The sequence below is a fragment of the Schistocerca serialis genome, chromosome 1 (genome assembly GCF_023864345.2).
Source record: "Schistocerca serialis cubense isolate TAMUIC-IGC-003099 chromosome 1, iqSchSeri2.2, whole genome shotgun sequence".
NCBI lineage: Eukaryota > Metazoa > Arthropoda > Insecta > Orthoptera > Acrididae > Schistocerca > Schistocerca serialis.
Window position 1 is genome coordinate 126,594,446 of NC_064638.1, and position 72,089 is coordinate 126,666,534.

Genomic DNA, 72,089 nt, shown 5'->3' on the forward strand with positions numbered 1-72,089 from the left:
TGTGTCTGTGTTTCTATCGACCTGCCAGCACTTTCGTATGGTAAGTCACATCATCTTTGTATATATATATATATATATATATATATATATATATATATATATATATATATATATATATATATATATATATGAAACATTCCACGTGGGAAAAATATATCTAAAAACACAGATGATGTGACTTACCGAACAAAAGTGCTGGCAGGTCGATAGACACACAAACAAACACAAACATACACATGAAATTCAAGCTTTCGCAACAAACTGTTGCCTCATCAGGAAAGAGGGAAGGAGAGGGAAAGACGAAAGGATGTGGGTTTTAAGTGAGAGGTTAAGGAGTCATTCCAATCCCAGGAGCGGAAAGACTTATCTTAGGGGGAAAAAAGGACAGGTATACACTCGCAAACACACACATATCCATCCGCACATACACAGACACAAGCAGACATTTGTAAAGGCAAAGAGTTTGGGCAGAGATGTCAGTCGAGGCAGAAGTAAAGAGGCAAAGATGTTGTTGAAAGACAGGTGAGGTATGAGTGGCGGCAACTTCAAATTAGCGGAGGTTGAGGCCTGGTGGATAACGAGAAGAGAGGATATACTGAAGGGCAAGTTCCCATCTCCGGAGTTCTGACAGCTTGGTGTTAGTGGGAAGTATCCAGATAACCCGGACGGTGTAACACAGTGCCAAGATGTGCTGGCCGTGCACCAAAGCATGTTTAGCCACAGGGTGATCCTCATTACCAACAAACACTGTCTGCCTGTGTCCATTCATGCAAATGGACAGTTTGTTGCTGGTCATTCCCACATAGAAAGCTTCACAGTGTAGGCAGGTCAGTTGGTAAATCATGTGGGTGCTTTCACACGTGGCTCTGCCTTTGATCGTGTACATCTTCCGGGTTACAGGACTGGAGTAGGTGGTGGTGGGAGGGTGCATGGGACAGGTTTTACACCGGGGGCAGTTACAAGGGTAGGAGCCAGAGGGTAGGGAAGGTGGTTTGGGGATTTCATAGGGATGAACTAAAAGGTTACGAAGGTTAGGTGGACGGATTTCAGGAAGGATGGATCTCATTGAAATGAGATCCATCCTTCATGAAATCCTCCCCACTCCACCAAGAGTGTCTTTCCGCCGTCCACCTAACCTTTGTAACCTCTTGCACATCATAATAGCTGTAAAACAGGCTTTGACATCGTAAATCACAATTGTCAGGTGTAATAATTAAAATATGAATTTTTTAACATTTTTTTTTAAATTTTATTTTTGTATATTCATATAACATGAACAAAAAATACATGCCCGTTGCTGATAGTGATAGCGAAAATCCAATCAGCCAAGATGGCATAAAACTATGTGATCAAACAACTGAAGTTCAGGTGCCATGCATGCCTACTGCAGAAAGTTTAAGTAGATCAGAGATGAGTGTCGCAGGTGTGACAAATGATAGCGATGATGACACAATGTTTACAATTGACGTGACAATATCACCCATCTCCTGAGCGACATACCGTTCATGAATGACATATTGTAGAATGATTCCAATATGAATTTTGACAACACATGACAAACACCACTTCGTCACAACACAAACATTGACTTGGAAAGTACAGTAGTACAACCAAAGCACTGCTATGGAAGTTATTATCTAACATAAACACAAAATTAGATAGTACCAATACAAATTTCAGTGATATGAAATAAGATATGAACACGGTAAAACAGCAATAAAACACTGTTGCACAAAATCTAAATACAATGAAACAAGAACAAAAACAAGTATTCAAGGATTTGCAAAACACAGTCTCACAGAAGTTCGATGACTTAGCCAAAAATTTTCACACTGAAATCAATGAAAAATTGAATGATTTGAAAAAAACAAGTAAAGCATGAAGTACTTTCTGAAGTTAATGGTAACATTTCAGAGTTAAAACAGAAGGTAGATTCTTTTAACGACCATCATGATTAAGTGGAGCAACAGATAAGGAAAATCACAGATGCAAACACAAATACTGAGGCCACACAAAACCAGTTGTGTTCAACAGTAAAAAAGGTAACCACTGACATTAACAAACTAAATAAAGACTACGAAGGTGTACCTGTAGCTGTAGAGGAGATTACTTTAAGGATAGCAACATTAGAAGCTGACTTGTCATGTGCTAAGAAGGAGAGAGAGAAGATCAATGAAAATCAGTGATATCATTAGTCAAACTGAAGCAGGTATGTTAGATAAGGGTAATACCATTGCAGAGAAGTTAGTAACCAATAGTAAGTTATACACAGGTGTAGTAGAAAGGGCTATTCAGACAAAAGAAAATGAAATCATGAACAAGGTAAACATTAATCTACAAGCTGCGAAAGATAGGATCCACAATCTTTTAGGAGAAAATATTATCGGATCTCGAAATATGCAAGTAAATAATACATAGGCTACAGTGAAAAAACCACAACGTGTCAGTATCCATCCACAAATTTTCACAAGTTCCACAGCACTCACTGAACAGGTGCTTCAACAATTTGCAGGGTATGGAGTAACAGACAATTTTAAAACACTAGTTTTGGTAGGGAGCAAGACAAATTTTTAGGACATGTTATGTCAGAATGAGATATATTATCTGAGCTGAAAAAACTTGATGTCATATGCAGTTGCCCAGGTCCAAGGAATAAAAAGCAACTAAAAACTTTTTTAGGACTAGCATCTTTTTTCATAAATTCTTACCACAGCAAGTTGATGAACAGTGATGCATTCCTCAACTTTTTATGAAAAAATATGCCTTGGTTATAGGATGATAAGTGTGAAGAGGACTTTAATAACATTAAGCAGGCATTAGTCAATCAAACATTATTAGCAACCTCGATACATCCAAGGATTTTTGTCTATGCACAGATGCCTCATCTCACGGGCGGGGGCATGCTTGTTCCAGATGTGAGAAGAAGAAGGTAAGGAAGTACCCAAGGTCATCAGGTTTGCTGGTCGCACATTATCAGAAGCAGAAAGATATTACTCTGTGTCAGAATTGGAAAGTTTAGCTGTAATATGGGCATTACAGTGACCATCAGTCACTGTCATTTCTTTTAACATGTAAACTATTACACTGTAGATTAGCTAGGCGGTATCTATACTTACAAGAATTCAGTTTCGAGATCATTTACATTAAAGGAAGTCAGAATGCTACAGCAGATGCCTTGTCCATGTTACCACAAGGTTTAGAGGAATTTGGTGAATTAACAGAGGAGACTGCAGAAATCAAAACATTATTAATGCAAGGTACAATGCAACAGTCTGATTAGCATAACTTTTGTAAGCAAATGAAAATTATACAACAGCAAGATCACAGATGGAGTAAAGTGATGCAAAACCTTAAGCAGGATGAAGGTGGAAAGGTAAGTAAATGGTATCAGGAGTACAAGGGCGTTTTGTTTCGTGTGTGTGTGTGTGTGTGTGTGTGTGTGTGTGTGTGTGTGTGTGTGTGTGTGTGTGTGTGTGTGTGTGTATTCCTGAATATTATGTCAATGAATTTATAAGACACACACATGAAGTATGGGGACATTATGGAGTAGGCAAATGTACTGAAAAAATTGTAACACTTTGTCATTTTCCAAATTTGAGAAGGCGATCCTACAGGTATTAAGAAAGCGTGCAATATGTCAAAAATCAAAACAATGCTACGTGTTGAGATATATTGAGCTACACCCAACACTCACAAAAAAACCCTCTAGATATAGTATCCCTGGAAATAGCTGGTCCATATCCAAGATGTAAAGGAGGAGTAAGATACGTAGTAGCACTAAACAATATTTTCTCGAAACATATCAAAATATATGCTATTAAAAATGCAACAGCCACAAATATCAGAAAAATAATTGAGGGAGACTATCTGAGAAGAGTAGGTAAACCAAAGGTACTGCTAACTGATAGTGCTTCATATTTTGTTGGGCAAAAGTGGAAACAATTTATGACCTCACAGGGCATAAAGCACATATTTGTAAGGTTTTGTTCACCCAGAAGCAAGCTCATCAGAATGAGTCTTTAAAGAATTTAAACGGTTTATTAGAACATACACCTCTCATAAACATATATGATGGGTAGAATACATAGCTCCTTTCATGCAAGTTGTCAATAACCTTCCACATTATTCAACAGGTTTCACACCTAATGAACTGATGTTCTGGACAAAACAAACGAATGAGTGGGAGTTGCCCATACCAAAGGTACCCACTACAGGAAATGACACTAAAAGACAAAATCAAACAAGCCAAGGTTATATTAGAAAACAGGGCTGAATATAGAAAGAAAATTTATAATAAGAAACTGGAACATGTTACACAATTTTTTGAAGGGCAACGAGTCCTCTTACGGACGCACCCTAAACAGGCAAAATTTGGCAAACTGAATAAGAAGTGGGAATTACTCTATACAGGACCATACATAATTTTCAAAATACCACACCCTGGGACATACAGATTAGTCTGTGAGAAAACAGGGAGAGATAAGGGTCTCCACCCTCACAAAGATATAAAAGCTTTTATAGAATGATGAAACTAGGTAGCATTTTTTCTTTCTATCACAAGATAGTACATAGTGTACATAACACTAAGTGTAATTTTTCTTCTGGAGTGTATTTTAAGATAAATTGATGTGTATAGGCATAAGTAATTTTTTTTGATTTGTACACGTAGGCATAAAATTAACAGCAATGAGAAGTACTGCACTGCTTAATATGAAGGGAAGGCGTTAACAAAATTAGATGTGTACCCAGAGATTTAATTAAATACTAAGCTATATACAACATATTTACAAGCAAAAGGAAGCATTATGAAAAATTATGTGATACATGTAAGCTAAGGACAAATGACAAAATACTGTAAGATATGTTAAATAATTTTCTTTGCAGAGTAAATGATCATAATGGGTAACAGAATAAACAAATGTCTATGACTTTAAACAAAGTATGGAAATATCTGTGCACCTATGCAATGGCCAAATGTATCAGTGGCCATCGAGCTACTTAATGCAATTAGTTTTAAGTTTTTTTCTTTCAGCGACCTATGCAATGTCACAGTGCAAGAGAAGAGAATTACATCGAGAGTAGCAGGTACCAAATGAACAAACGGTTCGCACCTCAAGTAAACAATTTAGTTATAAAGATATTAATATAAAGGTCATAAGGCAAATGAAAAATGCATCATTGCATTGTATAGCTGTGACAATTATCAGTACCTATTCACTGCAGAGTACACATAAACATTTAAACATGAGATTTTACAAAAACCAATTAATTTCCAGGTATTTGAGAGAGATAAGTCTACGGCGATTAAAATGTCATATTTTGCACTAAGCTACATGTGAACTGAAGTACATAGCACTAGCACATAAAGAAACAACATGATACTACATTAACGATTAGCCATTACACATTATTTCCATGAAACAAAAGTTCCTTTGCAAATAGTCCATGTCTGTATGAGTAACATTTCCTCATAAATCCTTGAATCAGTAGACAAGTATTTCCTTTCTTCCGTCCCAAACAAAGGAGGCAGCACCAAGCGTAGTTAGGCCAGCAATGTGTAGTTTTTGTCCTCTTTCCAATGTTTCCCCCCCTCCTCTACCTCAGGAAGATATGAGCCTCATAAGTGATAAAAGCCTATCTATATGTGTCTTTCAACAAGTGGATGGTCAAGTGGGGTGACATGAACATGCATGTGCAAGGAAATAATTTTTGAGTATCGTGGCTCAAAATGCTTGACATGTTAAGAAGTGAACTACAGTTGTTCGAGCTGGTACTTACCTCATCAACGGATGCTGTTGGTCAGGGTTCTCTCCACTGAAAATGTGAGTAAAATAAGTAATAATGATGCTCGGACCGTAAAAATGGAGATCTTCTGCCACAGCGTCAGATTTTGAACTATAAGCACACACCCACCGCACCCAGAATGAAGACAAATGCTATGGCAACTCTTCAATATATGACACTCAGGTGAAAGTGTGACACTCAATGTGAAATCAGCACTAAGAAAACGAGTGCATGCTCGAGCGATCGTAGCATCTAACATGTTGACCATCAGCAACTAGTTCTTAGCCACCAAATCTGCCAAAGTGCAAGCTCAAAACCTGGCAGCAAGAATAAAGCAAACTGAACATTATTGTTAGTGCGCTAAATTCAAATATGTAATGGACTAACGTATTCCAGAATGAGCAGAGTGTGCACTGATATGAAACTTCCTGGCAGATTAAAACTGTGTGCTGAGACTCGAACTCGAGACCTTTGCCTTTACAGGCAAGTGCTCTACCAACTGAGCTACCCAAGCACAACTCACCTCCATCCTCACAGCTTTACTTCTGCCAGTACCATGTTTCACTATCATATTATATATATAATCTTTTAATTTCTTGTAGAACTCTAATATACATAAGATAAGCTGACATATCCATTCCATTAAATAAAGAGAAACTGACAAATAAAGGGCATTGACCCGTATTGCCAAATGTAAACATGTACAAGCATAAAACACTGGATGTCTCCATACCATGTCAATGTACAGTGTGGGGCAATTGTGTAGGTATGTGATAAAAGACACCCAGACTATCATAACGTTAAAATTTATTAAAAACAAAAAAGGAAACACCAATCGACCATAAGTGTTGGCAAAGACGTTAATTATAAATGCACAGTAAAGCACAGACAAATGAAAAAACCACCATTCATTTTTTTTTTACATAATTTTGTTTCACACTCTGTTGTACAAAGGGTGTTCAAAATGTTTTGCACACTTGTCTCTAATTTTTTTATTTTTTTGCAGGAGGAGAATGAAATTTTTTGTGAACATACTTGGAACATTTAGCTATAAGTTGGTATATAAAAGTATTTTCTTTTATTTACAGGCGAGCCATAATGGACCGTGAAGTAGATGTCAGGTTGCAACAACGATCGGTGATGGAGTTCCTCTTCAAGACTGGCGATGACTCTGCCACATCGATTCATAGGAAGTTGCTACCTGTTTATGGCAAGGACACAGTGGATTGCAGCAATATCCAGTGGTGGTTGCAGAGGTTTAAAGAAGGTGATTTCTCTCTACTGGACAATCCACGATGCGGTAGACCATTGATGGCAGTGAGTGATGTGAATAAGGAGACCATTGATCAAACATCCAAAATGACAAGTGTGTGATGACACAACAGCATGCTGAAATGACTCATTTGTCATTCGGTAGTGTGGTATCACTGGTACAGTCACCACGGTACAGAAAAATCTGTGCACTTTGGGTGCCTAGATTATTGACAAGAGAAATGAAAACAATGAGGAAGGAATGTGTGCGAGGGCCCCGTGAAGATCTTTGCTGAAGAGTGGAAACAGTATTTTGACGGTGTGATTACCCAGGATGAAACATGGTTGTTTTTGTCTGAACCTGAGAGCAAAAGCCAATCCATGGAGTGGCATCATCTGGGTTCCCATCAGAAGAAGAAACCAAGACTTTCACGAACTGCAGGCTGAAGGGCGATGGCCTCCTTCTTCTGGGATCAATGTGGTGTCATTTTCATAGACTTTTTGGAACTGGCTTCACAATTAACCGGGACTGTAACTGTTTGGCATTGGACAAGCTGTGACATGCCATCAAGACCCACAGACCACAGCTTCTGGGTCAGTCCATCAGGCTACACCATGTCAATTCCAAACCCCATACAGCCCTTATGATGTAGGAGAAAATCAGGAAAATGGGTTGGAAAATTGTTCCTTATCCTCCCTACAGTCTGGACTTGGCTCCGACTGATTTTTACCTTTTTGGTCGTCTGAAGGCCCACCTGCATGACAAAACATTTGATAGTGAGAAAGACCTTATTTCTTGTGTCAACTGATGGTGTAAAAGTCAATCTCCAGAATTTTACCAAAGTGCATTTACATCATGGAAAGAACTTTGGGCCAGATGCGTGACAGCTGATGGAGGCTGCATTGAGAAGGCTCAATGGATAGCTAAATGCTCCAAGTATGTTCACAGAAGATTTCATTCTCCTCCTGCAAAAAATAAAAAAATTAAAGACGACTGTGCAATACTTTTTGAATGCCCTTTGTATGTAGAAGTTCTGTTAAGGAGTGCCGTGCAGAGGATGATGAGCTACGAGTTATTTGTATCATACATGTTTCAAAATAAGAAAAAATTTGATAGCAGTATTAAGTATTTTTTATTCAAGTGAAGAGGATTTTCTTAACTATGACATGCACTGGTGTACTTGGAGTCTGTTGCCTGCATCTACAATTGAAATGTAAGAGAAGAAGTCCGATAGCCAAAAAATTTGTACAAGCACAGAACATTTCTAATAATGCAATTGTATTAGTCTTTTCAAAATGTTTTTCATGTGTATATTTATGTTTTTATTTTTTTTTATTACACCACACCTACTACCTTTCTCTGGCAGAAACACAGAGTTGAACAGACCCCCCTGTTTCATCCCGCACCATGCTGAGCACTATAATGAACCCTTCACCGAATGGAATTGATGCAGGTTCTTAGCTCTCCATGAGATACGGCCCCAGGCTCGGATTCCATCCACAGCCAGATGACCCAATACTTGGATGTTCCCAAGGGGCAACATCTCCTCAGGTCTTCAACCGTATTTGGCTCATGGGTGCTTTTCCGTCACAATGGTGAGACAGTCTCTCGATGCTACCACCCAATTAGCCTGACAAATGTACTTTGTAAACTGCTCAAGAGGATGTTTAACTTCAGATTATGTTGAGTAGTCAAATTTCAGGGCCTTTTGTACCTGTTTCAGTGTGGCTTCTGGGCAGGACAATCTCCAACTGACCATTTACTCCATTTGGAATCAGCAATCTGACAGGCTTTTACTCACCACCGTCACCTTGTTGTGGTCTTCTTTGACCTACGTAAGGCTTATGCCATGGCTTGGTGCCATCACATTTTAGTTACCCTCGACAACTGGGGCTTCTGTGGTATTTTATTTATTTTTTTACAAGTCAAGTTCTGTAGGACCAAATTGAGGAGCAAATGTCCAAGGTCATGGAACTTGTCAGTACATGAAATTACAACATAAAAGTAATAACAGATAATAATAAAAAGTTTAACTACCCCAAAAAAGTCAAGCTATAAGTTTAAGTAAATTAACAATATAACATATGAATCAGCTTAATTTTTCAGGGAACTCCTCAACAGAATAGAAGGAGTGATCCATGACGAAGCTCTTCAGTTTTTTTTTTTTTTTTTTGAAAGTGCGTGGATCACTGCTAAGATTTTTGAGTGGAAGCTGCTTATTCTTGGGAATAAGCCGATACTGTTAACAAGAAAATACAATAAAGAATATATATATTGAGAGGCCAATGTCAAAATACCCAGATTAGTGAACAGGGGTTGACAAGAGGTTAGCAAACTTACACCACTTTTTGTCCAAACTGCCTGTTTCTGAGCCAAAAATATCCTTTTAGAATGGGAAGAGTTACCCCAAAATATAATACCATTTGACATAGCAAATGAGAATAAGCAAAGTAGACTAATTTTCATGTCGAGCAATCACTTACTTCAAATACCGTTCTAATAGTAAAAATGGCAGCATGTCGAGCAATCACTTATTTCAGATACCATTCGAATAGTAAAAATGGCAGCATTAAGTCTTTGAACAAGATCCTGAATGTGAGCTTTCCATGACAGTTTACTATCTATCTGACATCTAGAAATTTGAAATGTTCCATTTCACTAATCATATGTTCATTGTGTGAAACTAAAACATTGAGTTTTGTTGAAATGTGTGTTATAAATTGTAAAACTGAGTCTTACAGTGATTTAGTGTTAGTTTGTTTTCTACAAGCCATGAAATTATGTCATAAACTGCCCTATTTGAACTTGTGTCATGAACTACACTGTTTGAAACAGTGCCAGCAGTGGACATAACATCCTTTACTAGCAAGCTAGTGTCATCAGCAAACAGAAATATTTTAGATTACCCATAGTACTAGAGGGCATATAATTTATATAAATAAAGAACAGGAGTGGCCCCAACATTTATCCCTGGGGCACCCTCAATTTGACTGTACCCCACTCAGGCCCCATATCACAGCCATTCTCAACACTGTGAATAATGACTTTTTGCTGTCTGTTGTTAAAGTAAGAGGTGAACCAACAGTGAGTTACTCCCCATATTCCTAAACTTCTGGAGTAACATTTTGTGATCAACACAATCAAACACCTTAGGTAAATAAAAAAAATATGCCTAGCATTCAAAACCTTTTGTTTAACCCATCCAGTACCTCATAGAGAAAAGAGAATATAGCATTTTCAGTTGTTAAATGACTTCTAAAGCCAAATTGTACATTTGATAGCAAATTACACAATATAAAATGATGAATTATCCTTACACACACAGTCTTTTCAACAACTTTATCAAACATTGATGGCATAGAAATCGGTCTAAAATTGTGTACATTGTCCATTTCTCCCTATTTATAAAGTGGCTTTACTGCTGAGTACTTCAGTCATTCAGGAAACTGACCATTCTTGAAGGAAAAATTACAAATATGGCTCAATACAGGGTTAACAAGTGCAGCACAGTACTTTAATATTCTGCTAGGCCCGCCATGATATCCAGAAGAGTCCTTAGACTTCACTGATTTAATTATTGACTCAGTCTTCCTCTTGTCTGTATCACAGTGGAGTATTTCAGACATCAACCTTGGAAAGGCATTTACCAAAGGAGTTATTTGATTCCCTGTAGAAACTAAATTTTTATTTAATTCACCAGCAATGCTCAGAAAATGATTATTAAATACTGTACATATATCTGATTTATCAGCAACAGAAATATTTTTACTATGAACTGACTTTATATCGTCACCCTTGTGGTGCTGACCAAACACTTCACCCACAACTGACCATACGGTTATAATTTTATGCTGTGAATTAGCTATTCTATTTGTGTACCACATACTCTTCGCCTTCCTAGAAACATTTTTAAGCACCTTACAATACTGTTTGTAATGGGCTTTTTGTAGCTCGATTGTGACTACTTCTAGCATTTTGATATAATGCCCGCTTTGTTCTACATGATATTCTTATAACACTAGTCAGCCACCCAGGCTGCCTTTTACTGCTAGTACCCCATTTAGAACGTTCTAAAGGAAAGCAACTCTCAAAGAGCATGATATATGTTTTAAGGGGAGTTGGAATGCCCTATCTCGCCAATGTTAAATTTGCTAACTTTGTGTACCTTTTTCTTTGGAACTATTATCTTCAGAACTTTGAAATTCTGGCAGAGGTTTTCAGCATATATTGTGAGCCCACTGAACTAGAACCAATGTTTTCTTTTTGTTGGTATAGTATTTATGAATTTTTTACCATTAAGCCATTTTTTATTGGAAAAAGTATAACATAAACTTCCCTAGTTCAGAGAATAAGCCAGTTCTTGTCATGATTCTAGTTCAGTGGCCTCTTTGAACTGTTTTGCAGCATTTCTGAAAATTTGAATGTTGTTGGTTGAGTGGTTTATGAGATAAAGGTACATGTAACACTAAAAATGTCAAATGCCAGAAAATGCGATTAAAGTAATTTATTATGAAAATTCACAAATACCTTTTATTCTATTATCAAAAGTGTCCAGCAGAGTAATCAGGGTCATCTTCTAGTTCTTCTTCTTCACCTAGAAGCTTTCTTCTCCTTGCTGCCCTTGCTTTTTTTGTATTAAATTCAGCTGCATACTGAGCCTTCCTTACTCGCACGCTGTCCAGAAGCTGAAGACCTCTGATGGTGTTGATACCAGGAGCAATGCCGAGCCTTGCCATGACCTTTAGCCTACCCATATGACCATCATTGAATGAAATAACAGCATCACTGACTCCCCATTTCAATGTTTTTATCCCAACAAATACATTCTTAGGTACACGAGTCCAAATGAGGTTGTTGAACGACTCGTTTTGATTCTGGGTACAACCATGAAGACATTTTCGCAGAAGATCAGGATGCCCCAAGTCTCTATATATTGGTTTAATTACTTCCATAACAGCCAATGGAATATAATTTTTATGGTGATAAGGATCCCCAGTAGCTTGAGATTTTCTATAATTGCACCATGACTGAGGACCATCTGGACAAGCAAAATGTTGAGGATTATCATCAGTTGATGATCGATGTAAATATGTGGCCCATACAGCTTGTCTCATTTCCTGCAAATTATTTGCATTATTTCTTATTGCCATACCATAGTATTGTTGTAATTCATTTATAATTTTATCTGACAGGCGACCTCTAATGGTTTTACCATCTGACAAAATTTTGTCCTTCAGATTCTGTTTCAGTTTCCTTAGACGAGTGCCCATTCGTTTCTGAACATGACCGACACATTCTAGTTTAGTTATTGTCTTATTGACATATGGCATGGATTCTGTAACACTTTTGTATGCCTTGGAGTCCCCATCTCCAAGGAATTTTGTGTAAAATACTCCCCGTTCTTTTTCTGATCTGCTAAACATTTTCACAGCAGCGGCAGCCTCCATGCCTCCACTCGTACCTTCATAATTCTTGCTACATATGTGAGCTGCTTCTATCTTACCAGATGCACAATGGTAACAATGTTTAGTGAGCACTTCATAGTCCAAAACTTTACCGCTGTCCACACTAGTAACAGTAGCAACAGCATTTTTGGATGTGTGACCCCTTTTCTGCCAGGTTCCATCAAAAGCAACAGGGATATCTGGGTTTCCTTCATTTATATATTTTGCTTCACTGGCAGCAGCTTTCATTGATAAATCTGCTACAGACTGAACAGCATCTCCTATCACTTCAGTGTAATTGTCAATTTTAGCAGGTGGAGGTGGAAGATTCATTATGGCACAAAATGTTTGAGCAGCAGTATGTCCTTTACCAATTGCTCTCATTGCATACATTAGCCTGATATTACTCTCAAACAAATTGCTACTGCATGTTTTAGAGCTCCAAAAACAGGTCTCATTTTCACAACTGGCACAAACTATAGCAATTTTGCAGGAAAGTCCTATAGATTTTGTTATGTTCATATCAAAAGAACCTCCACAAAGATTACAACACAAACATTTCTTCATAAACTCAGTAAAAACAGGAAAGTCGACTAAAACATATTGTTCATTAGAAGCTTCATCTGTAATTTCACTTGCACAGTTTGATAACTTCTTTTTTGATGCACTGGTGGGCGTGTCTCCTTCACACATCTCAGCTGTACAAACGTCAGAACTTTCACCAGCATCAACAGGTGCTGAAGCAGAATCACTTGAACAAACGTTATTTGTAAATCTATTACCGCGAAACTTTCGCTTTTTAAATAATGATGCACTCCTAGGCATCGTAGAAACTACGCACTCACCACTGAAAGTCAAAACAAGACAGATAACAAACTCCAAATGAGCGACAAACTAAACTCGAGGCTCAAAACAAACACTCACAGATCAAAAACTGAACAATAAACACAGCTAGTCGTAAAAACAATGGTACCTATGGAAGGATCAAAGATTCTACAACTGAAGAGTGAAATCCACAGCCTTCTATATGTAATGTTTTCGGAAATGCGAAGATTTAAATGTGTACAAATCACAAGATGGGTAACTTTGCTGGGCGCACATGTAATTTTGAAAAATTAAATAAAAATACTTCCAATTGGAATTTCTTAACAAATTTTGCACCATTTTAAGCAGAAAATTTCAAATTAAGTTATAAGGTTAAAAACTGAAAATGTGAATTTTTTCCATTTTCCGGCATTCCAACTCCCCTTAAGGAAAGCATTATATTTGTCATCTATGTTATTGGCAATATAAACACATGCTGCCGCTCCTGTTCCTTGATGAGGTTTAAAAGACTCTCTATTGCCATTGGGTTAATTTTTCTACATAGTTTGCAATTATATGTGACATTTGTTTGAGTACAAAAGCCTCTTAGTGTTGAAATTTGTGCATCAGGGTCTGAAGGGCCATTCAGCCTTTTACAAACATAATGCCCATCTAGTAATGAAGAATAAATAAAAATATTGTCCATGACTGTGCTACTGTTCCCCTGCACCCTAGTTGGAAAAAACACAGTCTGCATCAGATCATATGAATTTAGGAGATCTACCAACATCTTTTTTCTTGCACAATCGTATACAAAATTAATACTGAAATCACCACATATAACTAATTTCTGGCACTTCCTATAAAGTGAATCAAGAACCCTCTCTAATTTGAGCAAAAATGCTATGAAGTCAGAGTTAGGGGACCTATAAAGAACAAAAATTATAAGTTTAGTTTCACTAAATTCACCTGGCCCTGCACAACATTCAAATATCTGTTCAGTGCAACGCTGTGATATGTCTACAGACTCAAATGGAGTACTGTTTGAAACTTCCTGGCAGATTAAAACTGTGTGCCCCACCCAGACTCGAACTCAGGACCTTTGCCTTTCGCGGGCAAGTGCTCTACCATCTGAGCTACCGAAGCACGACTCACGACCGGTACTCACAACTTTAATCTGCCAGGAAGTTTCATATCAGCGCACACTCCGCTGCAGAGTGAAAATCTCATTCTGGAAACATCCCCCAGGCTGTGGCTAAGCCATGTCTCCGCAATATCCTTCCTTTCAGGAGTGCTAGTTCTGCAAGGTTCGCAGGACAGCTTCTGTAAAGTTTGGAAGGTAGGAGAAGAGGTACTGGCAGAAGTAAAGTTGTGAGTACCGGTCGTGAGTCGTGCTTCGGTAGCTCAGATGGTAGAACACTTGCCCGCGAAAGGCAAAGGTCCCGACTTCGAGTCTCGGTCGGGCACACAGTTTTAATCTGCCAGGAAGTTTCATATCAGCGCACACTCCGCTGCAGAGTGAAAATCTCATTCTGGAAACATCCCCCAGGCTGTGGCTAAGCCATGTCTCCGCAATATCCTTCCTTTCAGGAGTGCTAGTTCTGCAAGGTTCGCAGGACAGCTTCTGTAAAGTTTGGAAGATAGGAGACGAGGTACTGGCAAAAGTAAAGTTGTGAGCACCGGTCGTGAGTCGTGCTTCGGTAGCTCAGATGGTAGAGCACTTGCCCGCGAAAGGCAAAGGTCCCGAGTTCGAGTCTCGGTTGGGCACACAGTTTTAATCTGCCAGGAAGTTCCATATCAGCACACACTCCGCTGCAGAGTGAAAATCTCATTCTGGAATACTTTTTCTTATGCACATGGATACTCCCCCACACCACAAGGAACTCCTTGAAAAACAGCCAGCTAACCTGTATCCTGGTAAATGAAGCCTCTGAATTGTCAAATTATTGAAGTGGTGCTCCAATATACCAATAATTTCAGAGTCAACATCTATAAGCAGTTCACTAACTTTAACTCTAATACCTATTATATTTTGATGAAATATGCTAATTTATTCTCCACTTGGAAACATGACATTCTCTGAAGGTGATTCCTTAGCTAGAGTGACTTCCTTCAAGCAGGTATACCTATCAGCTGACTTCAATCTAAAAAAGGTGCATCTGTAACACCAACTACTACAGGAAATTTTCCATGAGTGATCCCACTACCACCCATTACACTGTCACCTATAAACTTTGCCAGCCTCCCCTTGCCATACCTAATGAGGTGCAGGCCATGCCTAGTGAAACCCAATCTACTGATAGACTCAACTGGCACCACTCCCCTTGCGATTTTTATCTGCGAGTTTTTATCTCACCAGCTCTTCCGGGTTCAAGTTGGCACTTCACTCAGCACTCCACAGATTCAGGAGAACAGTATCCCACAGGGTTCTGTGCTAAGTGTCACACTCTTCCCCATTGCCATCAATGGGCTTGTTACCTCTGTTGGGCCTCTGGTTATCCCAACATTGTACATTGACGATTTTTGCATCTGGTGCAGCTCCCACTCGGTAGCATCTGTTGAGCACCATCTCCATGGAGCCATCTGATGGTCCTCTACATGGGCCACCTCCCATGGCTTCCAGTTTTCTCCCTCCAAAACGTGCATTCTTGTCATCGACCCACAGTGTACCCCGATCCAGAACTTTATTTAGGCAACCAGCTCCTCGATATTGTAACACAGTCCTGTTTCGTGGGCCTTATTTTTGATAACAAGCTGACATGGCTGTCCCACATTTGCCACGTAAAGGCTACATGTATGCCGGAGCTTAATACTCTCTGCCTCCTGGCCCACACATCTTTGGGGGCAGACTGTTCCACTCTTCTCCGTATTTACCATGCTATGGTATTGTCCAGACTAGATTATGGTAGTCAGGATTATGGCTCAGCAGCTTCTTCCACTTTGAAACTGCTTGACACAGTAAATCCACCGTGGGGTACGTCTGGCTAGTGGCACCTTTCACACTGGTCCTGCTGATAGTTTTCTCACAGAAGCGGTGATTCCCCCTCTGCGCATATGACGGAGCCTACTCTTGGTTTTTTATACAATGGCCATTTGCCAGTTTCCTGATCATCCCGTGTACTCTGTGCTTTTTGCCAATGAGGGATGTTTCCCTTCTGGCAACTGTCCATGGGTGGGATTTCCAGTTGGCATGTGTCTCGCTTTCCCCTCTCAGGATCTCCATCTCCACTCACTGGAATGCACTCCATGTCTTTCCTGCCATACCCCCCCCCCCCCCAATCCCTCTCCCCTAGGATGGTGCCCAGACCATGAATTAGGACCGGTCTATTCCAGGGTCCTAAGATCTCTGTTGCTCCTATGGTTTTCCAGCATCTTGTATGTGCATCCTTGCAGAGTTCCAGGGTGCCACCATCTTTTACACTGACGGTCTTAAGACAATCGATAAGGTGAGATATGCTTTCACATCTCCCACTGGCTTAGAACACCATTTATTGCTTGGATCATGTAGTATGTTCATAGCAGAGCTTCTAGCCATTCACAGAGTCCTCTGTTTTGTTTCTCTGGCCTCCTTTCACAGTGTTTTAATTTGTCAGACTCAGTGAACAGCCTGCAGGCTGTTGACCGATGCTATTCTTGTCACCCTTTGGTCTCTGCTATCCATGACCTTCTCTCTGCCCTTGGCCATTCTGCCTGTTGTCTTTCTCTGGGTTCCAAGGCATGTGGGTATCTCAGGGAATGAACTGGCTGAGCATTTGACTAGAGAAGCAGATACTTAACCCCCCCCCCCCCCCAATTTCCTTTCATGATTCCAGATGTTAATATGCAGATCTATGGCAAATCTGTCTTTGCTCAAAAATGGAAGGACACCTGGTGCACTACTCCTCACAGTAATAAACTCCGCACAATCAAGGAGTCTACTGCAGTTTGGCACTCTTCTTCCGCTCCTCTCAGAGGGAGTCCACTGTTTTATGATGTCTATGCATTGATTGTACCAGGCTCACCCATTGTTTCCTCCTATGTAGTGGCCCACTCCCACAATGTTGTTGTGGAGCCAGACTGACAGTATCCCACATATTGGTGGAATGTCCCCTTCTTTTGGCCCTTCGTGCTAAGTATCGTCTTCCTGACTTCTTAAATTTAATATTAGCAGATGATTCATGGATGGTTGAACTGGTCCACAGTTTGCTCTGTGAAAGTGATTTTTATTTCCAAGTATAAGGTTCTACTTTAATCTTGGAGCAGGGGCAGGTTGGCTGTGGTTGGGACCTCTTTTCCGGTCTGCGACCCTATGACCACCCATTTCTTCCAGTTTTTAGATTTGGTTTCAAATTTTATGCCTTTTATTGTGTGTGTTTAATGTTTATTATTTTATAATTTGACTCCCCTGGCTGGATCTGTCCACTTTTAGCAGACCCTCTTTCTTCTGATACTAACTACAGAATTGTGGGACTGATGACTTCGCCATTTGGTCCCATAACCCATCCCAATTAATCAATCACGCTCATGTGTTGACTTCTGTATCTATCAACCTTTGTCAATGATCAGTCGGCATATATTGACAGTGTGCTTTTATATCTGTAGAAAGACATACAGTATTACCTTTGCTTGTAATTTCATTACACACCCCAATTTTAGTCTGCAGTCTGATGGAATTTGATCCTATCCACTGCACTGACTGAAATTTGTGGAAAGTTCCTTTTAATACACAACATGTGACAATGCTCTTCAGAAATTTGACCTTGAAACAGAAAATCAATAAAGCTGGTCTCCTCTGTCAATAGTTCCTCTAGGATACAGAAATTCAGAAAAAAGATAGGAAACATATTCCAAGAATATCTGGGATGTAGGGAAAAGTCAAGGATGTACATTTTATAATGTCAGTACAATAAATGGGCTACTATTAAAAAAGATCATAGTATTATATTGAAATATTATTTACATTATAGCCTGATTTTAAGAGTCCCTGTGAAGTGAAGTACAAGGAGTTGCCTAAAAGAAAACTCTTTAATTCACACTTATATTCTGTTATTCCTAGTACATACAGAGAAGGAATGAAAATTAGAGTTTAACATCACAGCCATTAGAGATGTAACACAAGCTTATACTACTAAAAGATGTGGAAGGAACGTGTCAGGCATTTGCCTGAAGCAATTTAGGGAAATCACAAAACGCCCATATCTGGATGCGGAATTGAACTGTCATCTTCCTGAATGTGAGTCCAGAGTGCTAACCACTACCACCACCTCACTCAGCACAATGGGGAAGAGTTACTTGGAATTTCTAGAACTGATTTCAACCATGTCATGATCTGAGAGATCATGGCGAGAATTTTCCGATATTTTGTGAAGAGCTGTGCCTTTGTTTTGGATGTAAAATGAGCTGGGAATGATCAGTTTTCCACTGATAAGTAAAGTACGAACGACTTGAAACCAGGAGAGTCAACAATTGTTTTAAGGGCTTTATTTTGAAATATCTTGAGCTTCTTAATATGTGTGAATTCGAGATACTGTGGCTTCACACCAGAGGATGTCCCTTCTGTCAAAACTAACTTGCCTGTAAAGTTATCACCTTAAGATTGTGTATATAACTGCCCAACATTTCTCTCGTTTGAGTTTATTTTCATAATCATGAATTGTGTACATGGCTATGCTGTCATTACAGTCACTGGATATCCAATTTATGTTTATTATTTGTTCCTTAATAACTAATTTATTATTTTATCTCAGTGACCCAATAGTTAAACATCAGACTACAGCGAAAGGACCAAGATTGATCCACAATCAGCAAGAGAAATTTTAATTTGTCACTCATCACTTTTTCATATATGCCATGTTATCAGCAAAAAAAATGGTTCAAATGGTTCTGAGCACTATGGGACTTAACTTCCGAGGTCATCAGCCCCCTAGAACTTAGAACTACTTAAACCTAACTAACCTAAGGACATCACACACATCCATGCCCGAGTCAGGATTTGAACCTGCGACCGTAGCAGTCGCGCGGTTCCAGACTGTAGCGCCTAGAACCGCTCAGCCACTCCGGCCGGCCTGTTATCAGCAAAGAGCATCAATAAGCACATTATTCTTAACAATGAAGTTTTTTCTGTCAGTACACACACAAATTGTTTAATGGCTACACCATTTTCAACTAACTAGTCATTATCAATAATTCATAAGCATTTCTCAGCTGAATGCACTGTTACAAAGCATGCTAGGAGTCAACATTCCGTGAAGTTCCTACTGCAGTGTTCATGGGCTATTCAGTTGAAACCTGTGTAGGTATTAAGCCATTTATGTGAGCAATGACTGAAGTAAACTTTATACTTCTCACTTCTTTCATCTCTGGCAATAGTTGGCAATGTGAAAAACCCAGGGTCGAGTCATAAAATTGTCTGAAGTCCATGTTAACCAGTAGGTTGTCTTATAACTGGCTAGATAAGTCAGTTTCACAATTGGAGGGAGGCAAGGGCATATCACCTCCAATTAGACCATCACTTGTATAGCGTTGTGGTATTCAAATGAAGTAAGGTTTAGGACTGCTTTATGTACATGTTAAGTTATAACATTGACACAGGAGGCAACAGGAAGTGTCAGTTGATGTATCACACAACACTTATGCTGTTTTATTTGAGGTGTTTAATTTTCAATTTTGGAGAGCAGCTGTCATGACAATGTCAAAAGTTTTACTGTGAAATAAAAAACTACTAGGGTGCTATGGTGAGGAGTCAAAAAAATGCGCCTCTTTGTTCACAGTCTTAACCACTATAGACCTTATTTGCTGAGAATAGTAAAGATCAAAGTGCATTCTCAGTTCAACAAATATTGGCATTTGCTGAAGAACTACTAATCTCTTTTTAAAGTAATTTAACATTGCTACGGGAAATTTCTATATGGTAATATACACCAGACGATTTTAACTGTACATGATGTTCATTCTTACACTTGATGTATAAACTGTGTAACTTCGCCTAAACGAAAACGCAATTTATCAAACTGCCAATAAGCCGAAATAAGATTTGCCCATTTTACATACCCCAAGTTTGCATCATTCTGTATGTTAATTTACACTGTTGAAATCATCTGTTGCGGGTAACATTCTTTACCGGTTATCTGAGAATATTAGTTATATATCTGTAATGTTCTCCACTAACAAAATTTGGTCGGCTGCGGCTGAAATAAAAAAGAATATACGGCAGTGAGAGTAGATAGGGAAGTGATGCTCTATTGTGTGCATTTGTTTGATGAACAGCTCTGAGCGGTTCTCTTTAACGCTATTTGTTCTTGCCTCCCTCCCTCCGCGAAATATTTGTTTAACGAACATATCAGCAACCTCTTTCACACAACAAATAGTCAAATCAAATAGTCAAATACTAACAGACGCGATAGCCCTATGAAAAAGTATTGAAACTTTCTGGAACAAGTGTTGCCAACGATTTCTTGCAGCGCATGTATCACCTGAATATTTTGAAATATAGATTGAAGGAATAATCTAAGTTCAATTTTAAGTGTGGCCAGAACTCAAATTAACGATAGCAATACTTCATTGTTCCCCCAGCCCCAGTTCACTACATTACAAAATATGTGTATTACTGTATTCAACTGTCTTTATGCGCTGCGTTGCCAAGACTTCCATACGTGGGACATGCAGAAACGATGCAGTGATGCAGTAGTCCAGTAGACCTTGGGAAAGAAGATGGGTCGTGCCACTTACAATGCTGTGACGGATAAACGTAGCAAAGTAAGATTTCAACGTTATACTTTTGTCATACGGAAGGCGTGATGTAGATGATGTAGATTGAACTCTGTACCAATTATGTAAGCGAAGTTGCGTCGCTAATCTGTGTAAACTTCAAGGTCAGTGCTTGGGAGACATTATGGCGCATACTGTATTTTCATACAAAAGTAATAAACTATTTGTGTTTAATAAGTGTTAGGGAGCATTGACACGCAATGGCAGTGAGAAATTTAGTTATGTACCCTTGACATGGAGTTCAGATGTTGCTCTGATGTAATTTTTTTTGTATACTTTGCTGTTTATTAACAAGGAGAACAGTCTGACAAACAAGAACTTCTTGGTTTGACAATTGTTGGATTCAGACCAGATCTCGTCAAATGATTGAAATTAACTGGTCTGGAACATGCCCTATGCTTTTAAAATGTTAGGAAGATAAAATCGGAAATATCAGTGGATGTCATACGTCCTAAAAATTTTGAGACCCGTCGTGTTTGATAACTACTTCACACTTTTATGTTGACATATATGTTAGTGAGGGTACTGGCGATTTGCGCGTAACTCACGTGGAAGTACTTGAAAAAAATTCTTCTGCAGTGAGAGAAATACACGACTGCACACTTTTAATTCTCTATAATGTGTGTGATGAAAGATTTAATTTCAGATTCGGCAATAATATTCGTCTCAAACATTTTGTCTGTCTGTTCATATTTTAATCCCAGCAGTACCAATAATAGAGTACTTAACGGCCACCTTATGATAATATTGTAGTGTAGTCGTGCCTTTCATATTGTAAATTTTTGAAAAATGTTTTTCATGAATTCTTTGATTCCACAACTGTTTCTAAGTTTTTCGGTTGAACTTAACGCAAAAATTTAAGTTAGTTCTACTGTAGGTTGTGACGTTTCGCAATTAATGTAATATTCATATTTTCAGTTTTTTTAAATGTACACACAAACATCTCTCCTTGAAAGTATGTTCAGAATAAAAGTGAATAATACATTTTTTGTGGTCATGAAGTACACTCTGCCCCCTTTTGCAGTAAGTTATGAACACTGTTGATATTGATAGGGTTAGCCACTCCTTACCTGTCATGTCTCCATAAGTTAAGACATTCATACTTGTTCAGCAGTTGGGCTGAGAACAAGTGCAGCAGTGAAAGATATCGAATACCTGAAACGAATTTGCATCTGTAAGTGTATGCTTCGTCCTCTGTAGTCCTATATTTGATATGAGGAATCTTGTCCCAAATTGGCTTTTCTAGCCTTTGATACCAGTGGAGATTATCTATATACTGAAGTTTTGAAGTGTAGTTGAAAATGCTGAGCCTAATAACATTCTGCACAATAATTCTTTTTGGTTAGGCCTATTAGACTGTGTTTGTCATTCACGTGAGTGATAATGTAATGTTTAACATGTAATAAATTGAAAACTGTAATGGTTTACTGTTACTGAAACAAAATTTATGGGTGCTAGTTGCATTGGCTGATGACGAACAGCTTGTGCATGGCTTTTTTCCCCAGCCTTCTGTGTTTTGAAGGTTGGGCCTGGATGATTCATTTAAGATCTTGTTTTGATTATTGGTTGACCCCTGTGAAGACATGTAATTTGCTGACTAAGTAGATGTCTCTTAAATTTATATTGGATTATGTTTACTAAGGACATAAAAAATCCTATAGCTTTCCTATGAGTGCTGTTTTAATCACAGTAGTGTAATGTTTGTTCATATGATTCCTTTAGCACAAAATACTGCTTTGCCTTGAAGTGCTTAATACAGACTGATTTGCTTCTGCAGCTTTGTGAAATTGCTTTTGTTAACCAAATTATGTTTCTCAGATTAACAGAATGTTGGAAGCATACTCCTAGTTTGGCACACAGCTGAAGTGCATATCCATTTGATCAAGTCTACTTCATACATCTGTACATGTTCATAAGGACTACAACAAATAACTGACCACCATGGGTTCTACAGATTCAGAACGCTCTATTTCTTCTGGCATTTCTATTCCACAGTGGATGAAATCAAAGATTGGTGATAGGTGAGATTTTTCATTCAAATATGTAAAACACACTTTGTGCAATTGTTGTATTCATAATGTGTTTCAAATTTTGTAATTCTTTATTAGCATGATATGTTTTCAATAAACTTCAGTTAGTGTTATTAATCTGCTGTAATTTGCCGTATCAGATGTGTGTTTAATGTTTCCAGTACTCTTTAATTTAATTGATGTAAAGAAATGTTTTAAGTTTTTGGTATTTACATTTATTAAGGTAATGTGCCAGACTAGGTTGGGAATCCAGGTGAGGATCCCTGCCTATAACACTGTAACTTGTCAAGTCTTTCTCATTTCCGTTCTTGAATTTTGCTGAATGTACATTAAACTACTCACAGAATCAAATGTATAAAATTACTCACATTTAAATGTTTTGTTTTGTCGGTCGTTTATAGGTACGACATAGAGGAAACCTTTTCACCACCTACACACGATGACACATTCTTTTACATACGTTATCCAAAATCAAAGCCTGTAGCTCAACCAGAGAATGACAGTTATCGTCCAATCAGTGAAGTTTTGGAAGAGAAGCCTTTGAAACAGAGAGATTTCTCAAAACACACACAGCCTTGCAAAGAATTCATTCCTGAAGCAAATGGAAAAGGTATGGGCTTTAAAATATTTTTTTGAGTTTTCTTAAATCCATCAGATTTCTGCTGGCTGATTCTTTTTTATAATTGCCGTGTGTGTGTGTGTGTGTGTGTGTGTGTGTGTGTGTGTGTGTGTGTGTGTGTGTGTGTGTGTGTGTGTGTTTTTAATACCAATTATAAAATCTTGTGAATTCTGATACAAACAAAAAGGACACTGCGAATTAAATAAGTTAGTTTTGTATAATTCAAATAATTAACTGCAAAACAAAAATCTTTTCAATGTGTTTTACTGTATTTTTGCAAATTTATAAAATTAGCTTTGTCTGCAGTGCATAGGACACCTTCCGTGTTTTCTTTCTTGTATTTATATTTGGATTCAATAACTTTTTGATTTGAAGTTGGTAACAGGAAGTCCTGGCAGAATGTAAATAATTTAAGAGCAAAGTTAATAACTCCCCATATAGAAATTTTGAATTGTTGACAGGCACATAAACAACTCAAAACTTGCTAGCTTTCAGACAAATCATTTTTTGACCTTTGCTCATGGAATAACTGTGCGATATAGGGACCGGTATAAGTCAGTTTGTGTCATGGGTGAGACGATAATGTGGATGTGGAGGAGTGTACTGGAAGGGTACTCAAGTCAAAGAAACAGGAGGCTTCAGGGAAGATGATGTGGGTGCAAGACGAGTGCAGTTGGGGTCCTAGAGCAGTGTGGGCATGGGCGTGGGGCAGGAGGCGGCACGTGGAGGTAGTTGGGGGTGATTGTGATGATAAAGGGTGTATTGCAAGAACAACTCCCATTAACATTGTCCAAAAAAACTGGTGTTTGAGGAAAGGATCCAGATGGCGAGGGTTGTAACGTAGCTGTTGAAATAGAATCATCTGCTCAGCAGTTTCTGCCACTGGATGGTCTGTTGTGGTATTAGCCAGTTTGCAAAGACCATTCATTTGGACAGACAGGTATTTGCTGCTCACAAACACAAATAATGCAGTGTCGAAACAGCGTCCGAGGCGGTACGCGCATGGCTGCTTTCTCAGGTTGCACTGCCTCTGATTGATGGTATGTCAGTAGTGGGACTAAAGTATATATACCATTCTGGGTCTTCAGGAATATGTGGGTAGGATGTTCATTTCTGGAAACTAGTAGTAGTTAGTCCTGCTGAACAATACCACCATTCTACAAAATATCATGGTCCATCCACACTGCCACAAATTAGCAGATTTTAGTTGTAAGCAAGCATTCATCTCTTAAACTGAAGCACTGTGATTTAGTTCACATATACCTGTAATAACTAGATTTGTTTAAAGCACTTTCGCTTTCATAATCTTTTCTGAATGAAATTGGTTCTCATACTGTGGCAGGTGGAGGTTTATAATGAATGAAGTTTGCGTGGTCATGGAAACTCAGTTACTACCTTTATAATGTTGCAAGAATAGGCTACTTTCCTGTGTTAAAAAAAATAGTTCGGATTGTTATTATTCTGTTGATTGTAACATTTTAATAGCATTTGTGACAAATATTCTCACAAGATGTGTTATTTTAATCTAATTAAAACTTGAGTATCGAGATCTGGTAATGTGATTGAAAACGCTGTTGTTTGTTGATACTCTGGTGACGTCAGACTAGGAGTAAGATGAAGCTTTACTTGTGTTGTAGGAGCATTAGCCGAAGTTGGGGTTTTACGTACTTTTACTGCAAACAGTATAGTGATTTAGTGATGGAAAATGCAATTAAAACTTTTAAGGAACAATAGAAAGGAATTTTGTGAACACTGATAGTGGAAGCCTTGCGAAAGTTGAGCAGTTTATACTGCTCCCATTTAGAGTGGCGATGTGTGCAACGATGGACATCCTTTTCCCTGCTTCTTGCAAAACATCATTAAACCTGCTCAAAACTAAGGAACTGAAGAACTTCTGCAAATGTGTCTGTACATTATAACTAGATTGTCGACTATCAATCATAAACTATGACCCAAAGCATAATAGAATTATTTTTGGCAAAACTTGGTACTGATTTTCTGTGTAGAAGACAGTACTGATTTTCTGTGTAGAAGACAGAGCAGAGATGCCTCATTCAGCAGGCGTTCCATGTGCAGTAGATAGCACATTAAAGTTCAGAGAAAGAGGTCACATGCTTCAATCCGGGAAGGGTCATATATTTTAAAACTCTTACACGAAATACTACAATAGTGGTGGCAAGAACTAATTGTAGTAGTGTGATTTGGTTTTAATATGTGAGAGGACTGTAGAGTTGTTTCACAAATAAGTTAAAATTTTCTTTTGAGTTGGATTCGAACCAACCAGCGATCTATGGGTATCGTTATACAAAATTAGATGGCTTACCACTCCAAGAAATGAACTACCAAATAATTGAGATGTAATTAGGTGAAAGACAATTTTTACAAAGAGTTAGATTTCATTGAGTGATACAATCCTTCATTATAACAGTGGGAGATCATACCTCGGATGTAAGTTAGGGACTTCATGCATTTGCCGTTACAGTGCAACCACATATTATGCATCATCTCATTCTCTAGAAAACGCGAAAACAACGTTTCAGGAGTTTTTACAGATGTATTTGTACAGTAAAGTACTACACACCATTTGTAACCCATTTTCAGAAACACAAATTCCAAAACAAGACATTGCTGTGAATTAGCATTATGACAGTAGCAGCAGCAAGCTAGCCAGTGACTTCAGAGGCATCACACGATGTGAATGGAGTGTTTTAGAGGGCATTCAAATTATTTGAATTTCATTTCCATTTTTATATAAGAGTACTGAAATTCAAAAGGAAAGAAAAGCATGTTAGAAGTATAAAATGATATAATTAGACAATTTACAGAAAATGGTCAAAACCCTCTTAAGCACGTTGATTTAAAAGTTTGTGTTCAAAGTAGCTTTTTACTGTAACAAAAGTGATGTGTGGTTTCAGATCTTCAGGCATAATGTTTTTCTCCTCCCTCCCTCTCTCTCTCTCTCTCTCTCTCTCTCTCTCTCTCTCTCTCTCTCTCTCTCTCCATCCCCCCCCCCCCTCTGAACAATGCCAAATAGTTGCTTGCAGTATATTAGTTCAATGTGTTAATTTACAGAAAATACTTCCTCATTAGTAGGAGGTGCAACACAGATGCAGTCAAGAGTCAACAAATCGCAGGGAACAGACGATGGATATGTGGGAGAAGCTGCTGCATGTGGCAAATCAGTAGTGCAAGTTGCACAGCAAATGATTGCGGGTAACAGGTTGACATTGCGAGGAGCTGAACAAGCCATGCCACCAAAAGAACGTCACAGGCGCAACAGCAAATCTCTCCCAACAAGCCCGCTTGGCTCGCCAAGTGTATCCCCTAAACTGCAGAGAAAGAAACAGGTACAATTTTAGTGATAACATTGCTTTGTTACTATAGTTGTGAAACATTTCACTTCCTCATTTCTAATGGTCATGTCCGTATACATGCTGTTAAATTTTAAGTCAATAGTGGCAGTCATAAACATTGCTCACACTGCGTGATTAGTTGTGGAAGTGTGAAAAAGGAAGGTAATAACATGTAAAGGCTGTAGGGCTCGGGAAGGACATGATCAAATTTTTTGGGGGGCATAGTGTAGTAACAGTGTACTTGGAATAGCTTTTGGGCAACAATTCAATGGACAAGTTATGATTTTATGTGTAGATCAGTAATTTATAAACATCTTAAGAGTGCTAGCTATTATCACATTGAGAAATTGAAATCATGTAGTTTTATGTTTACGGGGATATGTCTGCAGTCCTGGTACACACTGAAATCCCATTGGTCTACAGTACCTTAGTGCACTGTTACAGTACGGAAAAAAGGGAGGGGGTGGTTATGTGAAGCAGCCTTTCTATATACTGGAGATTGGATGTGCTGTTTTGTTCTAGCTCATTGTGTAGTTTGCCATGGTATGATGTTAATTTGTCTGAACCAGCACTGATTACATATATTTACAGGCATACAAAATTATTTAAATTATATTTTTTCAATGTAATGCTTCTTGTTCTGGACAGTGTTTGCCACAGTTTATGTAGTTGTAGTATTGTCAATGATTGCAATGTCTGATACTGAACAGAAAGTTTTCGGTTTAGTTGCTGCATAAAATTGCAGCATTGTTATCATCAGGGAGTAACTTTCATGGAACTGGTGAGGCTCCAACTGCTATGCCCAAAATATGGTATATGGTTGAGTGACCGCACAATATCATGGAAATGGTGTTTATTGAGATGTTGCTACCTGTCCATAGATAACATTTGCACACACCATCTGTAGTCACTTGTAAGCAATCACTTGCATCAGGCAGTAAACTAAGGGATGTGCTCTTCTATTATCAAGTACACACTTCCATGAATTGCTAACTGTGTACTGGTATCTGTATTGAGCTATTTGTCATAGTCTGATTTCCATGGCTAGTCTAATCACAGATCCCAATAGTTTGAAGTGTGAGCCACAATGCTGGTTAATTCAAACTAAATCTTAGGTTTAACAGACTGTGCTATACCATTGCTAATTTTTCGAATTTACTGTATTCAGGGTGACGTGGATGCTTAACACAGGGATTGGCAACACTCTGTATAGACCGGCCCAAGTAACTTTTACCACACTCGCAAGAAATCTCTTTACTCTTGGGCTGAAATTACCTTTAATAGATAACAATGTTTCTTCTATTTTCGTGGATTTTGCTAGTTGTTGCACCACAGAATGGAAGCCGCGCCATAGGTTGGTCCTCCTGGCTTGGTTGAATGGTGTCGATTTGTGGTTTCCTCAGTGGCATTGTCCTAATATCACAGAATAACCATTCCCCATTAACGCCATTGTCAGATGGTTAATCTAGGAGCCGAGGTGGTCCTTGTCTGAAATAGTCCCGACTCTGTATACTGGGGTGTTGAGCATAAATCTCTTCTGAACTGAACTGGATTGTAAAAGGTACGTCCATTAATGGGTGATTAAGCGTGCACTACTTCTTTCCTGCCCTGCCATACATAGGTGGGCTGAGTTGGAGAATGAGATGTGAAAGTATGTAGCAATGTGTGGAATTGTGCAGTTGATAAAGAAACAGCACAGAGGAAGACAGTCTTGTAGTTCTGTGGACATAGATCTTGGCTACATGCCATTTCCATGGTACTGTGGCGTAATCCAGTCACCACTTTCGTGGCAGTTAGATTTAGCCCCTTGACAATGATGGCAGAGGCAATCTTGGAAAGCTTGGGATTTGATCCATATTTGACGCAGCAGCTAAACCGAGAACTGTTTATCCAAGGACTCTGCTTTGAAAAAATTTGTAGCTAATGTTTGATTGTATTGGTGAGTTAAAACTTGACAAATTTGGTTGGTACACCAGGTTCATCCAGTATTAGCTTTGTACTTCTGATTTGATTCCTTATTGTTAGTTCAATATCCATTATGGTATTGTGTATAGCATTTGCTCCTCATTCGGTTTTGTTTGGCAGAGGCAGCAGTATTCTTAAGTAACCACTACCATTGACATTAGTTACAAAGTGTGACTGGTCGATTGTTCTGTATACTTTTGTCTCGAAACTTTCACACCTGTTTGAACACATTGATGCAGTGCTACAATCTCCATCCAGTTGTCACTATTTACATAAAGACCATTACTAAAAAAAATTCATAGCAATTTTGCATATTTTCAGAAGTTCATTATATATGTCAAAAATCTGACAAAAATGCATGTTTTACACTTTATGGAATATGCAGTTGTTTTAATTAAAATACCATGGATTTAATATTAATTAGGTGATTTTGCTGCCACCAGTGTTCCACACAGATTGATGGTGCATTGTTTCACAAATTGGCCTCCTTATTTTAGAAGGGGATTCAAATCCCTGTCTGGTTATGCTGATTTAGATTTTCGTTAATCATCCCTGTCGCTTCACTGGATTGATTCTTAAAGGCCATGGCGGGCTTTTCCGGTGCCTAACTGAGATGAACATCTTTGTCCAGATGTTTCTTTACTTAACCTTCCTTCATTGATCACTTGGGACAGACAAGCACAATCAAAGTTGGCAATGGCCTGAGGCTCATTCAAAGAGTAAGATCCGACTGCTTAAATTTAAATGTTGACATTTCATAATAAAGTAAAATTACTACAGTGTCTCCCAATGATTTTTAGTGGCACAGAAATGATTGTTTTGAATCTATAGCTGTTAGACAATAGATGAAAGCAGACATGGGTTTCAAAAATTGTTGCTCCAGCCATTTGCAAAGTGCATGCTGTAATAAGTCTTTCATGTATAAAAGGATGTAAAATTACCCAAATTCATCAGTTGTGCCTAGATTATGGACATGCAGTGATAAATGAAGAAAAGGTCCGGGGATTAGAATAGGCCCGAGGTATTCCTGCCTGTCGTAAGAGGCGACTAAAAGGAGTCCCTCCCCCTCAAGGGGGTAGTTAGCGCCTGCGTCCGGAGACGGACGGGTCCACGACCTCTATTTGCGGTCATTTTGCTTTTTCACTTCTCATTTCTTCCTTCCTTTGGTTGGTTCCTTTCTTTGCTCTTCTCCACCTCACTGTCTTCCTTACACCTTCCCTTGTCTTCTTCTCCTTGCCTTCTCATTGCCTTCTTCTCCTAGCCTTCTCTGGTCTCCGCCTCGGCGTTTGAGACAGTCTGTCCTCTCTCTCCCTCTCTCTCTTCTTTTTCCTCTTCTTCCTTCCTCCCTGTGCGCGCCTGAAGGCCGACCCACGCGTTCGCACGCATAGCCGGTGACGGGGTAACGCGTAATTCCCCGCCCTGGGTAGACGTGTAAGGCACGCACGTACCCCCTGGTAAAGGCCAGGCCCAGGGAGGGGTGATTGCCTGAGCTGATACCTTCTGACCATGCCGATTGGTCCCTCCGTCTGTTTCTCGTCTGTTTCTCGGGAGGTGTGACCTGAGGTGTAAACATTCACCTAAGGCGGGAGTGCCCTCTGAGAGGGTCCCCACAAGGAAGGAGCGCGCCATCGGAGACGCTGGCAATCATGGGGGATTCCTCCGCAATGGATTTCACTCCATCTCTCTCGACTTCTGCCCAAAAACGGAAACTTGACCAGCCACCAGTGACAAAAGTACTACCGCCTGCCCCACAGTTCCTCGTCGTTTCTCGATCTGAGGACGGAAAGGATTTTTCCTCTGTCAACCCTTTCGTTATCCAGAAGGGCGTAGATGCCATAGCCGGATCTGTCAAATCTTGTACCAGGTTGCGTAACGGTACCTTATTACTAGAAACTGAGAGCGCCTTTCAGGCACAAAAACTGCTTCGGGCCACACTCCTGTACACGTTCCCTGTCCGGGTGGAGGCTCACCGAACTTTGAATTCGTCTCGTGGTGTGGTCTATACTAGATCCCTCGACGGATTGACTGACGAGGAGATTCAATCTTTCCTCGCTGAGCAGGGCGTGACGGCTGTCCATAGGGTCATGAAAAAGGTCAACAATTACCTTGTACCGACCCGGACACTTTTCTTGACCTTTGATAGTGTTAAGCTGCCATCGCGCATCAAGGCGGGCTACGAGGTTATTTCTGTTCGCCCCTATGTCCCGACACCTACGCGCTGCTACCAGTGTCAACGTTTCAATCACATTCGACAGTCTTGTTCCAATGCGGCTAAATGTGTCACTTGTGGCAGGGATGCCCATGAGGGTGACTGTCCACCTCCGTCTCCTCGTTGTGTGAACTGTCAGGGTGACCATGCCGCATCCTCCCGCGACTGTCCTGTCTATAAGGAAGAACGCTGTATCCAAGAAATTCGGGTCAAAGAGAAAGTGTCCACCTCGGCTGCTCGCAAGCTATTGGCTAGTAGGAAGCCCACGCTGCTCCCAGCGGGGAAATAAAGTACTGTCCTCGCCTCTCCTCGGACTACCAGGGAGGTGGCAACCCAGACATGCGATCTGACCTTCAGCACCACGGTCGTCCGTTCGGTCAGTGCTAAGATCGCGCGGTCGACGTCTCCTCTTCCTCCCATCACCCCTCAGACACCAGCCCCTTCATCAGCTTCTGCTAAGACGAAGACCCAGAAGTCAGATGCACGGGCTTTCAAGAAGGAACCGTCCCGTGCAGACTTCCTACGTACCTCGACCTCCCAGCCTTCGACCGGTACTTCCACCAAACGACCTTCCAAGAAGGCTCATAGGAAGCACAGTTCTCCTTCTCCGCCACGGCGCATTTCTTCTCCTGCGCCACCCAGCGGTTGCCGCCCCAGGCTCATCCGTTTCGCCTGGCCGCACCGCTGGTAGCCGAACATCTGGCCGTTCACCGGCGGAGGAAGCTCCCCCTCCCGGCCATCTTACCAAGATGGCCGATGAACCTATAGACCCAATGGACGATGACTGTCCGCCTACTGATAGCGGCGGCAGTGCTCGCTCGAAGCCAGGCCCTCAGCGGCCTTCGAGGTGACCCCTTCTTTCATCTTCATTTTCTTCTTACGATGGCACTTATTCACTGGAATATTCGCAGCATTCGCTCCAACCAATAGGACTTAAAGTTGCTGCTCCGCTTGCACCGTCCGCTCGTCGTAGCCCTCCAGGAAACGAAGCTACGCCCATGCGATCAAATTGCCTTGGCACACTACACCTCTGTGCGTTTTGACCTACCCTCTGTGGTAGGTATTCCGGCTCATGGAGGGTTATGTTGCTGGTCCGGGATGATAGTTACTACGATCCCATCACATTGCACACCGGCCTGCAGGCAGTTGCCATCCGCATTACTCTCCCCACTTTTACATTTTCCATTTGTACCGTCTTCACTCCATCATCATCTGCCGTTAACAGGGCAGACATGATGCAGCTTATTGCTCAGCTACCTGCCCCATTTTTGTTAACTGGAGACTTCAATGCCCACCATCCCCTTTGGGGCTCTCCGGCATCCTGCCCGAGGGGCTCACTGTTAGCAGACCTTTTCAACCAGCTCAATCTTGTCTGCCTCAATACTGACGCCTCTACTTTTCTTTCGGACACATCTCACACCTATTCCCATTTAGACCTCTCTATATGTACTACCAACTTGCACGCCGGTTTGAGTGGTATGCACTTTCTGATACATATTCGAGCGACCACTTCCCGTGTGTTATCCATCTCCTGCAGCATACCCCCTCCCCGTGCTCATCTAGTTGGAACATCTCCAAAGCAGACTGGGGGCTATTCTCTTCCAGGGCGACCTTTCAGGATCAAACCTTCACAAGCTGCGATCGTCAAGTCGCACACCTCACGGAAGTCATTCTCACTGCTGCTGAATATTCCATCCCTCACCCTACTTCTTCTCCACGTCGCGTACCGGTCCCCTGGTGGACTGCAGCATGTAGAGACGCTTTACGTGCTCGTCGACGTGCTTTACGCACCTTTAAACGCCACCCTACAGTGGCGAATTGTATCACTTATAAACGATTACGTGCTCAGTGTCGTCGTGTTATTAAAGAAAGCAAGAAAGCCAGCTGGGCTGCTTTCACAAGCACCTTCAACAGTTTTACTCGTTCTTCTGTTGTCTGGGGTAGCCTGCGCCGTCTATCTGGCACTAAGGTCCACTCACCAGTTTCTGGCTTGATGGTCGCGAATGACGTCCTTGTGGCCCCGGATGATGTCGCCAATGCCTTCGGCCGCTTTTTCGCAGAGGTTTCGAGCTCCGCTCATTACCACCCTGCCTTCCTCCCCCGCAAACAGGCAGAGGAGGCTAGGCCACCTAACTTCCGCTCCTTGAATCGTGAAAGTTATAATGCCCCATTCACCATGCGGGAACTCGAAAACGCACTTGTTCGGTCACGGTCCTCCGCTCCAGGGCCTGATTCTATTCATATTCAGATGCTGAAGAACTTTTCTCCTGCGGGTAAAGGTTTTCTTCTTCGTACTTCCAATCGCATCTGGACTGAGGGACATGTTCCCGCATGCTGGCGCGAGTCTATTGTTGTCCCGATTCCTAAGCCGGGGAAGGACAAGCACTTGCCTTCCAGTTATCGACCCATCTCGCTTACCAGCTGTGTCTGTAAAGTGATGGAGCGAATGGTTAACTCTCGTTTGGTTTGGCTGCTCGAGTCTCGATGCCTACTTACCAATGTACAATGTGGATTTTGTAGGCGCCGCTCTGCTGTTGACCATCTGGTTACCTTGTCGACCTTCATTATGAATAACTTCTTGCGGAAGCGTCCGACCGCGGCTGTGTTCTTTGATTTGGAGAAGGCTTACGACACCTGTTGGAGGGCGGGCATTCTCCGCACCATGCATACATGGGGTCTTCGCGGTCGCCTCCCTCTTTTTATTCGTTCCTTTTTAATGGATCGACAGTTCAGGGTACGTGTGGGTTCTGTCCTGTCAGACAGGATGGGGTGCCACAGGGCTCAGTTTTGAGCGTCGCTCTCTTTGCCATAGCGATCAATCCAATAATGGATTGCCTCCCAGCTGATGTATCAGGCTCCCTTTTCGTGGACGATTTTACCATCTATTGCAGCGCACAGCGTACACGTGTCCTGGAGCGCTGTCTTCAGCGTTCTCTTGACCGTCTTTACTCCTGGAGTGTCGCCAATGGCTTCAGTTTTTCTGCCGAGAAGATGGTCTGCATTAACTTCTGGCGCTACAAAGAGTTTCTCCCACCGTCCTTACGACTCGGTCCTGTTGCTCTCCCATTCGTGGAGACAACAAAATTTTTAGGTCTTACATTTGACAGGAAACTCAGCTGGTCTCCACATGTGTCATATTTCGCTGCCCGTTGTACTCGTTCTTTAAATGTCCTCCGTGTTTTCAGTGGTATGTCGTGGGGAGCGGATCGAACCGTCCTACTTTGTCTATACCGGTCGATCGTCCGCTCCAAGCTGGATTATGGGAGCTTCGTATACTCCTCTGCACGGCCATCCATCTTACGCCACCTCAACTCCATACAACATCGGGGTTTACGACTTGCGATCGGAGCGTTTTATACTAGTCCCGTAGAGAGTCTTCATGCTGACGCTGGCGAATTGCCACTCACCTACCGGCGCGATATACTGCTTTGTCGGTATGCCTGTCGGCTACTGTCAATGCCCGACCACCCGTCTTATCGTTCCTTTTTTGATGACTCTCTCGACCGTCAATACGGGTTGTATGTCTCTGCCCTGCTACCCCCTGGAGTTCGCTTTCGTCGCCTCCTTCAACACCTTAATTTTTCACTCCCTGCAACCTTTCGAGTGGGCGAGAGCCACACGCCACCTTGGCTCCAGGCTCAGGTTCGCGTTCACCTTGACCTCGGCTCGCTCCCAAAAGAGGTTACCCCCGGTTCGGTCTACCACTCCCGTTTTGTCGAACTTCGTTCGAAGTTCATTAATATGACCTTCATTTATACAGATGGCTCTAAGACCAATGACGGGGTCGGGTGTTCTTTTATTGTCGGGGCACAAAGTTTCAAATACCGGCTCCATGGCCATTGTTCGGTCTTCACAGCTGAGCTCTTTGCCCTCCACCAGGCTGTTCTTTACATCTGCCGCCACCGACATTCTGCTAATGTCATCTGCTCCGATTCCCTGAGCGCCATCCAGAGCCTCAGTGATCCGTATCCGGTTCACCCTTTCGTGCACCGGATCCAACGCTCTCTTCAGCAGCTGGTGGACGTCGGTTCTCCGGTTAGCTTTATGTGGGTTCCTGGCCATGTCTGTATCCGTGGGAACGAAACTGCAGATGCCGCGGCCAAGGCTGCGGTCCTCCAGCCTCGGACAGCTTCTTGTTGTGTCCCTTTGTCGGATTGTAGCAGGGTAATTTGTCGGCGCATTTTATCACTGTGGCATGCCGATTGGGCTGCACTTAAAGCTTCGGGCCTTGAAACCTCTTCCCGCGGCTTGGAAGTCCTCCTCCCGCCCTTCTCGGCAGGAGGAGGTCGTTCTGGCCCGGTTACGCATTGGACACTGCCGGTTCAGCCATCGCCATCTACTGACGGCTGCGCCGGCGCCGTCCTGCCCATGTGGGCAATTGCTGACGGTCCGCCACATTTTAACGTCTTGTCTGGATTTTAACACACTGCGTCTTGATCTTGGCCTGCCATGGACTCTAGATGCCATTTTAGCGGATGACCCACGAGCAGCTGCTCCTGTTCTTCGTTTTATCAATTTGACAAACCTAAGGACATATGATTATGCTGTTTTTTTAATCCTATGCCTGTTAGTCTGTCTTTTATCGTGTTTTCCCTTTTAGTTGTTGTTTTAAACTTGTGCCTCGTGGTGCATTCTTAACGTAGTCTGGGCGCTAATGACCATTGAAGTTGTGCGCCCTAAAACCACAAAAAAAAAAAGTGTGAGGGTTTTCCGTGGCTGTATAGATTTGCAAGGTGGAGATTTGAATGTCAAGACAGGTGAAATTGTGCACAAACAAACAAAAACCTGCCATCTGATTGACAACCAGTACTCTACCTGACTTTCCTCATGTTGGAAACACCACTGTGTACATGGTTGTCACGAAGGAAAAAGGTTGTAAATTGTGAGCAAGGTGGGTACCAAAAATGCCGATCAACCAATGCAAATAATGAAGAAAGTAAAGTAACAAATGTTTTTTGGATGCTGTCTGTAAGATGCAGGTGATTAGTTTTCACATTTGTATGATTGGTGCAATGTGGGATATCCTACAGCAAAGTGAAATCTAAGTAGTCAGTGTAGTGGCACCATTCAACTTCAGATAACATTCCGAGCAGTCAGTGAGTATTTAATTCATCTTTATACTCCACTCCATCTTAGAATGCTAGTAGATGCATTTATCTCACAAATATTTCTTGGCAAAGCAGATTGCGTTGTTTGTGAGTAAACATTTGTAGTGAATTGAATTGCTTGCACACAAGGAAGTCGCGTGTAGTTTTTATGAACGGACTCCAGATACGTCTAACTTAAACTATATTCAACTTTGTTTGCTTTACTTAATCATCTGCAGCTGCCTCAGAAGAAAAGCTACATGCTCATATATAGATGTGTGCAGCCTCTAAGATCACTTGTCACACAGTGGAAAAATGCACAAAACGTTAGCGCAGTTGATAACGTAGTTGTGTGTGCATTGAAAAATGTGGAAAGAACAACTTTATTTGGAAAAACAATTTGTAAACATGTACTGTTTTGAAAGGGAAAAACTCTTGTTGTAACACAAGAAAGAACAAAAGATATTTTTGTTCTGAGGAAATTAGGTGTAACTTTTTGTATGTGTTGAAATGACATTGATCGGCCAGAACATTATGACCACTAACCTGCTATTGATATAAACCCGTCCAGGTGATAGCAGTCACCTGGCGAGGGGCGAGGAATGACTGCTAGTCACACATGTATACTGAATGTAGTATCATTGAGTGTGCTGTACATGTGTAGAATGGGAAAGGTGCACAATCTGAGTTTGACAGAGGGCAGATTGTGATGGCCCAGAGACTTGGCATGAGGATTTTGGAAACTGCATGACTTGTTGGGTGTTCGAAAAGTGATGTGGTGTCTTCAACATATATTGAAACCAAATCCAGACTTCGTGGGGTTGGGCGGCCACCTCTTTTACAGATGCTGGACGTCATAGGGTGGGCAGATAGGTGGTGAACTGTGGCAGATGTAACATCAAACTTTAATGCTGGCGGAGTAAAAATGTCTGAGCTCAGTGCGCTGAAAACTCCTAATGATGGGGCTCTGCAGCCAATTACCCATGTGTATGTCAACGTTAACACCCCATCATCGGTAAATAAAACTGAAATGGGTGCATGACCATTGGTAGTGGACTTTAGTGCAGTGGCAGAGCATTGCGTGGTTTGATGAATACAGGTAACTGCTTCATGCCGATGGGAGGGCATGAATCCATCTTCTTCCAGGAGAAAAAGTCCTTAATATCTGTACTGCAGAACGGAGAAAAGGTGGTGGTGGTGGTGGTGGTGGTGGTGGTGGTTCCTTGATGCTCTGCAGAACATTCATGTAGGCATCCATGGGTCCAGCGAAGTTCGTGCAGGGCACCATGACAACCAAGGAGTATCACACACAGTTGCAGGCCACATAAATCACTTCACAACGATTCTGTTCGCTGACAGCAGTGCCATGTTACAGAGGCAAGTGTGTGTTTTGAGTGGTTCGAGGATCACAGTGAAGAGGTCCATTTGTTTTGCTGGCCCTCCCCAACTCGCCAAATCTGAACCTGATTGAACACATCAGTGTGAGAGCTAATTGCCCTCCATTCCTGGAATTTACGGGAATTTGGTGACTTTGAGGTGTGCAAATGTGGTGTCAGCTCCCTCCAGTGACCTACCGAGGCCTCTTTGCTTCCATGGCATGACGCTTTGCCACTGTTATTCATGCCAAAGATGGCCATACCAGCTATCAGGTAGATGGTCATAATGTTCTGGCTTATCAGTGTACACTGCTCGAAACAATTAAGGAAACAGGAAACAGGAGTTCAGGTGTCCGCCATACTTTATTGAGCAATAATTGAGGAGTGAGTATGTTACAAAATGATAGTCCTGTGTTTCACAAATTAAGTAGAAAACAAAACATAACATTACGTCCTTCATTGTTTAAATAAAAAGAACTGAAATGTGTAACAGAGTAGAAAACTCATTCACCTAGTCATTCTAGGTGCTTTTTATTGGACTTCGAGAGCTTCAGTAATATGTGCCTTCTGTTGTTGTTGTGGCTTCAGTCCTGAGACTGGTTTGGTGCAGCTCTCCATGCTACTCTATCCTGTGCAAGCTTCATCATCTCCCGGTACCTACTGCAGCCTACATCCTTCTGAATCTGCTTAGTGTATTCATCTCTTGGTCTCCCTCTACGATTTTTACCCTCCACGCTGCCCTCCAGTACTAAATTGGTGATCTCTTGATGCCTCAGAACATGTCCTACCAACCGATCCCTTCTTCTAGTCAAGTTGTGCCACAAACTCCTTTTCTCCGCAATTCTATTCAATACCTCCTCATTAGTTATGTGATCTAACCATCTAATCCATCTAATCTTCAGTATTCTTCTGTAGCACCACATTTCAAAAGCTTCTATTCTCTTATTGTCTACACTATTTATTGTCCACGTTTCACTTCCATACATGGGTACACTCCATACAAATACTTTTGGAAACGACTTCCTGACATTTAAATCTATACTCGATGTTAAAAAATTGTTCTTCTTCAGAAACGCTTTCCTTGCCATTGCCAGTCTACATTTTATATCCTGTCTACTTCGACCATCATCAGTTATTTTGCTCCCCAAATAGCAAAACTCCTTTACTGCTTTAAGTGTCTCATTTCCTAATCTAATTCCCTCAGCATCACCCGACTTAATTCGACTACATTCCATTATCCTCGTTTTGCTTTTGTTAATGTTCATCTTATACCCTCCTTTCAAGACACTGTCCATTCCATTCAACTGCTCTTCCAAGTCCTTTGCTGTGTCTGACAGAATTACAATGTCATCGGCGAACCTCAAAGTTTTTATTTCTTCTCCATCGATTTTAATTCCTACTCCGAACTTTTCTTTTGTTTCCTTTATTGCTTGCTGTATATACAGATGGAATAACATGAGGGATAGGCTACAACCCTGTCTCACTCCCTTCCCAACCACTGCTTCCCTTTCATGCCCCTCGACTCTTAAAACTGCCATCTGCTTTCTGTACAAATTGTAAATAGCCTTTTGCTCCCTGTGTTTTACCCCTGCCACCTTCAGAAGTTGAAAGAGAGTATTCCAATCAACATTGTCAAAAGCTTTCTCTAAGTCTACAAATGCTAGAACCGTAGGTTTGCCTTTCCTTAATCTTTCTTCTAAGATAAGTCGTAAGGTCAGTATTGCCTCACGTGTTCCAACATTTCTACGGAATCCAAACTGATCTTCCCTGAGGTCGGCTTCTATCAGTTCTTCCATTCATCTTAAAGAATTAGCGTTAGTATTTTGCAGCTGTGACTTATTAAACTGATAGTTCGGTAATTTTCACATCTGTCAACACCTGCTTTCTTTGGGATTGGAATTATTATATTCTTCTTGAAGTCTGAGGGTATTTCGCCTGTCTCATACATCTTGCTCACCAGATGGTAAAGTTTTGTCAGGACTGGCTCTCCCAAGGCTGTCAGTAGTTCTAATGGAATGTTGTCTACTCCCTGGGCCTTGTTTCAACTCAGGTCTTTCAGTGCTCTGTCAAACTCTTCACACAGTATCATATCTCCCATTTCATCTTCATCTACCTCCTCTTCCATTTCCATAATATTGTCCTCAAGTACATCACCCTTGTATAGACCCTCTATATACTCCTTCCATCTTTCTGCTTTCCCTTCTTTGCTTAGAACTGGGTTTCCATCTGAGCTCTCGATATTCATAGAAGTGGTTCTCTTTTCTCTAAAGGTCTCTTTAATTTTCCTGTAGGCAGTATCTATCTTACCCCTAGTGAGATAAGCCTCTACATCCTTACATTTGTCCTGTAGCCATCCCTGCTTAGCCATTTTGCACTTCCTGTCGATCTCATTTTTGAGACGTTTGTATTCCTTTTTGCCTGCTTCATTTACTGCATTTTTATATTTTCTCCTTTCATAAATTAAATTCAGTATTGCTTCTGTTACCCAAGGGTTTCTACTAGCCCTCGCCTTTTTACCTATTTGATCCTCTGCTGCCTTCACTATTTCATCCCTCAAAGCTACCCATTCTTCTTCTACTGTATTTCTTTCCCCCATGCCTGTCAATTGTTCCCTTATGCTCTGCCTGAAACTCTGTACAACCTCTGGTTCTTTCAGTTTATCCAGGTCCCATCTCCTTAAATTCCCACCTTTTTGTGTGCCTTCACTGAGCAGTTAATCACTCTGTGATACCTACATGGGATGCTCTGTATGAGTCTACAAGAGGTCATGTGGTGGTATCCATACCCATTCTGCAATTAGAGCTGCCTAAAAGAGTTCTTGCAGAGTCTGTGGTGGAACAGGATGACCATCAACACGTATCTCTGAATGACCCACATATGTACGATGAGGTTTATTGGGACTTCCTGCCAACCACCCCATTACTTAAGTGTTGTTGCTTCACAAGACATCTTTGCTGATTCGTGCTACATAGGCCTGGCATTAGAAGGAATTCAGGGTCACGATCATGTGCAGGAGCTGTCATATTGTTCAACATGCTCTTTTCGATGTACTGCTCGATACGTAAGGCGACAGTGGACAATGAAAAGATCTGTAAGGACTGTTAACACTGAAGCTACCCTACATCATCACAGAAACTTGGAAATCTGTTGGTTTCTGGACAACATTTGCCGTTTACCAGTCATCACATATGAACACAGCCATCACCTTACATCCAAGGATTTTTGGACTCGTCTGTGAATAACACGTTTTGCCAATGACGAAAGTTGCAGTTGACATGTGAATGGCAAAACTGAAGGTGAGCTGCAAGATGTCAGGGGGCACTTGATGTCAGGATCATGACGTTCCTTCTTATAACTTGCTCATTTGTCTGATTGGACATGCTGCCCCACTGCAGAGATAGCTAGACATTGTCCTCCACATGGAATTATAATGTGGTGGTGACTTTGTCCACCTTGTCTCCCTGTAATGAGACCACAATCTGTGGATGACACGTGGCAACTGCAGCAACATAACTGTGCAAATCCATCCGTTTTGGATCAGACAGCCACCCTTGCAACTTGCACTTGTCAGAAATTGCATTGCATGTGCTTGGTTCGAGATAGTGTCCACAAATGGCAACTACCATTTGAGCACCTCACTGGGAACACTAAGAGAGGTGGTGCAGTGGTTAGCACACTGGACTCTCATTCGGGAGGATCATATAATGAACCACGGAAAGGAATTTTTCTCGCAGAAGTTCAGGAAGGTGCTGCCCCGCCCTTCAGTGCTGTTGATATTTCAGCTCAAGGGACTCACAACTTTTGCAATAGTGGGCTATTTTCTGAATACACAGCTGTTTCATTGTTGGTCTAGTTTTTCATTGAAATTGTATTCACTTCTGCGATTTAATGTTGGTTTGTGACAGTTTAAAGATATATTGCATTTAGCTTGTTATTTTCAACTCCAAAATAAAGTGGCTGTCAGCATAGAGCTCAGGAAGAGATAATGCAAAGCTTAGTTATATTAGTGAGAACAAGTATTTAAATTTGGGAAAAAGACTAGAGTCAATCAGGTATATTAAACTTTGTTTAGTTTCTTAAAATCCTGTCGGGCAGCTCTTGGAATAATTCTCTTAATAGTGGTATTGCATAGATACCAGTTGAGAATTACTTCAGTGTCTTCTTGATGATTAAAGAATTAACCATTTGCTACAGTCGCATTGTAGAAATTGTGTGCTAGTGCATTTGCTGCCCATTTCCTCCTGCTCCCTCATTCCCTGCCTGAAAACTTTGGTTGTGGGAGTCATCTGTAGTGTATCTCAAGATGTAGGTTAGTATGGCTGTTAGTTGAAGCCAACAAATAAGTGCAATATAAAGGCTGTGGTAACGGCAATCTGTAACATAGCCAAACATGTATATTTGATGCACATGTTAGTGTAAAAACCAAAACTACCAGCGAAATTCAGAAAAGTTGTTATGCAATAAAAAATCATAATGTTTAGATGCATATTAGTACATGTATTGCACATAAACTATGATGATGCAAGAGGCACTATGTAACTATTACCAGTGTGTGTAATGGCCTCTTTTAAATGTGAATTTTTCAGAACTTAGTCACTACTCTTTCAGATATACATTGTTCAGTGATTTTATTTCCAGCATTAAAGTTTTGATTCATCTATGTGAAGTTAGTTACTGGCAACACTTATGTCAGTCAGTCAGTTTTCTTAAATTTGTAATTATAAGAGTTCTTACAGTTAATGATGAGGGTGCTGGTGCAATATAGTTGGAATGTTATGAGTACCACCAAAGTTATTGTCAACTGTTGGATTTGGTGACTAAACACTAGCATGTTGGCAATGAGTCAATGTGTATAGCCTCAATTGTGCTTAATTGTTCCAATGATGGATTAGTATGACATGCAATTCTTTAATAATTAATTGGTTCTTTTGATTTGGACTCTTCACCTCGCTTTCAAACAAGGGGTGGTAAATTTCTGAAACCATCATGACAGTGACGTTAATATAGGAATATTAGTGTAGGTACTGCAGATTTGTTACTTTTATAATAGTTAAATGTTGCATTTGTTTAAGATATTCTATCATTAAATTGTGTAACTATTAATGCTAGATTTTATACTTTTTAATTGAAAATTTTAGAATGAAGTCTGCAAAATACTGTAACAAGTAATTCAATGTCACATATTGTAAAATAATTTTCTCAGAAGCATCCACTAAATAAATTTCTTGTAAAGTATTCGCAGATTTGTCCACAGAATTGAGCCATGAGATACACACATCCATTCATATTGTGATGAGCGTGGTGCAATTGTCCTTTGTACCCTTCATCAAGCAGAATTTGAAATGGAAGCAATGTAAATAGAAAGCAGTAAATTAGGAGCAGTCCTGAGTAACATAAATGTTGTTTTACAGGGGGAACCACAGAACAGGTACTTCACAGGTGTATTTGGAGTCCCTACCCAGTACCCTGGAAGCTGGATTTTATCTGGAGTTTTGGGACAGAGAGATATTGCTGCACTTCAAACAAATATTCAGGAGACAGCATCTCAGAAATCATCATTAGATGATGGAAAACAAAGTGATGTACGCAGGAATAAATCTTCATCATCACTTGTTCGAACATCTACGGAAGGTTCTAGAGATGAAGACCAGAGCTCATCTGATGGTGAGAGCTCACCAGGTCTTGTCAAGAAGGAAATGTTTTTCCGTGCAAAACCATCTGAGTTGAGAGAGATGAATTTCTTGTCTCCCACATCAATGTGAAAACATGAAGTCTGTTACCGTAAAGTATTTTAGCTATTAGTACGTGTGAAGATACTGTTCTGATATTTGACATTGAATATTATTTCTGTTCAGAAGTCATTATTTTGTGCCTTTTTTGTTTTTGTTTTTTTTGTAAAAAAAGTAAATATGATGAAGCTGTGTGTGTGTTTCAGAAGTTTCTTTGTTGACGTTGAAAATAGTCATGTGACATGCCATGTTGGCTCTGTGTGTTTCTGGTTTAAATCAATACATATAATCTATAAAGCAAATGTACTCATATTGGATCTGTCCTTTAATAATAATTCCTTGGTGCTCAGTTATTTGTTAGAATCCATATTTTCATTACTTTTTAGCATTGCTTCGGGTAGCACTTCTTGCATAAGTTAGTTGGCATACTTTGGTTAATAGTTCTGTAGTATAGTGTAGCTTTCTCACCCATACTGCACTGAAGATTTTTATGAAACACAGTACAAATTTTAGATGGTTAGTCATTTTGCACATGGTATTTTGAAGTTGTTTGTATAATGTTGAAAATTGTCTGCAAAAGAAAATGCATCATTCCTCAAACATTCAATTTGGTTGTCTAAATTTCAGTACTGTTGTTGCTGACTATCAGTTGATCAATAATACTTCATTTTACTCAAGTCCACTGCCATCCACATTGTTAGGGAAAATTGGTCTGTGCTGATACCAATACAGGAAATATGGGGTTTTGATTTCTATATTAGCCTAGAAATGAGCAAGGTAACTAGTAAAAAAAAGAAAAAAAAAAAAAAAAGCCTGAGAACAGACTAGAATATATGGCCATCTTTTGTGTAAAGATTTTGTAAGGTGGTTATCTTCTGTTTGGCATAGCTAGCTGTTGAACTTCAGTGACTTGTCAACCTGCTCATGTGTGAAGCTTTTTGCACGCGTAAGTGGCATGGAGAACCCTGAAAATAGTAAATGTCTCTATACTAGGGTTTACCATTCTCATATTCTCATTTCAGTTATAAAATTTTGAAAGATTGCTATGACTCTTCTAAAGTTACCAGATTCTTAATAGTTGCTCAAAATTTGCCTCCTAGTAACCTGTCTGATTTGCATTCTAACTTGGCCTCCTATTCCCATACGTGTTTCATTGTAGTTTTCTTTCTTGCCTTTCTGTTCTTGCCTTGTTAAAAGAAATATTTGTTTTACGAAATATAAAAAATGCCTGGTGAATTTCTTTATACACTATATTAGCAAAATACCAAAACATTATTGATGACACGTTTTAACAAGAAATACAGCTAATTTTTTAAAAAACTCTGATGTTAATTTATTTCAATGAATGAGATTAAAATGATGGCACACGCTACACTTTTCAATAATACACACCAGGATCGGTTTTGGCCCCCAAGGCTAATATCCAGTGGTTATTTTATACTCAGAGCCATCAACATGCAGTTTCAGTCCTGGATCTTCCTTTATATGAAAACAAGATTTTTCAGTCTCTAATGGGTCTTCAAGAAACTGTAAGTTCACACCTTCCAATTCGTCTTTTGCATGTACATTGGACAGATAAAACAGGACCACTGAGGTGCCTTACCAGATTCCTCTTCTTTCATTCAGATAGTTCTCTTATAGTCCATGGCTGCCAATCTCCACCTTTGGAGAATTTCTGCAAAAACAAGATGGTTTTTGTGGAAATTCGTGTACTACTTTCTCCATGGGTGTAGAATGGCAGCTGTGGATCACAAGAAAACAATATGAATTAAAAAAGGGGGATTGATTTGAGGTATCAGGAAGCTCCATGGTCCTTGTTTATCCACCCAGTGTAAATATTAAAGAACTGGAGGAGGGGGTGAATAAAGAGTTTCTTTAAGATTCATTAAAGAGTGAACAGCCTTGTCTTAAAATAAAGCCAGTTCCAGAACTGAAACTACATGTGGATGGCTGAGCATACTGTAGCAATGGGATGATGACTTTTGGCTGCAACCAATCCCAGTACTTAAAACAAAAATGAATTTACAACCTGTGACGTAATTTTATTCCAAATTGGTACTACAGTTCCAGAACCTGAATCACCATGCTCAAAATGCTGGTCAAGGAACATTTCACTGAAGTTTTACATTAGGTGTTCGCCCTACCCTTTGCTATTATATTGTGCAAAAGTCTGCCAAAAAAAAAAATATTCTCAGCACTGTTTTTTCCTTATGTGATTAAAGTCCAGTAACAAAATACTCAAAAAAACAATGCTCATGACATTGTATTGCTGATTTGTATTTTCTCTTGAGTTTGGCATAGGTTTTTTAATCACAAAGATCATGTGTATTGTTGTTGATACTTGGTTCACTAATGTGATGTGCAGTGTATTCATACTTCAATATTTTCTCTTGAGTGATTTGTAATATGGAAAAAAAATAATGAGAATACTCTGTGCAGTAGACTGATTTTTCACAATAGGTGTCATGGACCAAGAATGTCAATTAAAGTGATATATTTTAACTGCATTTCTTACAGTGCAGAAACATTGTAATAGTTGATGTATTTGCTGCAACAAATTCTTAATAAAAGTTATGAGCTAAATTTATATTGTGAAAAGTGAATTATTAATTCAGTCTTCATACTTCATTATGTTATGCCAGAATTGTCTTTATTTGTTAATAAGGATGTGAATACAGAATCATATTCTGCTGGACTTGTGACATTAGGTACATTTAGAATTTCTGCTGTATAATGATTTAGTTAATGCAAACTAAAAGTGTACTGAGAGTATAATTTGTTTAAAGGGAAAATTTTGTTTCAGGTTTTTTCCCCATTAGTTTGTAACAGTTCAATGGATTCTCATTTTTACAGTATAGAAACAGTTCAAATTTCGTGGTATAAGTTTTACCTGCATAAATGCAAAGGAAATATCAGCAGTCTGTCACGTTGTTCAGGCTCTGATTCATAAACACTACAGAATAATCTAGACTAATGTTTTAGTTTTCCAACCACTCAAGGTATTTTTTAAAAATATGAATGTGTTTATTCCTGCCAGTGAATTTTACTTGTTTAATTTGCCTTGTACAATGTGTTGCAGTAAATTCCAATTCTTTTTTTTTCAATTACTGTATTACAGCGCAAGCATCAATCTGCCACACTGTTACAAAAACCTCGATATTGAGTAGACTACTTTTTATCAGTGTTGAGCAAGGTAAATAAAACAAATAAGACATGAGTGTCAGTTGCAAAACGTTTAGTTATGGAAACAGAATCATAAAGATCTCTCTCTTTTTTAGGAAACATAGTTGTGTGGAGATAACAGTGATTTAATTAACTTACAATCAGTTGTTCAATATGACAGTCACAATCGCATTATTTATTTTGCCGCCAACAGGTTTTCAACCTGTCATGGGGTCATAATAGTTAACAGAGCGAGGTGACGCAGTGGTTAGCACACTGGACTCACATTCGGGAGGATGACGGTTCAATCCCGTCTCCGGCCATCTCTCGCTCGCTCGCTATCTCTCGCTCTCTCGCTCGCTCTCTCGCTCGCTCTCTCGCTCGCTCTCTCGCTCGCTCTCTCGCTCGCTCTCTCGCTCGCTCTCTCGCTCGCTCTCTCGCTCGCTCTCTCGCTCGCTCTCTCGCTCGCTCTCTCGCTCGCTCTCTCGCTCTCGCTCTCTCGCTCTCGCTCTCTCGCTCTCGCTCTCTCGCTCTCGCTCTCTCGCTCTCGCTCTCTCGCTCTCGCTCTCTCGCTCTCGCTCTCTCGCTCTCGCTCTCTCGCTCTCGCTCTCTCGCTCTCTCGCTCTCTCGCTCTCTCGCTCTCTCGCTCTCTCGCTCTCTCGCTCTCTCGCTCTCTCGCTCTCTCGCTCTCTCGCTCTCTCGCTCTCTCGCTCTCTCGCTCTCTCGCTCTCTCGCTCTCTCGCTCTCTCGCTCTCTCGCTCTCTCGCTCTCTCGCTCTCTCGCTCTCTCGCTCTCTCGCTCTCTCGCTCTCTCGCTCTCCTCGCTCTCTCGCTCTCTCGCTCTCTCGCTCTCTCGCTCTCTCGCTCTCTCGCTCTCTCGCTCTCTCGCTCTCTCGCTCTCCTCGCTCTCTCGCTCTCTCGCTCTCTCGCTCTCTCGCTCTCTCGCTCTCTCGCTCTCTCGCTCTCTCGCTCTCTCGCTCTCTCGCTCTCTCGCTCTCTCGCTCTCTCGCTCTCTCGCTCTCTCGCTCTCTCTCGCTCTCTCTCGCTCTCTCTCGCTCTCTCTCGCTCTCTCTCGCTCTCTCTCGCTCTCTCTCGCTCTCTCTCGCTCTCTCTCGCTCTCTCTCGCTCTCTCTCGCTCTCTCTCGCTCTCTCTCGCTCTCTCTCGCTCTCTCTCGCTCTCTCTCGCTCTCTCTCGCTCTCTCTCGCTCTCTCTCGCTCTCTCTCGCTCTCTCTCGCTCTCTCTCGCTCTCTCTCGCTCTCTCTCGCTCTCTCTCGCTCTCTCTCGCTCTCTCTCGCTCTCTCTCGCTCTCTCGCGCTCTCTCTCGCGCTCTCTTCGCGCTCTCTCGCGCTCTCTCGCGCTCTCTCGCGCTCTCTCGCGCAACAATATCCCAAAGGGCTTAAAATTTTTCTGAGCAAATGAAGTTTTTGTTACATTATTAATTTTGATTGTTATTTCATAAATGAATCCAGAAATAAACATAGTAAACAGTACAGGATTGTGCAATTAATAATACAAATTTTAAGTGTGCAAATAGTTATTAATTCCAAATGTTTCTAACGAAATTTAACTACATTCATGACTAGTACTTACCGATAATAACATAAAAACTAAAATAACTTATAAAGTAATTCCTTTTTGTACATTATAGCTTGAAATATACTTTGTATAAAATTATACGAAAGTTTCCAGAAAAGCAACTGAGATGATATTGACCCGTTCAAAATTCAGAAACCGATACTGGTATTGACAACTACTGTTGAGGAAAAGTAATGCTAGAGGATGATGTCCCATTAAACACACTGCAACTACAGGAATGGAACACATTGCAATATGAATGAGCTCCAAACCTCTTAGCCCCACCCAGGGGGTTCACAACTCTTTTGTGGATATGTGCGTAGCGAGCACGGGACCTCGAGCTAATGTGGCCTTCCTTCCTTTCCGGGCTGCATACCTTCCCTTTCCGCATCCTTCCCCATCCCCCATCTTCGCCCCCCCCCCCCCCCCCCTCACCTCTGCCTCTTTCCTTCCCTTTCTCCCCCTCTTGAAGGATGTTTTGTGCCTACGTTCGGAGACGGACGCTCGAAACTAACAAATTCTTTGCTTTCTCTGCTTGCAAGTCTTCGTCCTTCTTGTCCTTCTTTTCCTTACCTCTTCTCTTTTCCTTACCTCTTCTCTTTTCCTTACCTCTTCTCTTTTCCTTACCTCTTCTCTTTTCCTTACCTCTTCTCTTTTCCTTACCTCTTCTCTTTTCCTTACCTCTTCTCTTTTCCTTACCTCTTCTCTTTTCCTTACCTCTTCTCTTTTCCTTACCTCTTCTCTTTTCCTTACCTCTTCTCTTTTCCTTACCTCTTCTCTTTTCCTTACCTCTTCTCTTTTCCTTACCTCTTCTCTTTTCCTTACCTCTTCTCTTTTCCTTACCTCTTCTCTTTTCCTTACCTCTTCTCTTTTCCTTACCTCTTCTCTTTTCCTTACCTCTTCTCTTTTCCTTACCTCTTCTCTTTTCCTTACCTCTTCTCTTTTCCTTACCTCTTCTCTTTTCCTTACCTCTTCTCTTTTCCTTACCTCTTCTCTTTTCCTTACCTCTTCTCTTTTCCTTACCTCTTCTCTTTTCCTTACCTCTTCTCTTTTCCTTACCTCTTCTCTTTTCCTTACCTCTTCTCTTTTCCTTACCTCTTCTCTTTTCCTTACCTCTTCTCTTTTCCTTACCTCTTCTCTTTTCCTTACCTCTTCTCTTTTCCTTACCTCTTCTCTTTTCCTTACCTCTTCTCTTTTCCTTACCTCTTCTCTTTTCCTTACCTCTTCTCTTTTCCTTACCTCTTCTCTTTTCCTTACCTCTTCTCTTTTCCTTACCTCTTCTCTTTTCCTTACCTCTTCTCTTTTCCTTACCTCTTCCCTTTTCCTTACCTCTTCCCTTTTCCTTACCTCTTCCCTTTTCCTTACCTCTTCCCTTTTCCTTACCTCTTCCCTTTTCCTTACCTCTTCCCTTTTCCTTACCTCTTCCCTTTTCCTTACCTCTTCTCTTTTCCTTACCTCTTCTCTTTTCCTTACCTCTTCTCTTTTCCTTACCTCTTCTCTTTTCCTTACCTCTTCTCTTTTCCTTACCTCTTCTCTTTTCCTTACCTCTTCTCTTTTCCTTACCTCTTCTCTTTTCCTTACCTCTTCTCTTTTCCTTACCTCTTCTCTTTTCCTTACCTCTTCTCTTTTCCTTACCTCTTCTCTTTTCCTTACCTCTTCTCTTTTCCTTACCTCTTCTCTTTTCCTTACCTCTTCTCTTTTCCTTACCTCTTCTCTTTTCCTTACCTCTTCTCTTTTCCTTACCTCTTCTCTTTTCCTTACCTCTTCTCTTTTCCTTACCTCTTCTCTTTTCCTTACCTCTTCTCTTTTCCTTACCTCTTCTCTTTTCCTTACCTCTTCTCTTTTCCTTACCTCTTCTCTTTTCCTTACCTCTTCTCTTTTCCTTACCTCTTCTCTTTTCCTTACCTCTTCTCTTTTCCTTACCTCTTCTCTTTTCCTTACCTCTTCTCTTTTCCTTACCTCTTCTCTTTTCCTTACCTCTTCTCTTTTCCTTACCTCTTCTCTTTTCCTTACCTCTTCTCTTTTCCTTACCTCTTCTCTTTTCCTTACCTCTTCTCTTTTCCTTACCTCTTCTCTTTTCCTTACCTCTTCTCTTTTCCTTACCTCTTCTCTTTTCCTTACCTCTTCTCTTTTCCTTACCTCTTCTCTTTTCCTTACCTCTTCTCTTTTCCTTACCTCTTCTCTTTTCCTTACCTCTTCTCTTTTCCTTACCTCTTCTCTTTTCCTTACCTCTTCTCTTTTCCTTACCTCTTCTCTTTTCCTTACCTCTTCTCTTTTCCTTACCTCTTCTCTTTTCCTTACCTCTTCTCTTTTCCTTACCTCTTCTCTTTTCCTTACCTCTTCTCTTTTCCTTACCTCTTCTCTTTTCCTTACCTCTTCTCTTTTCCTTACCTCTTCTCTTTTCCTTACCTCTTCTCTTTTCCTTACCTCTTCTCTTTTCCTTACCTCTTCTCTTTTCCTTACCTCTTCTCTTTTCCTTACCTCTTCTCTTTTCCTTACCTCTTCTCTTTTCCTTACCTCTTCTCTTTTCCTTACCTCTTCTCTTTTCCTTACCTCTTCTCTTTTCCTTACCTCTTCTCTTTTCCTTACCTCTTCTCTTTTCCTTACCTCTTCTCTTTTCCTTACCTCTTCTCTTTTCCTTACCTCTTCTCTTTTCCTTACCTCTTCTCTTTTCCTTACCTCTTCTCTTTTCCTTACCTCTTCTCTTTTCCTTACCTCTTCTCTTTTCCTTACCTCTTCTCTTTTCCTTACCTCTTCTCTTTTCCTTACCTCTTCTCTTTTCCTTACCTCTTCTCTTTTCCTTACCTCTTCTCTTTTCCTTACCTCTTCTCTTTTCCTTACCTCTTCTCTTTTCCTTACCTCTTCTCTTTTCCTTACCTCTTCTCTTTTCCTTACCTCTTCTCTTTTCCTTACCTCTTCTCTTTTCCTTACCTCTTCTCTTTTCCTTACCTCTTCTCTTTTCCTTACCTCTTCTCTTTTCCTTACCTCTTCTCTTTTCCTTACCTCTTCTCTTTTCCTTACCTCTTCTCTTTTCCTTACCTCTTCTCTTTTCCTTACCTCTTCTCTTTTCCTTACCTCTTCTCTTTTCCTTACCTCTTCTCTTTTCCTTACCTCTTCTCTTTTCCTTACCTCTTCTCTTTTCCTTACCTCTTCTCTTTTCCTTACCTCTTCTCTTTTCCTTACCTCTTCTCTTTTCCTTACCTCTTCTCTTTTCCTTACCTCTTCTCTTTTCCTTACCTCTTCTCTTTTCCTTACCTCTTCTCTTTTCCTTACCTCTTCTCTTTTCCTTTTTCTCCGCTGCGGTGTCTGAGACCTCTCTTCTTTCCTTTCCCTTTCTCTTTTTCCCCCCTGTGCATGTCTGAAGGCCGACCCACTCATTTCCATGAGTAGCCGGTGACGGGGTAACGCGTAATTCCCCGCCCCGGGTAGACAGGTAGGACACGTACGTACCCCTGGTAACGGCCAGGCCCAGGGAGGGGTGATTACCCGAGCTGACACCTTCCCAAAGTGCCGATTGGTCCCTCCGTCCGTTTGTCGGTTGGTGTGACCTGAGGTGTGAACAATTACCTAAGGCGGGAGTGCCCTCAGAGAGGGCCCCCACAAGGAAGGAGCGTGCCATCGGAGACGCCGGTAATCATGGGGGATACTTTCGTAATGGTTTCCTCATCTACTATGTCAGCTCACTAGCGTAAGTTCAATGAGTATCAGCCACAGACAGTCCTTCCATCGTTGCCACAGTTCCTTGTTGTTTCTCAGTCTAACGAAGGTCACGACTTCTCCACGGTCAACCCTTTCATTATTTAGAAAGGTGTCGACGCAATTGCAGGTCCTGTAAAGTCTTGTTCCAGATTACGAAATGGCACCTTGTTGTTAGAAACAGTCAGTGCCCTCCAGGCACAAAAATTGCTGCGTACTTCACTGCTACACACCTTCCCTGTCCGGGTGGAACCACACCGTACTTTAAATTCATCACGTGGGGTCGTTTATACACGCTCCCTCGACGGATTGTCCGACGAGGAAATTCAACACTACCTGTCTGACCAGGGCGTAACGACTGTTCATAGTCATGAAAAGGGTTTACACGAACATCATTCCAACCCGTACTGTCTTCTTGACATTTGACAAAGTTCAACTCCCATCGAAAATCAAAGCAGGCTATGAGATAATTTCCGTTCGCCCCTACATCCCAAACCCTACGCATTGCTATCGGTGTCAGCGGTTCAATCACACCAGCCAGTCCTGTTCCAATCCAGCCAAATATGTTACGTGTGGCAAGGATGCCCATGAGGGTGCTTGTCCACCTCCATCCCCTCGCTGCATCAACTGTATGGGTGACCACGCTGCTTCCTCTCTAGATTGCCCCATTTTTAAAGACGAAAAGCTCATTCAGGAAATCAGAGTGAAGGAAAAGGTCGACCTTTGCTGCTCGAAAATTATTTGCCAGTCGACAGCCCACCGTGCCTCAGACAGGAAAATACAGCACTGTCCTTGCCTCTCCTTGGCCAACAAAGGAGGCGGCCATGCAAACTTGTGACCTTACCTTTCATGCCACGGTCGTCAGATCGGCCAGCGCAAAGATTGCCTGTTCAACCTCCCCACTTTCGTCTGCCCACTTGATGGCTCACCCTTCATCGGGTTCTGCTAAATCTCGAGCCCAAAAGTCAAGACACCAAGACTTCGAAAAAAGAGCATACTCGTGAAGATTTTTTACGTACCCCAACTTCACAACCATCGGTTCCTCCTTAATCTAAACATCATGTTTCCAAGAAGGCTAGTAAGAAACCCAGTTCATCTCCTTCTCCGCCAAGGCGTGTCTCATCTACAGCACCATCTGGCGGTAATCGCCCTCGGCCGTCTTCTGTGTCGCTGAGGCGCACTGCTGGCGGCCGATTAACCGACCGATCGCTGGTGGCAGGAGCTGCTCCTGAACAACCTATGGATCAGGATCTTCTGCCTTCGGCTGAATGCCATTCCACGCTGTCGGTCGCAAGCTCTGAGCAGTCGCTGAGTTGATGGCAACCTTGGTCACATTCATCCATTTTCTGTTCACCCTATTTCCATTATCCACTGGAATATCTGCGGCCTTTGAGCCAATCAGGATGAATTGTCGATCCTCTTACGATCCTACTTGCCGGTCATCTTCTGTCTTCAGGAAACAAAGCTGCGTCCCCACGACTGCTTTGTTCTCCCCCATTTTCAGTCCATCCGATTTGATCTCCCCTCTGTTGAAGGCACTCCAGCACATGGAGGACTCGTGATTCTTCTCCATGATACTCTCCATTATCACCCGATTCCCTTAAACACTTCCTTCCAAGCTGTCGCTGTCCGTCTTTCCCTTTCTGGATATACCTTTTTCTTTGTACTGTATACATTCCATCGTCCACACCAATGGCACGAGCTGATCTTCTTGGTCAGCTTCCACCCCCCTATTTGCTGGTTGGGGACTTCAATGCCCACCACCCGCTTTGGGGATCTCCACATCCTTGTCCGCGTGGCCCACTATTGATAAACGTCTTCCACCAAGCGGATCTAGTTTGCCTCAACACTGGGAACCCTACATTTTTGTCTGCCTCCACGACAAATTTCTCTCATTTGGACCTTTCGGTCGGTACTGTTCCGCTAGCTCGGCACTTCGAATGGTTCGCCCTTGATGAGTCACACTCGAGTGACCACTTTCCATGTGTCCTTAGACTGCAGCCTCAACTGCCATATACGCGCCCGCAATGCTCGATGTTTGGCGAAGCCGATCGGACACTTTTTTCGTCTCTAGCGACATTCGATGACCGTCACTTTCCTAGCATCGACGATGAGGTCACACATACTACAGACATTATTCTTACAGCTGCAGAACGTTCAATACCACGCACCTCCGCATTGCCCTGGTGCCCCCCAGTTCTTTGGTGGAATGCGGCATGCCGTGACGCAATACATGAGCGGCGACGTGCTCTTAGAGTTTTCCGCCACCATCCTACTTTGGACAACTGTATCTGCTATAAGCAGTTCTGAGCGCGATGCCGTCGCGTCATCTGCGATAGCAAGAAGGAAAGCTGGAAATTCTTTACTAGCTCATTTAACACCTTCACTCCCTCCTCAGAAGTTCGGAGTCGGATTAGACGGTTCTCAGGCGCGCCTAGTTTCTCTCCGGTCTCCGGTCTCTGGGCTCACTGTCGCACATGATACATTAGTGGACCCCGTCGCAATTTCTAACTCATTGGGTCAACACTTTGCTGAGATTTCGAGCTCTTCAAATTACCCGCCAGCGTTTCTCCCGAGGAAACGTGCAGCGGAAGTGTGACCTCTTGCTTTCTCCTCTCAAAATCGTGAAAGCTACAATACAGTTTTCTCCATGCAGGAACTCCAACATGCACTCTCTTCTTCTCGCTCCTCCGCCCCAGGACCGGAAGGTATCCACATCCAAATGTTGCTGCATTTATCATACCATAGTCTGCGTTACCTCCTTCGCCTTTATAATCGAATTTGGACCGACAGTACTTTTCCCAGACGATGGCGGGAAGCTATCGTCGTTCCTGTTCCGAAACCTGGAAAGGACAAACATCTCCCCTCTAGCTATCTCCCCATTTCTATCACGAGTAGTGTACCCCCCAGGGGGTCCACAACTCTTTCGTGGATACGTGCGTGGCGAGCACGGGGCCCCGAGCCATTGCAGCCTTCTTTCTCTCCCGGGCTGCATTTCCTTTCCCTTCCCCTCCTTTCCCCTCCATACCCCTTTCCCCTCGCCCTCTCCTCTCCCTCTATTGGTGTCCTTGCTTATGTTGGCCCCCGCTATCCTCCTGGTTCTGTTGGTTTTACACTCTGGCTTTGTTGCGTAATCATCTCCTCCTTTTGGCATTCCTTGGTCCCCCTCTGGGGTTTGACCTCCATTCCAAAATTTCTCTTCCGTAGTGTGAGCCATTTGGGGAAGAGCACCTTACCTAGTGTCTCCGACGTGTGCCCTCCTAGTATATTCCACCTTTTCTTCTACGTCGTTGTCTGATGCTAGGGTGCATAGCCAGCACGGTAGCCAGCCCGTGTGGTGGGGTCGCTATGTACCCTTTTGGTTGAGCCCCCTGAACACACAGGGATCACACTTCTGATACCTGAGCTGTGACCTCCTCATGCATGCCTTGGAGTGGTTGCTCGTCCTCCTGGAGCATCGGAACTCCCGGCAATGGCCGCCGTGCCAGACGGCCCTTGCTGTGGCTGGGTGGCGCCCGTGAGGAGAGCCCCTGATCGGAGTGGGTGGTATCAGGGCGGACACTATGCAGATGAAACGCATAAGGGTCCAAACCTCTGGCCGCTCTTCTGCGGCCGTCTCTCTGCGTGGTACTGATTCCTCAAGTGCTGCTTCTCTTGCCCCTTCGGCCTTCCCTTCCGTGGCTACCCCCTGGGAGGAGGGTCAGGCCCGTCGTCTAGGGGCAAAACCTTTCCCCCGTTATCTAGTTTGCACCAGGACTGATGGAGATACTTTCACCAGTGTCAAACCTTTATTCTTTGTGGAACACATTGAAGACAAGTTCGGCGAAGTGGACTCCCTGAGCAAGATGCGGTCGGGTTCATTACTGATAAAAACTGCTTCGGCTGCCCAATCTGCGGCCCTTCGTGCCTGTACCCATCTTGGCACAATTCCCGTGTCCATTACCCCTCACCAGTCTCTAAATATGGTACAAGGTGTGATTTTTCACAGAGACCTCATCCTTCAAACTGATGAGGAACTTCGGGACAATCTCGGACGGCGGGGTGTTCACTTTGTTCGGCGTGTTCAGAAGGGTCCTAAAGATAATCGTATTGATACTGGTGCCTTTATCCTGGCCTTTGAAGGGGATACCCTTCCTGAGAAAGTTAAGATTATGGTCTATCGCTGTGATGTGAAGCCGTACATCCCACCTCCTATGCGGTGTTTTAAGTGCTTGCGTTTTGGCCATATGTCTTCTCGCTGTACCCAGGACCCTCTCTGTGGTGACTGTGGACGTCCACTCCATGAGGGGAGTCCCTGTGTTCCCCCTCCTGTATGTGTAAATTGTCATGGTAGTCATTCTCCACGTTCAGCAGATTGCCCAGTCTATAAGAAAGAAACAAAGATACAGGAGTATAAGTCTCTTGATCGTTTAAGCTACACAGAGGCCCGTAAGAAATATGCACGACTGCACCCTGTGTCCATGACATCTAGTTACGCCTTGGTTACATCTTCATCCCTTCCTCCCCCTTCCTTACCCCCGTCCCGGGCCCCTCTCCTTCCCCCCTCCCCTGCGGCTCCCACACCTTCTCCTCTGGGCGCCGCTCCCCCTCCCCAGCCGGAGAAGTGTCCCACTCCTTCGGCATCTGCCGGTCAAGGGCGCCTCTCCCGGGATGCCCCTTCCCGGCACCTCCCAGGTCAAAGGTCTGCTGCAGCGCGGCGACCGCGAGAGCCGCGGTCTATCGGCCCCCAGGTCGCCAGGTCTCTTTCTGTTCCTGATCTTGCTGCAGCTGGCTCCATTATGCCACACAGCCCCCCTCGATCTCAGCCTGAAAAGAAGAAGAAACATAAGTCCCGGGACAAAGAGCCTCTGGTGTCACCGGAGGTCCCTTCCCCGGCTTCACAACCGGATTCTGACCTGTCGTTTATGGATGTCGCCCCCTCCTTGTCGGTGACGGGTGGGGACCCGGCGGTATGACTGGATTTAGCGTGTTCAGCGCTCATTTAAACCATCGTTCTGTGGTTCTCCAATGGAATTGTAATGGCTACTATCGTCACCTTCCGGAATTGAAATCCCTTCTTTCGTCCTACTCAGCAGCTTGTGTGGTTCTCCAGGAATCTCATTTTACTGATGCTCACTCACCGACCCTCCGTGGGTTCCGTGTTTTCTGTCGAAATCGGGTCGGACCCTTGCGGGCTTCTGGTGGCGTTTGTACGTTGGTCCGTACAGACATTGCTAGCACGTGGATTCCTCTCCAAACTACATTGGAAGCAGTTGCTGTTAGGGTCCACTTAGACTCTGCAGTCACAGTATGCAATCTTTATCTCCCTCCTGACAGGACTCTTACACCTGCTGCCTTAACCACCCTTCTTCAGCAACTTCCTCCTCCCTTCCTCCTCCTTGGGGATTTTAATGCTCATCATCCTTCGTGGGGCAGTGCCTTTCCATCTAGACGAGGTCTTCTTATCGACCAATTTATTGCAGACCACGACCTGTGCCTTCTTAATGATGGCTCCCCTACTCATTTCAGTGCTGGTCATGGTACCTTTTCTGCCATTGATCTTTCTCTTTCTTCTCCCTCTCTCCTCCCTTCATTACACTGGTCGCCACACGACGACCTTTGTGATAGTGACCATTTCCCGTTGATTATCACGCTCCCTTCCCGCTCCCCGATGGACAGGTTACCTCGTTGGTCTTTCCACCGCGCCGATTGGCCTCTATATACTGCACAGGTCGAGTTTTCTCCCTCTTTGTCGGGTTGTATTGATGACGTCCTACGTGACGTGTCTGACGCGATTGTTCGCGCTGCTAACCTTGCTGTCCCGCGCTCATCTGGACAATTTCGTCGTCGGCAAGTCCCGTGGTGGAGTACGGCCATTGCCATTGCCATCCGTGATCGCCGTCGAGCTTTGCAACACTTTAAGAGGCACCCATCTGTCGCCAGCCTTTCTACCTTTAAGCGCCTTCGCGCTAAAGCCCGTTATTTAATCAAACAGAGCAAGCGGATATGTTGGGAACGATTCGTTTCTTCCCTTGGTTCCACTGTCCCTCTGTCACGGGTATGGGCTACACTTCGCTCTCTCCAAGGTTGCCATCGGCAGTCCACCCTCCCAGGCCTTCACCTCCCAGATGGCATTTGTACGGACCCATTAGTTCTCGCAGAACATCTTGCGACCCATTTTGCAGTGGCATCAGCGTCGGCCTCCTATCCAGCTGCTTTCCTTCATCAAAAACAGCAGGCTGAAGCTGTCACCTTATGTTTCACCACTTGTGAGTCAGAATCTTACAACGAACCTTTCACTGAATGGGAATTTCTTTCTGCTCTATCTGCTTCTCATGATACGGCTCCTGGCCCAGATTCCATTCATAACCAGCTGCTTCAACATCTCAGTGCTCCACAACGGCACCATCTTCTTCGGGTGTTTAACCGTATCTGGCTCCAGGGTGACTTCCCTTCTCAGTGGAGGGATAGCATTGTGGTTCCTGTCCTTAAGCCTGGTCAGAACCCCCTATCTGTTGACAGCTATCGGCCAATTAGTTTGACCAATGTTGGTTGTAAGTTACTTGAACGGCTGGTAGCCCGTCGGCTCACTTGGGTCCTCGAATCTCGGGATCTATTGTCCCCTTACCAGTGTGGCTTTCGAGAGGGACGATCTCCAATCGATCATTTGCTTCGCTTGGAATCCGCAGTTCGGCAGGCTTTTTCCCAGCGCCGCCATTTGGTTGCAGTGTTTTTTGACCTTCGCAAGGCCTATGACACGGCCTGGCGCCATCACATCTTACTAACCCTTCATCAGTGGGGTCTTCGGGGCCCACTCCCGATTTTTATCCGCCAGTTCCTGTTCCATCGGTCATTCAGAGTTCGAGTTGGTACTGCTTTTAGTTCTCCACGGACCCAGGAGACGGGCATCCCACAGGGTTCTGTCTTGAGTGTCCTTCTTTTCCTCATTGCTATCGATGGACTTGTGGCCTCTGTCGGTCCCTTGGTCGCCCCTGCCCTGTATGTGGATGATTTCTGCATTTGGGTTAGTTCCTCCTCGATGCCATCTGCAGAACGGCAGCTCCAGGTGGCTATACGGCGTGCCTCTGCATGGACCCTCTCCCACGGGTTTCAATTCTCTCCTTTAAAATCGCGGGTGGTCCACTTCTGTCGCCGTACTACGGTCCACCCTGATCCAGAGCTCTATCTCGCTGCACAAAGATTGCCTGTGGTTCCACAGTTTCGTTTCCTAGGTCTTCTTTTCGACAACAAGCTCACTTGGCTGCCCCATATCAGACTCCTGAAGGTAGGATGTTTCCGTAAACTCAATGTCCTTCGCTTCCTTGCCCACTCCTCCTGGGGTGCGGACCGTTCCCTCCTTCTCCGTCTTTATCGTGCTCTAGTTCTGTCACGTTTGGACTATGGTTGTCAAGTTTATGGTTCAGCTGCTCCTTCCACGCTGCACGTGCTGGATCCAGTCCACCATCGTGGTATCCGTTTGGCCACCGGTGCCTTCCCTACTAGCCCTGTTGATAGTCTCCTGGTTGAAGCTGGGATCCCCCCCCTTTCTGTTCGGCGGTCCCAGCTTCTGGTGTCTTATGCCCTTACTATCCGTTCTTCTCCCGCTCATCCTTCCTATTCTATCCTATTCCCAGACCATGGACGTCGCCCGCCTGACTCCCGCCCTCGGGCGGGTTTACCGGTTGGGCTGCGCCTTGCGTCTCTTACCCGTGATTTTCGGCTTCCTTCTTTGTCCTGTCTTCCTCGCTCCCTCCCCTCCACCCCTCCTTGGTTAGTTCCTCGGCCTCGAATTCGGATGGATCTCCGCCGCGGTCCGAAAGATTCCATCCCCCCGGTGGTGTTCCGTTCCTTTTTCCGCCAAATTTTATGGGAGTTTCGGGATGCTGTTGTGTTTTACACTGATGGCTCTAAATCTGCTGATCATGTTGGGTATGCCTTTACGTCCTTTGTTGGAACGGAAAATCATCTACTGCCACCCTCATGTGGGGTGTTTACTGCGGAATTGATGGCAATTTCCCGGGCCCTTACCTTTATTAAACAATCCCAACACAACCGCGTTTTGTTATGTACGGACTCGATGAGTGGCCTTGTTGCTATTGACCGGTGTTTTTCGCGCCATCCCTTGGTCTCTGCCATCCATGACCATCTCGCTGATCTTCACCGTGCTGCTTGTTCCATTGACTTCCTATGGGTCCCGGGCCATGTGGGTATCCCGGGTAATGAGCTCGCTGATCGTTTGGCTGGGGGAGCAGTTACTTACCGCCCGTTTTCTGTAACCCCTCCTGCAGCGGATTTACGGCTTCACATCAAATCCCACTTTGCACAGTCTTGGGCCAATTCTTGGGAGGCTACTCCACTGTCTAATAAACTTCGTGCCATTAAGGTGAATACAGGCCCATGGCGTTCTTCCTTTAGCCTCTCCCGCAAGGACTCGACCACACTGTGTCGTCTCCGCATTGGCCATACCAGGCTGACCCATGGTTTCCTTTTGCGTGATGAGCCACCCCCGCTATGTGGTTGTGGAGCCTTCCAGTCAGTGGCCCACATTTTGGTTGAATGCCCCCTTCTTTTGGCTCTGCGTGCTAAGTACAGACTCCCCCACACTTTACCTTTGATGTTGGCTGACGATTCCCGGATGGTCTCTCTGGTTCTAGGTTTCCTCCGGGAGAGTGGTTTTTATTCTCAGTTTTAAAGTTTTTAATCTCCCTCTGGTGTTGGGGCAGGGCGGTGAGTGTTTGGGTGTCTCCCACTGTAGGCAGTGTTCAGAGATTCCCGATTCACCTCCCTGACCGGAATCCTCTTTTCTTTCCCTTTTACTCTGTTTTTACTCCTTCTTTTTAAGGCTTGGTTAGTTTTTCTATTCCCATACGTATTTTCTGCATTATAGCAGTTGTACCTTTTAAGTCACAGGTGGTCTTGCCTATGCTGTTTCAGCATAGTGTTGGGTTCGTTCTCTTGCCAACTTCCCTCATTTGTTTTTACTAATGACAACGTGACTGCCCTTTTACGTTTCCCCTTTATCCGTTTTATTTTTCTGACTATACTGAGATGTCCCGTTAACAGAATGGAGTCTATTTGAAACAAGGGACTGATGACCTTGCTGTTTGGTCCCTTTACCCTCAAACAACCAACCAACCAACGAGTAGTGTATGTAAGGTTTTGGAGTGTATGGTGAATTGCCGTTTAGCTTGGTGGCTGGAGTCCCGCAGTCTTTTAACACCTGCCCAATGCGGTTTCCGAAAGCATCGTTCTGCAGTTGACCAGCTTGTTGCTCTCTCCACTTATATCATGAACAATTTTCTCCGGAAACGCCAAACAGTAGCAATATTTTTTGATCTGGAGAGAGCATACGATACCTGTTGGAGGACAGGCATCCTCTGCACACTGTTCTCTTGGGGTTTTTGAGGTCGGCTGCCCCTTTTTCTTCACGAATTTATGGCAGAGCGCACATTTAGAGTGTGGGTGAACACCACTCTCTTGTGTACTTTCTCCCAAGAAAACGGGGTACCCCAGGACTCCATGCTGAGTGTTGTACTGTTTGCCATTGCCATAAATCTGATTATGGATTGTCTACTCCATGATTTCTCGGGCTCCCTCTTTGTGGATAATTTTGCGGTCTACTACAGCTCTCAACGGACCAGCCTTCTTGAACGACGTCTTCAGGGATGTCTTGATCACATCCACTCTTGGAGCATCGAAACCGGCTTCCGTTTTTCTCCCAGTAAGACCGTTTGTGTTAATTTTTGGCGATGTAAGGAGTTTCTTCCACCCCCCTCACATCTAGGACCTGTCAACCTTCCATCTTTGGACGTCGCTAAATTCTTGGGTCTTACGTGTGACAGAAAACTGTGCTGGTCCTCCCACGTTTCCTATCTTTCGGCTCGCTGTCTGCGATCCCTCAACACTCTCCGTGTCCTGAATGGTACGTCCTGGGGAGCGGACAGAGTGGTCCTTCTCCGCCTCCATCGCGCCTTAGTGCACTTGAAATTGGACTATGGAAGCAAAGTTTACTCCTCTGCTTGGCCGTCTATTCTTCGGCATCTCGACTCTATCCACCACCATGGATTACGTTTAGTGTCTGGAGCTTTTTACATCAGCCCTGTGGAAAGCCTTTATGCTGAGACTGCTGAACCTCCGCTATCCAATCGGCGAGCTGTCCTTCTGAGTCGTTATGCTAGCCATCTGTCTTCCATGCCTGCTAATCCGGCCCATGACATTTTTTTCGACGCCTCCTTGGATATAGGGTATGCAGGCCGCCCTTCCTCCCTACCACCAGGAGTCCACTTCCATCAACTGCTCCATTCTCTTTCCTTCCGCTTTCCTAAAACCTTCTTGACAACTTGGGGTACAGCACCGCCTTGGCTCCGTCCCCGGATCTACCTGCTCCGTGACCTTTGTCAATTTCCAAAGGATGGTACCCCTTTACTTGTTTATCGTCGGGCATTTGCTGGTCTATGTGCACAAATGAAGGAAGCCACATTTATTTACACTGATTGCTCGAAAACATTGTTAGGTGTAGGGAGTGCCTATATTGTTGGCGACACCCCAAATCGATTTCAGCTTCCCGACCAGTGTTCGGTTTATACTGCGGAGCTTTATGCTGTTCTCCAGGCTGTCCACTTGCTTTTGATGTCACTGAAACCAGCCGTGGGCCCTGCAGGGCAGTGGTTTATGGGCTCCCATTCTGGCAGATGGCCTTGTTCCACTAGCAGCCAAGCAAGAGGGTGGGAACGCCGTGGCTGAATGCAAAGTGACACTTCTTTAGAAACTGGCAGCGTCGTTCCTATTGCTTTATTAGCAAGTGGACGTGATGTGGGAGCCTGGTGCCCCTATACTGCGTGCGGATCAAGATAAAGTGGGGTCGGACTAGTGCCTGCCTAATGTGTTTATTACAAGAACAGCGTACCGTATTTACTCGTATCTAAGCCGCACTTTTTTTCCGGTTTTAGTAATCCAAAAAACCACCTGCGGCTTAGAATTGAGTGCAAAGTAAGCGGAAGTTCTGAAAAAATGTTGGTAGGTGCCGCCACAACTAACTTTTGCCGTCGAATATATGTAGCGCTACACAGGCATGCTTTGCAGGCACAAAGATAAATACTGGCGCCAAAACCTCTGCGTCAGTAAATAAATTAAAAAAAAAAGGTGGAAGATGAGCTTTTTTCTATCCGCCCGAGTTTCGACCACTGCATTTTCATACATTATCTAACTAAGTAAATACAAATTCCGTATTGTTCATCTTTGAATGTAGCAGTATTTCAATGTACTACGAAAACCCGACTGGCAAAATTGTTTGGGATGTTTGTCAATATGGCCAACTCTACGTTCTGAATTTTTTCCTACTTGTGAGAAGAGATGGTTGCTAATGGGAACCTGATGAAATGTGAATCACATGTAGTATTCTCTTCACCATAAGAATAATACGAATATAAACATTTTGCCACGTATTCTTCCGTGCTTGCTGCTCTCTCATTTAAATCCTACCTGCCTAATAAACTACGAAACTAAAACTAGAGTGAGACAACAGCAAACGCGGAAGAATATACGTATCATGTCATGTTTATATTCGTATTATTCGTATGCCTAATAATGATACAGTCAGAAATGAAGCACAGCAACTGACTAGATTTTTAAATCTAAGATGACTAATTTCTGTGCAAAATTTGATGTACTAAAGAAGCGGCCGCAAAGATTTTCAAACGGAGAAAAATTTTCGCTACATGCTCTTTCAGAACATCTATCATACACAGTCTATTATTTGGTTCTTGTTGATCATTATCAAAGAAAGCAGCAGTGTAAGTAACAACAAATAGCAGTCTCTTGCCATTGTTTCGCTAATGAGATGATTCCTCTCCTCTGTTTCTTTTATTGTAAGCGGCGGTAGCGCGCACAAAAGCAAGCCGCACCGCGAGCGGCGACAGGCCGTAAACATCCATTCTCAGAATGCAACAAACAATGCATGACAGTACAGTAATGCATTTTCAGCTTAGAGTGTCGTAAACACCTATAGCAAAGAGAATGGCACTTATCAGATCAAAGAAAAATAAGCAATCAGTTCAAACCGGACGAAGCACACGAAAAAGGAAGGGTACCCGTATAAATACGGACGGAGCGCCTGACGCATAGCAATGGCTACCTGGTAAATAAAGCTTAACTGCTGAGCTTACGACTCGAACCAAACTACTGTAGCTGTATTTTCATTCATTTGACCTAAATTGTCTCATATTAACAATGGAAAAAATTTTTTCCTTGATTTAGTCTCATTTTTCAGGTGCGGCTTAGATTAGAGTGCGGCTTAGATTCGAGTAAATACGGTTCACAGTGAGATGGGACGACAAATTTCTCCGGATGTCGCATTTCTTAAATGCCACTGCAACTCACCAAAACGGCGCCCACTAAATCGTTTTATGGACGAGGCAGAGCTTGTTTTCACTATGAAGCTTCCCCCATCTTGTGAATCACACCGAGGGGGGTTTGGATGTAGCACCTCCAGGCATTGTGTGCTATTTTTGTGGAGAACAGAATGTGTACTGCACTGCAGTGATGGGTTGAGGAAGATTGGGTCTACTCGCTAGAATACATGAATGGCACAGTAACCGCTGCAGGGCTGTGATAGGTTTATTCAAGAACATCAGGGTGAACAGCTGTTGATTTCCCCCTCCATCCCGGGAAGGTTTTTGAGCAACGTGAGAGGCTGGAACTTGCTTCTCGACTGTTGCGGAGTACAGTCACTAGAGCTCTTTCGTTTCTGTGGAGAGAGCAGTTTGCTCTAAAGACGTCCCGACACCTGGGCAAAACATTATATTTTCATGGACGTGAGACAATCGCTGACAGACGTGGGGTCTTCTCCCGCAGTATGAGGCTTCGGTAGCACCCGCACTCAGACGACACCATCTCATCTTTCACTGGCTATATTGCTAATGTTGCACAGCTTTGGCAAATTCAGAAGCCTAACAACTGTTTTCACTACCATCTTCTTTCATAGCAGCCTTGTACTTGCAGTTGCTACTCCCAGTGTCCATTGCATGCTTAATTATATTTTGATGCGAGAGACCAATGAGTGGAATGATACAGCAGAGTGTGTTTGCCTAGACTGGCATCCTTCCACTCACAATAGCCAGTCTCATTCACATGTAAATTCCAGTTAGGTTCCCCAAGTCTACTGCCAACCAACCTGAGTTCGTATTAATGAAATTTTATACAGTTGAAGTTTGTTTGTGTTTGTTCTCTCTTGAACTTGACATTAGTTAATAAATGTTTTTGTGATACTGTATGTCATTGTTATTAATTTTTCAATGCCACCCATTCTCATTCCCTAAGATGTCTTTTATTTTGTTGTGGGTTTGAAGGAATTAATTAATTTTATGAAAAGTTAGCCAACTCGGGGTGATCCACACAGCGGCCATTAGATTTCCTTGTGCTATTGATAGATGTGGTACCTCTTGGGTGTGGTGGTTAGGACTTTTTAGTCCTTTGGCAGATGAACTGCCACCACCACACGCTAGCTTGCACCATCGTCAGGTTTCTTCTGTGCAAGTGCTCTTGGAGAGCATTTATTAATTATATTAGTTTGCCTTTCTGTTGATAGTATTTTGTTCCAACTGATCTGGAAGTGGCTTTACACTTCGGCTCTTTTATCACTTTAGACATCTACAACTATAACTTCTGTGAGGTGCATGGCAGAGGATACATCCCATTGTACCAGTTATTAGGGTTTCTTCCTGTTCTATTCACACAAGTAGTGCCGGAAGAATGATTGTTCAAATGCCTCTGTGCATGCAGTAATTATTCTAATTGTATCCTCACAATCCTTATTTGAGAGATACATATGGGATTATAGTCTATTCCTAGTCACCATTTAAAGCCAATTCTTGAAACTAGCAGACTTTCTCGAGATAGTTCGTCTTCAAGAGTCTGCCAGATCAGTTCCTTCAGTGTCTCTGCGGCTCCCTCCCATGAATTAAACAAACCTGTGACCATTCATGCTGCCCTTCTCTGAATCCACTCCATATCCCCTGTTAGTCCTGTTTGGTATTGATCCCACACACTAGAGCAGTATTCCAGGTTGGGTCACATGAGTGATTTGTAAACTATCTCCTTTGTAGACTGATTACATTTCCCCATTATTTTACCAATAAACTGAAGTCTACCACCTGTTTTACCCACAACTGGGCCTACGTGATAATTCCATTTTATATCCCTACAAAGTGTTACACCCTGGTATTTGTATGAAATGGCTGATTCCAAACGTGACTTACTGATATTATTGTCATAAGATACTAGAGTTTGTCATTTTGTGAAGTGCAAAGTTTTACATTTCTGAACATTTAGAGCAAGTTGCCAATCTCTGCACTGTCGAAATCTTATCAGCATCAGACTGAATATTTATGCAGCTTCTATAAGATAGCACTGCGGTATAGATAAGCTCATCATCTGCAAAAAGCCTGATTTTACTATTAATATTATCTGCAAATCCACATATACACAACATGAGCAGCAAGGGTCCCAAAACACTTCCCTGGGGCACACCCAAAATTACTTCATGCGACAGTGACTCTCCATGCAACATAACATGCTATATCCTCCCTACCAAAAGTCCTCAATCCAATCACAATTTTCACTTGATATCCCGATATGATTGTACTTCTGGCAGTAAATGGGGATGTGAGACTGAGTCAAATGCTTTTTGGAAATGAAAAAAATACTACATCGACCGGAATGCTTGTTCCAAAGCTTTCAGTATGTCCTGTGAGAAAAGACCCCAAGGTATATGGGGGACCTCCATTTTATTTGCAATATGAGTGCCAGTACTGCAAGATTTTGATCCAGAAATATTGTATGTATGTAAATCAGTAGAATGTAGTTTGTCTTCAGCCGTTGTAATGTTTTGTGCAGAAACCACTTGATAGAATTTATTAAGTATTCTTGGCACAACTGTTCTTTTGGTAGTTAATATTGTTTTCCTCTACATTGACACTCAGTCAGCCACAGGAAGGGACAATTTACCACAAAAATATTTCCACATTCCTGTACTTTCGCTTTAAGTATATCAATACATAGTTTGTGGTGGTGGTGGTGGTGGTGGTGGTGGTGGTCTTGTCCGAAGACTGGTTTGATGCAGCTCTCCATGCCGCTCTCCCCTGTGCAAGCTTCATCATCTCCCAGTACTTACTGCAACCTGCATCCTTCTGAATCTGCTTACTGTATTCATCTTTTGTTCTCCCTCAATGGTTTTTACCCCACACGCTTCCCTCCGGTAATAAATTGGTGATCCCTTTTTCTAGCCGTGTTGTGCCACAAATTCCTTTTCTCCCCAAATTCTATTCAGTACCGCCTCATTAGTTACATCTTCGTTGACACACTGCAAGCCACTGTGTGGTGCGTGGCAGATGGGTACCCTGTACCACGCTTATCATTTCCTCTCCTGTCCCACTCGCAAATATAGCGACGGAAAAAGGACTGTCTGTATGCCTTCGTATGAGCCCTAATTTCTCATATCTAATCTTTGTGGCTCTTACGTGCAATGTATGTTGGTGGCAGTAGAATCATTCAGCAGTCAGCTTCAAATGCCATTTCTCTAAATTTTCTCAACCGTGTTACTGGAAAAGAACGTTGCCTTCCTTACAGGGATTCCCATTTGAGTTCCCGAAGCATTTCATGTTGTTCGAACCTACGGATCCCAAACACTCTAGCAGTACTCAAGAATACGTCATGCCAGCATCCTATTTGCGGTCTCCTTTACAAGTGAACCACTCGTTCCTAAAATTCTCCCAATAAACAGAAATTGACCATTCACCTTCCCAACTATAGCTCTTGCATGTTCATTCCATCTCATATTGTTTTGCAACATTACTCCCAGATATTTTAACGACTTGATGTCAAGCAGGACACTAGTAATACTGTATGTCGACATAGCAGGTTTGAACTTCCAACTCGTCTGCATTAACTTACGTATTTCCACATTATGGCTAGCAGCCATTCATCACACCAACTGGAAATTTTGTCTAAGTTGTCTTGTATCTTCCTACAGTCACTCAACTTCGATACCTTACCATACAGCACAACATCTTCAGCAAACATTCGCAGATTGCTGCCCACCCTATCTGCCAAATCATTTATGTAAATAGAGGACAACGTCAGTCCTATCACACTTCCCTGGGGCACTCCTGATAATGCCCTTGTGTCTGATGGACACTCGTCATAGAGGTCAAGATATTGGGTTCTATAACTTAAGAAGGCATCGAGCCACTTGCATATGTGGAAACTTATTCCATACGCCCCTATCTTCGTTAACAGCCTACAGTGGGGCACTGTCTCAAATGCTTTCCAGAAATCTAGAAATATGGAATCTGCCTGTTGCCCTTCATCCATAGTTCAGTATATGATGTGAGAAAATGGCAAGCTGAGTTTCCCATGAGTGATGCTTTCTAAAACCGTACTGATCTATGCACATACGCTTATCAGTCTGAAGAAAGTTTGTATTATATTTGAACTGAGAATATGTTCAAAGATTCTGCAAAACAGAAAATAGGGTTATTGGTCTGTAATTTGTGGACCTGTTCTTTACCTTTCTTATATAATGAAGTCACCTGCACTTTTTCCAGTAGCTTGGAACTTTGTTCAGGGCGAGAGATTCTTGATAAATGCGAACCAGGTAAGGGGGCCAGTGTCATAACGTACTCGTAAAATCGAACTGGGATTCCTTCGGGACCAGGTGATAATTTGCTTTCAAATCCTTCAGTTGTTTCTCTATGCCAGGTGTGCTTATTACTGTGTCATCCATATGGGAGTCTGTCTGACAGTATGTTTGTACAATTCTCCTATGTGTAATGTTTCTGGAACGTGAAATTTAAAAATTCAGCTTTCGAATTGCAGTCTTCTTCTGCCACACCAGACTGGTCAACAAGGGACTGAACGAAAGCCTTAGACCCGCTAAGTGATTTTACATACAACCAGTTTTTTCTCTCATTCTATGGCAGATCTTTTGCTAAAGTGTGACGGTGATAGTTGTGTTCCTCACGCATAGCTATTTTCACAGTGCACGAGTCTGTACTAACTTTCACTTGTTGTCATTTATGCATTCTGTTTTGAACTGACAGTGCAACAGCCTCTTCTTCCTCATTATCTGCTGAATTTTGTTGCTAAAACATGGTGGTCTTTTTCATCCTTGATTCACTTACTAGGCACACAACTCTCTAGACCATGATTTACAATCTGCTTAAACTTTGCTCTTAAATTCTTTACACCCATCTTACTGGAACTAAGTGATGCCAATTCACTGTCTAAGTGAGACGTGAGACTGTTTATCTGCTCTGTCTAGCAGAAACACTCACCTAGCCTTCATAACTGATTTATTAACTTTTGTAATCGTAGTTGCTATAATGACATCATGATCGCTAATCCCTCTTTCTGTACTGACATTGTTAATAAGGTCTGGCCCATTTGTAGGTAAAAGGTCTTAAGGTATTATCATTGTGTGTGTGTGTGTGTGTGTGCTGCTAAGCCAGCTGCTCAAGACAATTTTCAGGAAAAGTGTCCAAAGGTACTTGGCATGGCTGACTGTCTGTCTGTATCCCCCCTCCCCCAATGAATCCATAGACAACCCAGTCTATACTCTGCTGTCACAGCAAAATAGGACGGCTGCTAAAAGCCTCCAGCAATTAACTGGGTTTCGCCCACACGACTTCACTGTCACTCACCTTCAACCTCAATAGATACAGTATTTTCGTCGACTGCAATGAACACTCCCCCTCCAGTGGCCTCTAATCTGTCTTCCCGATATATGCTCCGCGACTCACTAAATATCTCGGAGCTTTCCACTCGGGGTTTCAGCCATCTCTCAGTCCAAAGAATAATTTGAGTGCAAGAACTCTCCTGGAGGGCCTAAATTTGGAACTTTATTATGAATACTTTGGCAGTTTACTGTTAAAATTGTGACAGTAAAAAAAGACTTTATTCTGAACGCCATTTGACTTCCCTTGCTGCATATCAACTGGCGAGTGTTCATATGAGCACTTCAAACTAGTGCCTAGCCTAAAAAACTGTCAAGTGCACTCCACAAGTACTCTGCTACCCGAGTAGCTGGTTCCTTTGTGTAGTGAACTTCTGACCTGCAAAGGGGAATCCTACAAATTCCCATATCAGGCAGGTCTAGAAATCTGCAATCAAGACCGTCACAGAGCTGACGAAGCGTTTGGTTGAGACCGTCCATTTGGCTCCAAACCAAAGGACCCCGGTCAACTCTGGGAATGATGCTGCAAATTGTGAGCTCTGCTTGCACCCCTTGTGCAAGGCTAGCAGTCTTCACCACCACTACTCCACCAGCTGCATGAATTAACTGAGGATCACCTCAGAACCCATGCAACAAGTGTCGTTGGTGCCAATGTGAGCCACAACATGCAGACGATTGCACCCTGCACATTCGATAGCCACAGGCAAGGCTGCCTCCATATGTTATATGAGGCTCCCCGACAGACATACCGAGTACACATTGGCTTTCTTTACAACCCTGAATGCTATCTTCCTAAGGGGTTTCACAACATGTCTACCATTGGAGCTCCCAATAACTAGTAAACCTCTTCCCCTGTGTGCCTGTTCAGACTCGTTGAACAAGTGGCCACCTGTCCATTCACAGGGTGAATGAATGACGCTAGGCCACCAGTCTCCACATTGGCCCTCCACTTCAAGTGATGTGAACACATTACCACCTGCCACCTAAGCTGCTAAGAGGGTGGATCCATTGCGTAGGGTGCACTAGGAGGTGCTTCTGAAGCAGAGCACATTGGCAAAATAAGTGACACCTGAGGTGACGCATGTGACGTGCCATATTCTCCACCACCACTACAGCCTAAAGGTGACTGACTGTAGCCAAAAGCATAGTCAGCTCTGTGAACTGCGGCCAGCTCCTCCTGCATCCACACACAGCATGCCCACATCCTACCAAGACTAACTGAAGAAGTGGAATTTCAAAGAGAGTATGGCAGTCAACATTGTCAGACTTTCTCTAAGTCTATAAATGCTACGAATGTAGGTTTTCCTTCCTTAATCTATGTTCTATGACAAGTTGCAGGGTCAGTGTTGCTTCACATATTCCTGCATTTCTCCGGAATCCCAACTGATCTTCCCCAAGGTCGGCTTCTACCAGTTTTTCATATTTTTGAGCAATAAAAACATAGCTTCACAAAGTGCCTAGCATCCCGTGCATGTTGGCCTATCGATTACTCATATGATTTTGATGTGCATCTCTGTTGGTTTTTGAACACACTCTGTAAGTTGATTTCTGAATGAATCATAAGCCGCGCAGGGTATCCGTGCGGTCTAGGCGACTTGTCACTGTTCGTGCGGCTCCCCCCATCGGAGGTTCGAATCCTCCTCCGGGCATGGGTGTATGTGTTGTCCTTAGCGTAAGTTAGATTAAGTAGTGTGTAAGCCTAGGGACCGATGACATCAGCAGTTTGTTCCCATGGCAAAAAAAAAGGGGGGGGGGGAGGAGAGAGAGAGAGAGAGAGAGAGAGAGAGAGAGAGAGAGAGAGAGTGAGTGTTGATTTTTGAACGCATGCATAGTGTACGTGATGTCTCTGTCAGGGGAATCGTCGTCGCATCTAGAAATAAACTTTACTGCAGGCAAAAGGGGACTGGGCTATACAAGCTGAGCGGAGCACAGCCGAACGAGTGAACGCCAATGGGATGGGATTTCCACTTTTCTGACAGCTATGCATTGATCGCCTTGTAGAACAATGAAGTTATTTTTGTAGGTTTGCTAAATAAATTTGGCTTTTATTAATCTTTTACACTGAGGCAGTCAATGTGTTTGAAACAAAGTGTTTAGTTCCACACTATTGGCTAATTTCAACTGCTCACTGCATTTCAAGTGTAATTTTTCATCTTCGAACATGTATGGCATTATGCCGTAATAAAGAATCAAAAAGGAGTTCATACAGTACTGGTACTCAAAGAAAATTTACATCCCGAAACTCACTCTGAAAAGCTTAATGTCAGGTCGAGGCCTACTTCATTGGGAATCTGGAGATACGATTGTGCTTTTTAAGTATGCACTTTAAATGTGCCATTTTAGTATGGTTCACGAAATTTGATGCTTTTAGAGTATCCTCTGATGATTTTTTCCTTTTGTGCCATAATGTAAGATCTTTTAATGTTTTACACGTACGAACATATGGGCTTCCTGCATCATAGCAGCTGCCAAACTGCGGTGGTGCCTCTTATCTGGCGCTCTCTGACAACTACTGAAATGAACCTATTTCTAACAGGTCGCGGGAAAATAT

General features: G+C 42.6%; 1 protein-coding gene across 2 annotated transcripts; it reads left to right on the forward strand.

The window, feature by feature from the left end:
* Positions 1–20,862: 20,862 nt before the first annotated feature.
* On the forward strand, positions 20,863–45,985 carry LOC126463931 (uncharacterized). 2 transcript variants are annotated; one of them, XM_050096197.1, is made up of 5 exons: positions 20,863–21,018; positions 22,849–23,051; positions 23,462–23,670; positions 26,752–27,026; positions 43,081–45,985. In XM_050096197.1, exons 2-5 carry the CDS (start codon positions 22,972–22,974, stop codon positions 43,429–43,431), a joined length of 915 nt encoding a protein of 304 aa, XP_049952154.1. In that variant the 5' UTR covers positions 20,863–21,018; positions 22,849–22,971; the 3' UTR covers positions 43,432–45,985. The 2 variants fall into 2 exon arrangements, with proteins under 2 accessions (XP_049952154.1, XP_049952155.1); XM_050096198.1 differs by lacking the exon at positions 20,863–21,018 and adding an exon at positions 21,158–21,182.
* The last annotated feature ends 26,104 nt before the right edge of the window (positions 45,986–72,089 follow it).

Excerpts from the sequence above, each read along its gene's own strand:
- LOC126463931 (XM_050096197.1), top strand. The coding sequence starts at position 22,972 with ATGGGTTCTACAGATTCAGAACGCTCTATTTCTTCTGGCATTTCTATT. Across the intron at positions 23,671-26,751 it reads TCCTGAAGCAAATGGAAAAG|AAAATACTTCCTCATTAGTA; the intron begins GTATGGGCTTTA and ends GTTAATTTACAG. Across the intron at positions 27,027-43,080 it reads AACTGCAGAGAAAGAAACAG|GGGGAACCACAGAACAGGTA; the intron begins GTACAATTTTAG and ends GTTGTTTTACAG.